General features: G+C 38.7%; 3 protein-coding genes across 7 annotated transcripts; 1 reads left to right on the top strand and 2 right to left on the bottom strand.

Moving 5' to 3' along the window:
* Nucleotides 1-6,645: 6,645 nt before the first annotated feature.
* LOC130467487 (uncharacterized) lies at nucleotides 6,646-8,380 on the bottom strand. The gene is made up of 3 exons (XM_056836003.1): nucleotides 8,302-8,380; nucleotides 7,830-8,223; nucleotides 6,646-6,746 (listed from the first exon to the last, which is right to left on the bottom strand). The coding sequence occupies exons 2-3, from the start codon at nucleotides 8,203-8,205 to the stop codon at nucleotides 6,646-6,648; spliced, it is 477 nt and encodes a 158-aa protein (XP_056691981.1). The 5' UTR covers nucleotides 8,206-8,223; nucleotides 8,302-8,380.
* Nucleotides 8,381-17,973: 9,593 nt separating this feature from the next.
* On the bottom strand, nucleotides 17,974-28,622 carry LOC110790150 (NAC domain-containing protein 75). 5 transcript variants are annotated; one of them, XR_002533712.2, is made up of 7 exons: nucleotides 27,144-28,370; nucleotides 26,850-27,054; nucleotides 25,723-26,354; nucleotides 24,669-25,025; nucleotides 22,766-22,972; nucleotides 18,368-18,629; nucleotides 17,974-18,217 (listed from the first exon to the last, which is right to left on the bottom strand). XR_002533712.2 is itself a non-coding variant. In XM_021994918.2 (7 exons), the coding sequence occupies exons 2-7, from the start codon at nucleotides 27,279-27,281 to the stop codon at nucleotides 18,528-18,530; spliced, it is 1,641 nt and encodes a 546-aa protein (XP_021850610.2). In that variant the 5' UTR covers nucleotides 27,282-27,526; nucleotides 28,483-28,622; the 3' UTR covers nucleotides 17,974-18,527. The 5 variants fall into 5 exon arrangements, 4 of the variants coding, with proteins under 4 accessions (XP_021850610.2, XP_021850614.2, XP_056692906.1 ...); XM_021994918.2 differs by adding an exon at nucleotides 28,483-28,622 and having other exon boundaries at nucleotides 17,974-18,629; nucleotides 27,144-27,526; XM_021994922.2 differs by adding an exon at nucleotides 28,483-28,620 and having other exon boundaries at nucleotides 17,974-18,629; nucleotides 26,850-27,030; nucleotides 27,144-27,526.
* A 4,006-nt stretch (nucleotides 28,623-32,628) lies between these two features.
* On the top strand, nucleotides 32,629-33,554 carry LOC130467486 (uncharacterized). Its single transcript, XM_056836002.1, has 2 exons — nucleotides 32,629-32,940; nucleotides 33,546-33,554. The coding sequence occupies exons 1-2, from the start codon at nucleotides 32,629-32,631 to the stop codon at nucleotides 33,552-33,554; spliced, it is 321 nt and encodes a 106-aa protein (XP_056691980.1).
* The last annotated feature ends 38,535 nt before the right edge of the window (nucleotides 33,555-72,089 follow it).

The raw sequence follows: 72,089 nt of genomic DNA, 5'->3' as shown, positions 1-72,089 counted from the left end.
ATGACGACGATATGATGGTGCGGTCAGATTCAGAATCTGACCAAGAGGGGCACCCTCAATCGATGGCGAGGTCACAGCCAAGCAGAGCTACGACCGCCACAAATGCAGGACCTCCGATTCCAACTAGGGAAGAGCTCACTGCGGCCATGACCATCATGCAAAACTTCCTCTTCAATGAGAAGCAGCAAGGACTGGCAAATGACCGCAGAGAAGAGAGGAGGACCAGGCGAAGGCTGAACGAGCCACCCAGTGCGGAAGTGTCCAGACCCGAACGAGAACTCCTTCCCTTGACAGGTACACACTTGACGTCGAGGTGGATGGAAAGCACGTGGGACACCCAAAAAAGGGCACAACAGCAACCAGATTGGTTTGCGAGACCATCGCCTACTCCAACAGCTCTCCAAAGCGAATCAACTACTCGTAACACTCGGATCCGAAGCTCGGTGCTCAGCAGGTTGAGGCCCTCGGTCCACTCAAGGTTAAGACCTTCGATCCATACGAGACTCGGGGTAGGTGAGTCGAGCAGATCTGGCGAACGACCCGAGGTCAGTAGCCGAGAAAGAAGAAGAGACAGGAGGCATGATCGAACCCCTAGCCCCCATCGTACGCCCGAACGTTCTAATCACAGAACCTCGGCAAACGAAGGCATCAGGGCTAGACTCGGGAAAAGAATCATGACTCCTACGTCATCCCCTTTCTCGGACGAGCTGATCATGGAAGAAATACCGAAGGTAAGACTGCCAGCGCACCTAACCTACAGCGGAATCACAGATCCGAGGGATCATGTCATCTCCTACGAGCAGCAAATGTTCTTGAGTCCCTACTCCGAAGCATGCTGGTGTAAATACTTCCCAACCACGCTAACCGGAGTGGCGGGAGAGTGGTTTAGATCGCTGCCGAAGGGATCGATCAAGAGCTGGAAAAAGCTGAAAAAGAGATTCTGCACACAGTTCGTGAGCAACAATCGCCCCGAGCGAACCACAGCAGAACTGACCTCAATCCAACAAGAAAGAGACGAAAGTCTGAGAGAATTCATGGCCAGATTCATGAAGGAATCAACAAACATACCAAACTTGCAGCCAGACGTGGCCATCTTCGCCTTGAAGCACGCGCTCCAGGAAGGGAAGTTCCGTGACGAACTCTCAATGAAGAACCCCTCCAGAATAGCTGACGTGCTCCAAATGGCTGATGCGTTCATCAGAACCGAGGAGTTCAACAAGGCCGCTGCAAGACTGAAAGGATCGTCGGATCCGAGAGACACAAAGAATACCCAGAGCAAGCCCGAGGGTAGCTCAAGGAAGGGGAAAGAGAAAGTAGGAGCTAGAGAGATGAGCCCGAAGAAAGACGGGAGAAGGGGTGAACTTCAACCCAAGTACACCAACTACACTCCACTAGCTCTGCCCCGAAAGGAGATATTCAGCCTCAACAGAAATGACGAAAAGTGGAAACTACCTGGGAAGCTCAAGTCCAACCCAGCTCGGAGAAACAAGAACAAATGGTGCGAGTTTCATGATGACTTCGGTCACCATACCGAAGAATGCAACTCGCTGAGAGACAACATTGAGGACCTCGTTCGCCGAGGCTACCTGAAACAGTACTTGTTAGACCGAAGGGAGGAAAAAGAAAAGGCCGCAAGCGGCAAACAACACGAGCAACCCCAGAAAAGGGTCTACGAAGCAACAGGGCACAAGAAAAATGACATCCTAGTGGTGTTCGGGGGACAAAAGTCTGGCCAGGCCAGCAAAAAACACCTAAGAGCCCTCTCCCATCGGGTCAACTTCAGCGCGGTGGGAGACAACCAGACACACCCCCCGAACATGACCTTCACTGCTGATGATTGCTTCGGAGTCCAGTACAAACATGACGATCCTCTGGTCATATCCATGGACCTCAATAACCACAACGTACATCGAGTGTTAGTCGACGGAGGAAGTGCCGTCAATATCATCTTCAGAAACTGCTTCGAGCAGCTGATCCTCGAAGAGCCAGAGGAAGCACTGACGAAAGTCAGTTATCCTCTGATCGGATTCAACGGATCCGCAGCTATCCCTCGAGGAAAGATCACCCTGCCAGTCACAGTGGGCGAAGGCCAGGCAGCAAAAACCCTTCGGGACGAATTTTTGGTGATGGACTGCGACTCCGTATACAATGTAATCATGGGGAGAACCATGATTCACAAAATGCAAGCAGTCCCCTCCACATACCACCAGCTGATGATATACGTCTCGGATGCAGGATTCGCCGAACGAATCAGAGGTGATCAAGAAGTGGCGAGAAGAACCTGCCACACTGCTGTCCGAAAGCCCAAACTAGAGGACGGCCCCGAGGAAGAAAAAGGAGCTACGGGAGAGGAAAGCGAGGCAAAAAGGAGAAGGGCAAGCACGAGCAACTTGTCTCCCGCAGAAGTTGATGCCCGCCCCGAAACCCTATCTCCCGAACCAGATCAAGAAATGGAGGATATCTTCCTCGAAGAAGATTCAGACAGGAGCGTCCGAATAGGCAAGGGCCTAAGCTCGGGGCTCCGAATCGATTTGATCCGATTACTCAGGGATCATAAAGACATCTTTGCATGGTCAGCAGCAGATATGCCAGGGATAAATCCGAAGCTGATTTGTCACAAGCTGGACGTCAACGCTGAAGCTCGGCCAGTCAAGCAAAAAAAGAGGAACTACTCCTCGGAGAAAAACAAAGCCATCGCCGAGGAGGTGAAAAAGTTGCAGGAGGCCGGATTCATTGAACCATGCATGTATCCGAAATGGCTGGCCAACGTGGTGATGGTCAAAAAAGCGAACGGCTCCTGGCGAATGTGCGTAGATTTCACAGACCTGAACCGAGCCTGCCCCAAAGACTGCTATCCCCTGCCAAGGATAGATCAATTGGTTGACTCCACCAGCGGCCATGCACTGCTCAGCTTCATGGATGCCTTTTCAGGCTACCACCAAGTATTCATGCACCCCGATGACAGAGCAAAGACAGCGTTCATCACAAGCGCAGGAGTGTTCAACTACAAAATGATGCCTTTCGGCTTGAAAAATGCCGGAGCCACCTACCAGAGGCTAGTTGATCACGTCTTCGCCGACCAGAAAGGGAGGAATGTGGAGGTCTATGTGGATGACTCCATCGTAAAAAGCATCAAGGAGGAAGACCACGTCAAAGACCTGGCAGAGACCTTCGGAAATCTGAGGAAATACAGCATGAAGCTGAACCCAAAAAAATGCGTCTTCGGGGTGAAATCAGGGAAATTCCTCGGATTCATGGTGAGCGAAAGAGGAATTGATGCGAACCCAGACAAAGTCCAAGCGGCATTGGATTTACCCGAGCCGAAGACCAAGAGAGATGTGCAGAGGCTAACCGGCAGGTTAGCCGCACTAACAAGGTTCATATCAAAAGCCTCGGACAAGGGAGCCCCCTTCTTTAAAGCACTGAAACCAAAGAACCTCCCCGGAGGAGAAGCAGAACCAGTCAAGAAAAAAGGGGTCCCGAGGAAAGTGGATCCCGAACTGATATGGGAACAGGAGCAAAGAGAAGCTTTTCAGCAACTCAGAGCCCACCTCGCTCAACTGCCGACACTGGCCAGACCAAAGGAGGGAGAAACCCTGTACCTATATGTCGCAGTCAGCCCTGGAACCGTCAGCGCAGTGCTTCTTCGGGAAGAAGAAAAGAAGCAACAGCCAATCTACTTCACCAGCCGAACACTCACAGGGGCCGAAACCCGGTACCCACTCATCGAGAAAGTCGCATATGCAGTAGTGGTAGCTGCACGAAAACTGAGGCCATACTTCGACTCCCACCAGATCACAGTGCTAACTGACCAACCGCTCGAAAAAGTACTCGACAAAATAGAGAGGTCAGGAAGATTGGCTGCCTGGGCCTTCGAACTATCAGAGTTCGGCATCAAATATCAGCCGAGGACAGCAATCAAAGCACAAGCATTGGCAGACTTCTTGGCCGAATGCTCATATCAGGAAATGTTGGATGATACGAAAAGCACTTGGGAGGTCTTCACTGACGGATCTTCCACAATAAACGGCTCAGGAGCAGGAGTTATACTGATCCCCCCGACGGGGAAAAGCATAGAGTATGCATTGAAGTTCGGCTTCAAAGCAACCAACAACGAGGCCGAATATGAGGCCGCAATCGCAGGGATAGAGCTTTGTTTATCCCTGGAGGCCGAACATGTTTGCCTCAAAACTGATTCCCAGCTTGTAGCCAACCAGATCCGAGGGGAATATGAGGCCAAATGGCCCAGCATGACAGCCTATTTAGCAAAAATTAAATCCTTAACGTCAAAGTTAAGATCCTTTGAAGTCATCCTCATCCCCCGAGGACAAAACACGCAAGCAGACGCACTGTCAAAACTCGCAAGCTCAACACTCATCGACCTAAACAGGTCGGTCCACGTGGAAGTTCACCAAGAGAGAAGCATCGACTTGCTACCCACCACAGTATGCAGCTTACGTACCGAACCTAGCTGGATGGACGCAGTAGTTGCATACAAAGAAAGGGGAGAACTTCCCGAAGATAAGCTGCAAGCGAGAAAACTAAAAAGATTCAACAAATGGTTCATCATCAGCGCCGAAGGAGAGCTCATGAGGAAATCATTCTCTGCTCCGCTGCTAAAATGTGTGGGTCCAACAGACGCTGACTACATCCTAAGGGAAATCCACCTCGGGATATGCGGAAACCACATCGGAGGCAGGACATTGGCACATAAAGCCCTTCGGGCTGGGTACTGGTGGCCCACTATGGTTTCCGAGGCAAAGCAGATGGCAAGGAAATGCGAGAAATGCCAAAAGTTCGCACCAGCCATCCATCAACCAGCTCAAACCCTACAATCAACGCTGTATCCATTACCATTCGCACAGTGGGGGTTAGACATCATTGGTCCTTTCCCCTCAGCGACGAACCAGAAGAAGTGGTTGATTGTAGGAGTCGACTATTTTAGCAAATGGATCGAAGCCGAAGCTGTCTCCTCCATCACCGAACCTCAGGTCCGCAAGTTCATATGGCAGAACATCATCACAAGGTTCGGCATACCAAGACTGATGGTCTTCGACCACGGGAAACAGTTCGACAACACCCCGTTGCAAAAGTGGTGCAAACAGTTCGGCATACACCTAGCGTACTCGGCAGTCTGTCACCCACAAAGCAACGGGCAAGCCGAAGCTGCTAACAAACTCATCCTCAATGCACTCAAGAAAAGAGTCGAAGATGACAAAAACAAATGGTTAGAAGAGCTACCCGGAACGCTATGGTCCCTTCGGACCACTGAGAAAGAAGCTACCGGGCAAACACCGTTCCACCTTGTATACGGATCCGAAGCTGTAATTCCTGTGGAAATCGGAACAGAAAGCCTGAGGATCCAGGCATACAACAGGTACGATGGGCTCCAAGGAGAAAGCAACAATCAACTTCTATCCGAAGCTCTCGATCTACTGGACGAAGCTCGGAACGATGCAAGGACACTCAACGCAGCCTATTTGCAGAGGGTCAACAAGCATTACAACCGAAGAGTCAACGCCAGACCCCTAAAAGTCGGTGATCTAGTACTCAGAAACGCCGCCTCGGTTCAGAAAGGACGGATCCATGGCAAACTCTCAGCCACTTGGGAAGGACCATACATCATCCATTCCGAAAAAAGGGCAGGCACGTATATGCTGAAACAGTTAGATGGAACAATTCTGAAGAACCATTGGAATACCGATGTTCTCAAGAAATATTTTGTATGATCTCTGTCTGTAAACCAAGTAAGTTGTTTAATGAGAAGAGGAAAGCCATTGGCACCATGTGTTTCATTAAACTTATCTCTATAATTATTGTCCCTTCATATATATATGCAGCCTCGGATCTGATCAATCCGAGACTAAAAACAGGTTGACTTTGCCCATTCCTTGATAAAATGCAAGAAATGACCAAATCATACACTTCAGGGAATCGTCCAGAATCCTCGGATTCGCGATACCCTAATAAAATTTGTTCGCAACAAACAGTCGCTCGAATCAAGTTATAAAACTCCGGCTCAGATCCACGGATCGCCGAAGGCATAACTAAAGAGGCAGACTAGCGATCTCTTGCCCAGGTTTCCGAACCACAAGAGATCGGAAGAACAATCCAAACCTCTGAGCAGATCGACGGATTTGAAGAGTCTGGAAACTAAAGAGTCTCTTAGCAGATCTACGGATTTGAAGAACTCGCAAAGTCAAAGAGTCTCTTAGCAGATCTACGGATTTGAAGAACTCGCAAAAGTTAAAAAGTCTCTTAACCGATCTACGGATTTAAAGAGCTCGCAAGATCAAAAGGTTTTTAGCAAGTCTACAGAAAGAGGAGCTCGAGAAATCTACGGATTTAAAGACCTAAAATTGCGAAAGAACAAGTTGAAAAGAAGCAGCCAAGTAACAAACATTCATTTTTTATTCAATATTTGGGGGAAGTACAAATACATTGAAAACCTCAAAAATTGAAAAACAAAATGAAACAGTTAAAATCGGCAGCCATCAACAGACAATACCGGCCTACCGAAGTACTAAGAAAGCAAAAAGAAACGAGTACAACGCAGCGCCGAGGCAAAAGGGGGAAAAGCAAGCACATATTCGGAAGTCCTCAACTGGAACCGACCGACTCTGAAGAAGACGACTGCCCGAGTCCCTAACTCTTAGGAGTCTCAGGAGCGGCCCCCAGGGGAGCATCCTTCGAAGAACCCCCAGCAGTAGTATCACCCTCGGAAGTGGCCTTCTGGGCCCGAGCCTCTGCAAGAGCAGCTTGGCGTTCAGCTTCAGCTTCATCTCGATCAGCTTGGCATTCCACCAAGTGGTCCTCGGCCTGCATCCATAGGGGAACTTTCTCGTTCCAAGGGAAGTGAGGCATGTGCTTCGCAAACATGCGCCGAGCACCCAGGATGCCGTTCCAGTACTGCTCTCTACACTGATCAGCAGTGTAGAGGTTGACTCGCTCCTGCTCCAGCTTCCGAATATAGTCATCCTTTTCCCGAAGCTTCAGCCGAAGGACAGGCACCTTATCAGCTTGCTGCTGGATCAGCTCCCGATGCTGGACAAAATGGTGGAGCCTTAACTCCGCCTCTTTATGCTCCTTGTCGGCCGCTTCAAATTTAGACTTCATCTCCTGGAAGAGTCTATCTTTTTCCTCAAGTTCGCTAGCGAACTTAGCGGCCATATCCTTCTTTTCCTCAGCAAAGGAAGCGATCTTCTCAGCATCCTCTTCAACTCGGAAGATGAGCTGGCCAACCTCGGTCCCGATCTTCTCAGCAGACTCTCTAGCCTCGCGACTATAATGAAGGTACAGCTGCTTGAGTTCCGTAAGCTCGGAGAGGAGTTGCCCAGCCTTCTGGTCCAAAATGGGAATATCACGAGCATAAGCCTCACGATATTTCCTCAGTTGTTTCTCCTCAACCGAGCTACACTCGGAAGCGAACGAAGACCAGAAAACAGCCTGGGAACGAGAGAAAGATGAGCAAAATAGGAAAAACATAAAACAAAAACACAACTCAAAGAGAAAAATCTAGCAAATTACCTCGTTCAGATAGTACTGGGCCATCATAGCCGGATTCCTCTCTTCGGCCCCAGGAACCCTCCACTGCGGGTTAGCACGAAGCAGATTCTCCCGAGCAGCCTCGGGGCCCACCAAGGATCCCACGTGGGCCAAGGGGTCCTCTCCCAAAATCGGAGCCCTAGCATATCGAGCCATCGCCTCCCTTACTTCTTCGGGGATCCGTTTTAGCGGAACATCCGAACAGGGATCAGCATGGATCAGCCTATCCAGGGCCGAGGTAGAAGTAGAGCCCAAAGTTGAGTGGCGCCTCTTCCTCGTCAAACCTTGCTCGGGCTGCTCCTCCTCTCCAGCAGAGGGAACCTCCTTCTGAACCTCGGGGACCGCAGCTTCGGGGCCCGAGAGATCTATCATCTCCTTGTCTGGACTCTTCTCTCTCTCGAAGGGAAGATCAGCAGACTCCTTCTCCTCAGCTACCTCAGGGACAACCAAACCAGGAACAAAATCGGCTTCAATCGCCTCCATCACCTCGGTGATATCCTGGATTTCGATCCCCGAAGCAGCAGATGGTTTCAGGGGAGAGGGGATGATATCTTCCTCGATCAGCGGCTGATCCACGGGCGGCGGTTCAGCAACCACCACACTCTTTAACTTCTGCCCCGGCAAGGGCATGAAGTGAAGAAGATTCTTAGGAGGAGGCATAACTTCCGAAACCGCTTCCTACATAGCAAGCGTTCAAAGATTAGTTTCAGAAAAAGGGAGAAACGAACTACAAAAACTCCAAGTCAGAACAAATACCTTCTCCGAGGGCTGAGAAGCCTTCGCTTTCTTCGGATGCGTGGAAGGCCTCAAAAGAGTGCTACCCTTCCTTTTGCGTTGATCCTAAAAAGGGGAGACCAAGGGTCAACGAATATAAAAGAAGAAAAAGGAAGAAATAGAGAAAAAAGCGGGAAATACCCGGTTCCTAGATAAAGAGATATCTATCCGAGCCGGAGATGAAACCGAAGGAACGGCACGCGGCACAGCGTCAGTCCCAGGACCCTAAAAAGATGGTCCAGGACCAAGACGTTAGCCGACGGCCAACCGAAAAGAAAAAGACAAACAGAAAATCGAGCCTATAAATGAACACTCACCGGGTCCGAAGTTGTCTTCAACTCAGGAAGCACAACCTTCACAGGAACAGCTTCAACAGAGGAGGCAGAATCCCACGGATCAGCTCGAACTTCGGATATCCGAGCAACCCCCGAAGGAGACAACACGTAATCCTTCAGACGAGGATTACGAGGGTTATCTTTTCCGAACTTGTACTCGGGAGCCGGGTCGTGAATAGTCTTCAAATCCAAAGAAATGCCCAACTTCTTAGGATCAATGCGGCTAAAGCCGTACTCTGCAAAAACAAAGCACAAAACATGTCAGCAAAACGAAGCAGGAAAGAGGACAAACTCACTGAAAAACGGTCTCAGCCGAAAGACACCTACCCCTGTCAAAGATCCTGCTGAGACCGGCAACAGCAAGAATGTCCTCCCTCAAAATGTAATTGAGATTCGGGAGCCAGCTAGACGGCAGTCGATGGTTATCCTCTTGAGCCAAGAACCACTGGAGGAGGTCCACATAGTGGCGATGGTTCCGATCTGGAGCTGCCACACCCCTCATATCAGGATCAGGAGCCACGAACCACTTCGGAGGACGATAAAAGTTGGGATGCTTCGGATCCGTCGGCACACGGACGAGCAACCACTCCGTTTTCCAATTGTGGTCAGAGCTAAGGTAGGGGTACGCCGTGATGTAGTTCGGATCCCCCCTCTTTCGGGACTTCTTGTTGACAATGGTCCACCAACCATACCCATCACCCTTGGAAGCATGGTTGAGAACCAAATCGTGAAGATCCCGAAAAACAGCGACAGAGCAGGGGAAATTGACGAAGTCACACACCCATCTAAATCCGATTATGTGCCTCATAGATTTGGGTGTGAGCTGGGCCAAACTAATGTTGTACGACACCAAAAGCTCGGATACGAACGGATCCAGAGGAAAGCGGAGACCATTCTCCAAATGGTGAGTATACACGGAAATGAACCCCCTCGGTGGATGAGTCACCCGAGGACGCTCTTGCTCAGGAAGCTCGCACCAGTACCCCAAGGCATGCTGAATTCCGTATAGCTCCTCGGCCTTCCGATGATAATTCCCTAACTTCGCTTCCACCAACCAGTCACCGCTGACCGATTTCTCCAACGGACCGTCGATCTGCGTGGTCTCATGCAAAATTGAGGCATACTTGCCCTTCGGATCAGCTTCCGTCCAATGAACTGGAAACTCGGAGTAACGACGACGAGCACCCGAAAAGCCAGCTCTCTCACCAGAGGTTGCGCGTTCATCTTCGGAAGCATCCCAACCAATCGAACTCTTCTCCAACGGCCTCTCCGAAGGTCGACCCCTCGAAGATTTCGGTAACCTCCCCGAAGGCACGTTCTCTCTCTCACTAGAGGAGCCAACAACGAACTTGCTTTTGCCCCTATTCTTTGCCATGGTCGCGAAATCTCGATCTAGGGTTTAGATTGAGGGGTAGAAGGAAGAACGAAGAAAAAAGGAGAACTCAGAAACAAATTACCTTTTTCCGAAGCGGAATTCGCCGATAAAGCGAACAACACAAGTTCCCGAAGTCTAAAGTTGGCCGAATTTCGTAGATCTGAAGAAGCAAATTGCACTGCGATCGCCGGAATTTAGAGAGAGAATGGGTTTGAAATAAGGAGTGAAAAGTTCAAAAGGAGCAAAGCACCCAGTATTTATAGAAAAGAGAAAGGGCGCATCAACTTCCTCAAACCCACGATCTCCATGACACAGTACAATTCCCAACACTTGTCATCAATGCAAATCATCCCTTTTCAAAAAAGAGAGGGAACTTTCGGACTTCTGACAGCTGGAAACCCACCCATTTAATTCTAAATGGACCGGGTCTGGGGGGCATGTTGTTTGGGCTCCCAATTGACTCTCAATTGGGCCACTAAGTCCAAAGCCCAATGGCTCTAAACAACAACATCGAACCCACCAGTGGCTATTCAGCCATCCATTAAGGCCCAAGGCCCAATAGTAATAAATGACCTATGGGCATTTATTATGCAAACACTATAAATAGGCCGCCAAGGCTCACACCTCAAGGTACGTCCAATTTACCGCCTTAAGACTACTCTTCTAGAGAACTTCTCTCTAGAATCCGAGCATCATTCTTACTTAGGCATCGGAGGGGCTTTCCTCGGAAACACCCCCGAGGCTAGTGACTTTGCTCTTGTGCAGGTGAATTCGGACTCCACTCATTCAAACAAGCAAGATCTTCAACACATACAAAAGGGCCTTCATTCGAAGCCCATTGTTTCCATCTTTACAACACCGGAACAATATCTATGACATAAAAAAATGATAAAATAATGTCTTATCAAAATAACTTATAGAGTAAGGAAACTTTACATGCTCAGACAATCCACGTTAGAAAAAACACTATATAGATCAACAAACCAAGGACTTCATGGAATCCTATATATGATTCGTATAAATGATACAGTATAATATTTTAATTACCATTTGATTAACTAGCTGATCAATCACCACTTCATGACTAATCAATATTTAAACATGCCGTACCTCTTAAGATATCACTAGAAAGGGTAATAATACAATTACAATACATACTTATTTACGGAAGGTTTTTCAAGGGCTACAATAAAATGGTGGCCACCATAATTTTGACAAATCTACACCCTTTGAGAATGATGGAAAGCTCAGTTGGTTAGAACTTCCATCCCGATTTCAAGTGATCCTGAGATCGATTCTCATCCCCGCCCTTGTGGCTCATTTGTACCAAAAAAAAACCAAATCTATACCCTTTAATTATAAGGGTTAATCTTAGTCGTGATTAAGTTGACCACAAGAACTTTAGAAAATAAATAAAATCAACTAAAGCAATAAAGTAACCGTTTTAAGAATTGAAACAATCTATACCTAATATTTTAAAAGGAACACCATAAATTATTAGAAGCGATGTGACATCTCATTATTAGAAGTCATGTGACATCTCTTCTTTCACCCATCATTTTGTTTTGTTTTTTTTTTTCAATTTTTCTTTATTGTTTCTATGATTTACAACTTCTAATGTCTTTTCCACTCCATTTTTTTATTCAACATTAAGTTTTTAATAGTCTAATATACTCATTAGTCTCTTCTATTCCACCCCTTTAACATCCAATATTTTTTCAACATATAATTTTTATATTTTCCAACTTTCAAATTACACCTCTATTTAATTCATATATTACCAAAAATCACAAGTACACACTAATTAAAAGTTCAAAAGACATCTGAACAACCACTATACAACTGCCCGTTCTATGAACGGGCTTAAAAGCTAGTTTTGATTTACATACTCATTCCTTGATTAAATTGTAATTCATCAAATGTGACTATAATCTGCAAGTTTCCACGTGCCATAGCCATGGCCCATCGGTGCTGTGAAAGTTCAGAATCAGAACTTCATTTAGAGAGAAAGAGAGGAGAGATTTCTTATTTAGTTCTTGAAGAAGTAATTACATCAAGAATCGAGCATGACTATGTACAAGTATTTATAGTCATGCTAGCAAGCTTAGTCTATTACAAGGAACTGATCAGCTAGATCAGTTAGTTAGTTACAACTTCAACTAACTAGGAATAGACTCTAACAACTTCTCTAACAACCTGTGTACATGTCACCAATCTGTGTGCTCAGGTGACATGTCACCAATCCTTGCATCAGAATCAGCTAGAGTAAACAGTTGTGATAGCAAGGCAGTTAGAAGTTTGCTCTTGTGCTTGTTGTCAGCAGTAGTGCTATGATCAATTGCATTGTGTTTGTTGCTGCCAGCATCCATGCTATGATCATGGACTCCAATAGCCCCCCTCAAGCTAGGTACTGGTTCAGGATGAATCATGCCTAGCTTGGACACAAGATCAGAGTGTTGAGTAGAAGGGAGGACCTTAGTAAGAACATCAGCAAGTTGTGCAGCAGTAGGTACATAAGTTAGTTCAATCAAGCCCTCTAAAACCTTATCTCTTGTGAAATGACAATCTAGCTCTATGTGCTTAGTTCGTTCATGATGGACAGGATTTTTAGCAATGTGTATTGCAGATTGATTGTCACACTTGAGTTGAATAGGAGTAAGATTAGAAAGTCCAATTTCTTGTAAAATTCTGACTAGCCAAGTCACTTCAGAAGCAGCTGCAGCCATGGCTCTATACTCAGCTTCAGAAGAAGATCTAGAAATGGTGCTTTGTTTCTTGGACTTCCATGATATAGGGCTAGAACCAAGAAGAGTGATGTATCCTGTAACAGACCTTCTGGTTTCAGGACATGCAGCCCAATCTGAATCACAATAGGCTTGCAGAGTCAACTGAGAAGAGGGTTGAATGGAGATGCCTTGACCAACAGTGTGAGCAACATATCTCAGTAAATGATGTAAAGCTGCAGTGTGAGATGTCTTTGGAGATTGCATGAACTGACTCAAAGTTTGTACTGCAAAAGACAAGTCTGGTCGAGTATGAGTGAGAAAATTTAGTTTACCAACTAAACACCTATATTGTGTTGGATCAGTATAAGGCTCATCCACAGAAGAAGTGAGTTTGAGCTTAGTTGGTAGAGGGGTTTTAGCCACCTTAGAAACATCCATGCCACAATCTGCTAGAAGTTCTCTGGTGAACTTAGACTGAGTGAGGAGAACCCCATTCTTCATTCTGGAAATTTCAATTCCAAGAAAATAGCTTAGCTCTCCCAAATCTTTGATGCTCAATGTTCTATGTAGATGAGCTTTTAGAGAAAGAATAGCTGCTGTATCTGGGCCAGTAACCAGAATGTCATCCACATAAACTGCTACCAATGTGTATGCATGGTTGGTTCTTTTTGTAAAGAGAGAATAGTCATTTTTGGACTGAACAAAACCAAGTAGGAGAAGCTCAGCTGTGAGCTTAGCAAACCATTGCCTGCTAGCCTGTTTTAAACCATAAAGTGACTTTTTAAGCCTACATACTTTGTTATCAGGATTGGGAATACCATCAGGGACCCTCATGTAAACTTCTTCTGATAAATCACCATGTAAGAAGGCATTGTTGATGTCCAATTGGTGAATTTCCCAAGCATTGTTGACAGCCAAAGCAATCAAACACCTTACAGTAGCCATCTTGACTACAGGTGAGAAGGTTTCTTCATAATCTATCCCATATTTTTGTATAAAACCCTTTGCTACAAGCCTTGCTTTATATCTTTTTACTGAACCATCTTTCTTCAGCTTGATCTTGTAAACCCATTTGCATCCAATAGCCTTTTTACCCTTTGGAAGAAGACAGATTTCCCAAGTACCATTGTCAGTGAGAGCTTGAATTTCTTTGTTCATAGCTGCAAGCCATTCAGATGATTGAGAAGCTTCCAAAAAAACTAACTGGTTCCTGTGTCTGAACCACATGATTGACTAATGTTTTGTGTTGCAAAGGGAGATCTTGGTACTGAACAATGTTACACCAGCTATTAGTAGAAGTCAAACAGACATAATCATCTAACCATGCTGGACTTTTGTGTGTTCTGGTTGATTGTCTAGGCTGAGTAGGTTGTGTATTAGGAATAGTGTGATCAACTGGTGGTTGATCAACTGTAGACTGAGTAGACTGAGAGATGGAATCTTGAGTGTTTGTGGATTGTGAAGGAGATATGTTTGATGGAGAGAATGTGTTTTGATGGAGAGAATGTGTTTGAGGGTGAAGTGGATAAGTGAATGAGCTCTGGTGTAACTTGAAGGGCATCTGGTATATCAAAACCAGTTTGGAGATCAAAAGGAGTGTGTACAGGAAGAAATATGGGATTGGAATCTGTGTTTTGATTTGCTGAAATATGGAATGGCAAATGTTTTTCATGGAATACAACATCCCTAGAAATAACAATCTGTTTTGTTTCTAGGTTAAGCATTCTGTAACCCTTTTGATCAGGGGGATAACCAACCAAAACACATGGAGTGGATCTAGGATGAAACTTGGATCTGTTAGCCTTAATAGTTGAGACATAACCAAGGCACCCATAGACTCTTAGATGACTCAAACTTACTGTGGTCTGGTTGAGTCTTTCATAAGGAATTTCAAAATTAATACTACTCAAAGGCATTCTGTTGATCAGATGTGTTGCTGTCAATAAACATTCACCCCAAAACCTCATTGGAAGTTTAGACTGAAAGAATAATGCCCTTGCAGTTTCAAGCAAATGCCTATGCTTCCTTTCAACAACTCCATTCTGCTGTGGAGTATCAGTACAGCTCTTTTGGTGTTTGATTCCATGGCTTTGAATCAGGGATAACATTCTCCCTTCACAGAGTTCCTTTGCATTATCTGTTCTAAAACACTTAACCTTTAAACCAAACTGAGTATGAATATATATCAAAATATTTGACAAAATATCAACAGAGTCAGTCTTGTGTTTCATCATAAAGGTCCATGTATTTCTTGAAAAATCATCTACAATTGTGAGAAAGAAAGTACAATTATCATGAGTTTTGACCCTATAAGGTCCCCAAACATCAATGTGGAGTAAATCAAAACATTGAGTTGTCTTAGTATGACTTTCTGGAAAAGATAGCCTAGACTGTTTGGCTTTTGGACAAATTTGACAGAAACTATCACTATTTCTACCAATAGAAGGCAGATCTTTATTCACCAAATGCAGCTTGTGAAAAGGTAGATGGCCCATTCTTAGATTCCACAACTTAATGTCTTCACTGACTGTGACCAAAACTTATGAGTTACTTTTATTCTCCTGTCCCTGATTTCCTTCAATGACAGCATATAATCCTTAATCAACTTTACCAAGAACAACCGATCTTTTCTGTGAAAGCCCCTGAATCATACACTTGTCATGAGTAAAGATGATGTTGCATGATAAATCTTGGCAAAGTTTGTGAGTGGAGATCAAATTAAACTGACAACTAGGAACATGAAGAACATTGTGTAGTGTAATGTCTTGGCTAATCTTAACATCACCAACATGTGCAACTTGAACTTTCTTACCATCTGCTACTGTAATTGTCTTAGCATCTTTACCAATCACAGAAAATGTATGAAACAGATCTAGGTTTGAACATATGTGATCAGTTGCACCACTATCAATAATCCACTTAGAATTAAAAGATGTGATAAGACAAGTACCTGCCATGTTTACTTTACTATCAGTGGATTGTTGCTCAGTATTGTTGATCAAGCCCAAGAACTGATGGTATTGTTCTTCTGAAATGTGAGTGATGTGTTCTTCATTCTGCGCATCATCATCACCTTTTATCACTCCTGCAAATTTATTGTTTCTGTGAGTAGGTGGATACCCATGAAGCTTCCAACACCTCTCCATAGAGTGCCCTGCCATATTGCAATGATTGCAAAAATAAGAGTTCCTTTTGTGAGAAACTGCAAACTTATGATTTCCAGGTCCTTGTATCATCTTTGGCTGAAAATTCTTATTGTTACTGAAGTTATTCCTTCTATCACCAGCAGCAGCAAACACCATTGGCTTAGGTTCCTGATCTTCTGACATTTGTTGTTGTTTCTCATCTTGAATCAGTAGCCTATATGCAGTTGTAATGCTAGGTAATGGATTCATCATCAAGATATTAGTTAGAACTTGTGCATGTTTCTTGTGTAATTTCATCAGAAGTTGAACCAATCTTTCCTCTTCTTTTTCTTGCAAGAACTTCTGGCTAACATTGCATGTGCAACCAGTACAAACACACACTGGTACAGCCTTAGCCCTACTCAACTCATCCCATATCATCTTGAGTTTGGTAAAGAAATCAGTGATACTACTATCACCTTGAGAAATTTCACTTAGATTCTGTTGTAAGCCATAGAACTGTGGACCTGAAGTTACTGAGAATCTTTCCTCCAAATCTTTCCAGATTTCCCTTGCAGTTGACAAAAACACTACACTCTTAGCAATAGTAGGACTTAAGGATCTCAACAGATAAGACATCACCATACTGTTGCACCTGTCCCAAGCTTGGTAATCAGCATGATTAATGGCTGGTTTAGGTAGTGAACCAACAATAAAACGAACTTTGTTCTTGACTGCAAATGCCAATAAGATACCCCTTTTCCATTCAGAATACCCTTCTCCATCAAATTTGTCAGAAACCACAGCTGCATATGGATTTTCAGATGTGTGTATGAAATATACAATGTTGGGGTCTTGCATTGTGTTGATAGGTGTTTCCATTGAAACTGAGAAAAGATCAGGAACTTTGAGAAGAGTGGATTTGAGTTTGATTTTCTTTGAATTGAGTTGAAAATTTTGATTTGATCAATGTTCAATTGGATTGATCAAACAGATTGTTGAACTTTCTTTGTTCTGGTTTTGCGGATTATAGAATCGAAGTGGCAGGATCAAACCTGCTCTGATACCATGTGAAAGTTCAGAATCAGAACTTCATTTAGAGAGAAAGAGAGAAGAGATTTCTTATTTAGTTCTTGAAGAAGTAATTACATCAAGAATCGAGCATGACTATGTACAAGTATTTATAGTCATGCTAGCAAGCTTAGTCTATTACAAGGAACTGATCAGCTAGATCAGTTAGTTAGTTACAACTTCAACTAACTAGGAATAGACTCTAAGAACTTCTCTAACAACCTGTGTACATGTCACCAATCTGTGTGCTCAGGTGACATGTCACCAATCCTTGCATCAGAATCAGCTAGAGTAAACAGTTGTGATAGCAAGGCAGTTAGAAGTTTGCTCTTGTGCTTGTTGTCAGCAGTAGTGCTATGATCAATTGCATTGTGTTTGTTGCTGCCAGCATCCATGCTATGATCATGGACTCCAATAGGTGCTGCTGCTAAAATTTCAAAATTTGCCTCTCGCTATAGTTTCATTCCTTTAATTTTTTTTTTTCTATTCTTCGTATAAATTATTAGTTCTAAATTTTTTTAAGGTTCCATCAACGTTAATGACGATGGAGAGGAAGGGAAAGAGCAAATAATCGTTACTCAGTAGTATTTTTTTTAATTAATAGTTATTTTCTATCTTTTATATCTAAAGTTATGAAAATTGGAATGGACGGTGTAGATTTAATTTTAAAATGCACGGTCAGGATATTGAAAGATTATAATGACTACAAAATTATTGTAGCCATTGTAAAACTATCCTATATTTACATCCAAATGGAATTAGTATTCTTATTTAAATGAACCGCATACTTATTTGTATTAGTATCATAATTGGAACGACCTATATATGCATTCACAAAACACAAATTTCATACATAAAATTGTGTACGTATTCCGTATAATTAAACAATCCATTTATGTGTAAAGAGAAAATTTGTTAATTTGCAATATAATGTACATTTTGCTAATTAAACAGAAGACCTATACAACATTAGTACAAATTCATAACATACAATTGGTCTTTTGAACAATTTGCACAAACTATTAATGGCATATTTTTTAATTTTCTTTTATAAAAATTAAAAAAATAAAAGAAAGTATATCCTACAAAAAACCACAAAATAAAATAAAAATAAAAAAATTATACACCTTAAAAAGATGATTTTGTAATCATAGTATAGATGATTTTGATGTGCTTTTTGGTCTTCTAAATTGGTCAGTTGTCCAGCAGCCTTTCTTTCTTTTTCTTTGTAGGAGAAGAAGCCTTTTTTCTTTCTCCTTTTTCTTTCTATACAACATGGGACAGTTGTTCAGTTAGTTCAGTTGCTGATCTATTTCAGAATTCCACCCCAAAAAAAACAAAAAAAAAACCAAAAACAAAATATAACAAGGCTATGTTTATATAGTACTACGTACATGTGTATAAAGAGCTACGTACATGTGTATAAAGAGTAGGACTTCTCTTAGACCATCTGAACAACATTTCCGATTTCTGTATCAAAGAACTGTAGGCGAACGCTAAAGATTGATTTACTATGGTGATAATGATAAAATTGTTTTCTTTTTCTGTAAAAAAAAAAATTGTTTTTTTGGAGGTGTCATCCATGATGATGATGATGATCTGAATGGTCAGGATCATGCCAAAATGTGGAGTACTTCATCCAGTCTGCTTCTGTTGGTGGATTTGTCAAGGAAGACTCCTGCCACAAAATTTAAGAGAGAAAGAAAAAGGGAAAATAAAAAGCTAGGGTTAGCTAGGGTTCTGTACAATTACAAATATATTTAATCTATGGAAATTACCTTAAAAAAACAATTACAAATATTTAATTTGATGCTATGGAAATTAAGAAGAAGCTGCCTTTTTTGTCTTGTAATTTTAATGGAAAAAAAGATAAGATAATGACAATTAATAAACTTCTGATGTTGTTTTCTTGGTAATGGAATAATGAAGCCAAAAGTTCTTGGGTCATTGTCAAATTAAAGATATACTCCATATGGTGCCAAATTCTTGGCTAAAATTGAAGTAGACATTTTTTGGTCATGTTCATATAATTGATTTTTAACCTTTTTCTTTCAAAATATGAAAATTGTCCCTCAAAAATTCTTATTAGTATGCAAATATGCACTATAGTACTTTCTTCATATTAAATATCTTCGTACTATATACCATCTCTGTTACAAAATAATTTTTACACTTTTCGTTTATTGTGATTAATAATATTTTTTAAATTGTGCTTTATACTATTTTTTGATATAAAAATGTGTCATTTTAACACATTTACCCCACGAAATTTACATCATTTCACTCACTTACTTTATTTATTTTTTTCTTACACCACCCGCCTTTTTACTCTATATCTCTTACTTTATCTATATTTTATTATAAGTCACTCATCTTTTTACACATTTTCATTTATTTGTCTTTATATTTGTGCAAATAGTAAATGTACATATCATTATGAAATGGAAGTAGTATGTAGCTAGAATGTTTTCATGATATCAAATAATTGTACTACCGCAACCCGAATTTAGGCATTATTACTAAACTAGTCTAAGTTGCACCAACACCGTGAAATTAATGTCAAATCGAGGGAATGCATATAACTTTTGTACCTAGAAGACTCATGATTGTAAGATTTTTGTTAAAGGATTTAAGATCTTTTATGATAGAGAAAATTGATGTGATCATGCAAGCAATGTCATGTTAATTGTTAAATGATTTTATTGAGTATAAGTGTATAAACGTAGTTATTCTAGATGATAGAATATCGTATATGATAGAGTTATGTTATATATGAGAGCTATATGACTTAGAAAACTAACGAAGCAGATATCTAATCTATAAATATATTAAAGGGCGTTTCTAAAGAAGTTTACATGACACGTGGTTCTCTGCATATTAGTCACTCACTCTATGCAATTTTCACATACATAAAAAAAATGTGAAATATTGTTTGCATAAGGTTTGAACCCCTAACCTTGTATATAAACAATAGAGCATTTACCACTAAGACATGACATGTTTCATGTTATCATTGCGAAAATAAAAATAATTAAATGAAAATGTCATTAACGTAGTAACCCGGGGCATCGCCCGGGCCCAAAACTAGTTTGTATTATAAATGTCATCTTCAATACACTTAATTTTCAGTTATTGATAAATTTTAATATATATGGATCACATCCTTTTTTAACATACGACGTGATACATTGTTGTATTTATATTTACAATAGATTTAGGTTGCGTCCCGTGCACACAAGGATATTTTAAAATTATCATTTGAGTACTTTTTAAAAATGTTTGAGTAATGAAAGAATTGTTCGAAAATAAAGTAGTTCGAAATACAAAAGATTTTGACTAATTTTCAAAAGATTCAGTATATTTAAGATTAGTAAAGTTTTAGTCAAATATACTGAATCTTTTCTATAATTGTTCATATGAATAAAGTAGTACGGATCACAAAAGATTTTTTCTGAATTCAAAAGATTAATGAAGTTTTAGTCAAATATACTGAACCTTTTCACTACAAAAAATAGTACCTTTAACGACGGGAAATCCCGTCGTTAATGACCAATAATCGTTGATTAATAACGGGATTTTCTGTCGCGAACCCGTCATAATAGGGGGTCGTCATTAATGGAAGATTTCGTCGTTAATTTGTCGTAAAAGACATTTGCGACAGTTGTTCCCGTATTTATTTGGTTGTTAGCCCCGTCGCAAAAGGCTTTTGCGACGGAATTTTAAACCGTCGTTATTAGGTTGTCATTAAAGATACGAATTCTTGTAGTGTTTCCATAAAAATTGTTTAAATAAATAAATTGTTGGGAAAAAAATTTCACTAGGAAATGACACGTGTCATTCCTGGTGTCTTTTTAGTATAATTTAACGTAATAGATAATTGTGTCTAACACAATTTTATTACTTCCGTATGTTATTAGCTAATGATCAAAGAGCCCTAGCTTATAGAAGAAGAAAGCCCCAATATCACAAGCTCCTACCATTGGTGAAACATACATAATGTATCCTTAGCTAACAATAACATACTCCGTTCACACAAGGATCATAGGTACCAATATAAGGTTTAGAAATCATTCCTCAAGACTAGCCAATTTGTACTCCGTATAACTTTAACATCACTAGTACTATATTTTGTGATTTCGCGCATTTAAATTAAATCAAAGTTGTTAGAATACGTTTTTTCAGATAATTGGAATTGGAATTGGAATTGAAGTTCGGATGAATTTTTTATTTTTCTTAAAAAAAACTTAATTCTTCGAGAGTGAAGTGAAACAATAGTGATATTAGTGGTCTTCAGAATAATGGTGTAAATTAACAAACATCCCTAATTATTATAAAAAAGAATACAAAACTATATGGTCCATAGAAAGAGTTAGGAAAATAATATCTAGCAACGATATTGCATGATGTACAAATTGCAAGGAATATGAAAAAGAAATGATGGAAACACTCTTTTGAATTTACAAACATTAATTGATGACACTCCATTCCAAAGTTCTCATTTGCACCGAAAGAGGCACATAGTAGAGGACCATGTCCTTATCATATCCCCCCCTCCTTTCTTTCCTTCTTCAGAAACCCCTTTTCTGTCCCATTGTTAAAAAAAAATGTGTTCTTTTATAAATCATAGAAAATGATTTTGGAACAGAGGAAATACGAGTATTATTATAGGTACATTATTACTAATATGTTGAGAAGCAACTTTTTTTTATGTCCGTAGTATATTAGCTGGTCATGACAAGCTAAACATAAAGAACTTGTACTAAATTAATCCCTTTATAAGTAGATTTAATGAGTTTATATATATGTACACACAAGAATGTACGTAGTATACAAGAAAAACAAATCAAAAGAGAAAAAAGCTAAAGAGAAAAAGTAAAAAAAAGGTTTCTAATTATCTCTTTTATATATTCTTAAACTACTAGTAGTATAGTAAAGACGTAAGGGGATTTCCCATCTTTAATTTTCCAACTTTTAATCCTGTTCACTTTCTTTCCCCTTTATCTTTTTCTATATACGGAGTATTCATATACTCCATCCGTCCCTTAATACTTGCACCGCTTTTCTTTTCGGGCCGTCCCTTAATATTTGCACCGCTTATATAAATGGAAACTTTTACTAATATTATATTATTTCTCACACTTACCTAGCTACTAACACACCTACACCCCTACTCCCTACAAAAAATCATTTAAAAATTTACACCCCTCACTCACCACTCCCCACCCCTTACACATTTACCACTAACTATATTAAAAAAATACTCACTATTAACTAACACCTATTAAATTAATAAGTATCTATATCGATCAAATCGGTTCGAGTATTAAGGAACGGATAGAGTACTTCCGTAAATTTATACTCCGTACGGAGTATGCATATACAACTCGTCCTATGTCAGAACGGGTACAAAATACAATAGTTAATTTACTAGCTAGGTAGGGAGGATGTGGGTTATATGACGTAAAATGTAGTAAAACAGTTTACCGTTTGTTATAAGAATTTTTTTTAAGGAGTAATGTTTTTTCACTTTATTTCTTTCTTTTCCCTTTCATAAACTTATACTGTATAGTCGTGTATAACTATTTAGTAATACAGCTCGTCTCATATCAGACCAGATATAATAGTCTGCTAACTAGTTAACATAAAGTAGGTGATGTGACATGTGATTTAACAGTTTACTAATTGTCATACTACCTTTTATAAAAAATTATATAATGTTAATATTGTACGAAGTAATAATTTTTTTCTTGATACGGCGCGTATATCGAAAAGCATAGTGGGCATAGAATTCAGAGTCAAAAAGGTAATACTTACTTCCTTGATACCACCACTAGCAGAAGGAGAAGCAGAAGAAGTGCAGCCCATGATTATTTCTTCTAAACCAGCTCCAGACCTTGCTGCTAGTTTATGATGATGTTGTTGTTGTTGTTGTTGTTGTTGTGTTGTCTGCTGATGTTGCTGCTGATGTTGCTGCTGATGTTGTTGTTGCTGCTGCTGTTGTTGCTGATTTTGTTGTTGTTGCTACTCAAAACATAAAGAACACATTCAAAAAGTTGAAAAGCATGCCATTATATCATCCAAAATTTATCATTTTGTCCCTACAATTATTACCATATCTGAAAAGTTATTATTCAGCTCATATATGTTTAGGGATTCATTCAGCTAATTATTAATTAACAACTCTACATTGGATGATTATGATATTAGATGAAAGATTATTGGTGCTTTTATGCATGTTTTATTCTTAACTGTAGTTTGATTATGTTAGTACTCTCCCGTCTTATTTTAATTTTTGTGGACCTTGCATATATAGTCGACGTCTTATTTAGTGATTTACTTTCTTGCCCTTGTTTTAATTTTTCTAGTACGTACACTCTGGCTAGCAACTATAATGACTACTTAATATATGTGCATCATTAGCATGGGACTAATTATACGAAAACATACAATATGCAAAATATATCCGGTCTTTTTGCTTTTTCATGTTACGCTCCTTGAAAATGTACTATGCCAAGAAATTATTTGTAGAGGTCATATCACTTAGTGACTTAGACATGGGATTTCTAGAACCAAAACCTTATTTAACTGCAATTAGTACTTACGCGTAATTCCCTAACCAATTCTTGTACGATGAAAGTTTCTCCTGTACACCTTGTATCATCTCATATCAATTCTCATACTAGTACTACGTACGTAGTATAATTTAATAAATCTAATTTTATGCAAAGATACAAAAAACCAGGCTAGTCTCTAAAATAACACCTAACACAAATGTTGTAATATATGTTGATGTTATATATAATCGTGATGTCATTAATATATTGTTTTGGAAAGGTAATAGTGACACTTGTTTAGCTTGCTACTCCTAGAAGCCAAGGGAAGGACTTCATAGTCTTCGTACTACGTATTAAATTAGATAGTGTTTGTTTTGACCAATTGTTGTCACATATACATGGCTTTAATTATCACATCAACAAGTAGTTGTTGCATTCGGTAAATAAAAATCTCTAGCAAGTCGATGCAAAAACTATATCTATCTACTTTTTAAACTAATGTTCGAAAATAATCACCTCAAAAGTCTAGGTCAAGGTTGTAAAATTTAGAAAAATGGCACATTTGCAAGTACCACAAAACTCTAATTAAGGATACAACTAATCCTTATCAGAATTTAATTAACTACCGCGGACTGGCTTGGTAATATTTTTAGAAACTCGATTATTTGCAGTTTGATCACATGAATAGTTTTTATTTATTTTGGGTGTAATAGGCCACCTACGAATGACAAAAGAATTACAAATGGAACCTAAGATTTTTTATAAATAGAACCTCAGTCTTGAAAACCATTATATCAAAACCTCATTTGTGACAGTAAATATGAAGATGTTTGAGAAAAGAAGGGGGTGTAAAAGCGTTAAAGTATAGAAAGCTAGTGGTCAAAGTTTGTATTTATAAATGTGAAAAACAACATTAATTTCAGGGTAAAAACAACACTATCAAGCAAGCTCTAGTTATGAGTTAGGAAGGTCACCTAATTTATAGTTTTCATTTATATTTAGAAAAATGAAACTATTTTGATCTAAAAGACGCTTATTTTTCCAAGTGAGCATGAATTATTTGGACAAGTCATGGTTAATTGTAGAAATTATGTAATCACATGACAAATGTCTCCATTATTCATGATACTACATATATACTATATATATAGATTAATAATTACCTGATGATGAAAATTTTGATTTTGAAGCATTCTGGAGACATGGTGAAAGGAGTCATCATCAAGAATAATGGAAGCATGATGAAGAGGAGGAGGAGATATGATTTGGGAAATGGGATTTGATGGTCTATTCATGTGGAAGGCGGCCGACGTTGTTATGGATTGATGTGTATGGTGATGGTGATGATGATCTTGAGGAGCATTCATGGCATGAGGATTGTGATGCAGATGATGATGATGTTGTTGTTGCTGTTGTTGTTGTTGTTGTTGTTGTTGTTGTTGCCTTTGCTCGTGGTTGTCGCATACGGCCGACATTGAAGCACTCTCCCTTACCGTTGTTGAAGCATCTCCAATTCCCGCCTGAGGAGGGCCAAAGCAAACAAAAGGGCTTCAATTATATCTTGATTAATTAGCTATACTTTAGCTCATTCTATTGTGTTTTTGTACTTTGTTTGCTTTTTAAAATCAAGTTAAATTTATAAAGATTTTGTGTCTTTATCATCTAAGCTATTCTTAATCACTTGGTAAACAAAGTCTAAGCTTTGGTAGATGATGGTGATTGTCTAGCAATCAATCTTAATTAAGCTCTTTATTCTTTGCATGCAAAAATAAAAATATTTAACTTGGAAAACTTTACCCTTAACATTTTTTTAATTTTTTGTTTTCTTCACCAAGGAATCGACTCCAAATAACCAAAATTCAAGAATTGTTTGATTAGATAGTCACTATTTTTCTAACTCAAATCTTATGCGGAGTATTTCCAATACTCCGTATAGTATATCCCATAACACCGTACTCTGTATTATTTAATTAGTGTGATGTACGGACTCCCTAATTATTAGTAATTAAGTGTTAAAATAACAAATAGTAGAAGAATAAAAAAAAAAAAATTAGAATTTTAATTTAGTTTCTGATGTAAACAATTTTAGGACAAATAATGATTGAAATTGTGAAATTTCACACTTTTGGAAGGACAAGCAAAGAAAGAAAATGTACCTTAGTTGTAACATTATCTACATTGGGAAAGGGGAAATGAAAATAGTCCGTATTAAATTACCTCATCAAACGTTTTTCTACTAAATGGGACAAAGCTGAACTGTTCAGCAGTAGCTCTCAAATGCTGCATATCCAATGCAGTAAAACTAGAAAGTGCAGCAGCAGCCGCCACCGCCGCAGCCGCAGCAGCACCACCACCAACAACCCCAGCAGAAATCGACATCTGATCATCCCTATTATGATGAGTGATCACCTCTTTTGAAGAGGAAGTACTTCCACTCCCACTCCCACTTTCTCTCCTTCCACTAGGCTCACTCCCATCTCCGGTAGTCGCGGTTCGTTCCGAGGTCCAGTTACACTGCCTAGGCTGTGTTTGGTAGAATATCTTTGAAACCACAAGTTCCCCTTCCTTTTCTTCCTCATGTTGTCCTAGGTGATACTGATGCATTACCCAGTTCGTTTTCTCGGGTTTTCGGTTTTTGCCGAAGTTTGTGTATAGGACTAGGATCTTCTTACACCCCTTTTGTTTCCCATTCACCATCACTGGCCTTGTTTTTCCGGTTTTATGCCACCGAGTTTCGCCACCTTGGAGGTCGCATTCGGTTTGTATTTTCCTTCTCTTTCGCGTTCCGGTGGTGTATGCTTTCGATGGTCTATGGAAGAAATGTCTGCTCAATCCATCTCTTGTCACTCCTATTGACAAGAAAATCATCTAAGAAAATGAGATAGGAAGAAATTTAAAATGATGTAAATTTCAAAGTTAGGTTGACTTAGGTGCAACCAACCATAAGACAAATGTAAAAACTACTAAATATGGTTATGTAGTGTGATTAAAGTCATAACAAACAATGGGGTGAAATTAAGAAAAATGAAGGGGAAAAAAAGACACCCAAAAGTAGCTTAAGGGGGTGGGGGTGGTGGTGGTTAATTAGTGTGTTTTTTTAGTTAAGACTTGCATTAAAAGAGATTAATTAAGCAAATTAACAACCTTTTTTCGGGTTTTTGGTTAAGCAAGGAAGCAAGGTGTTTCAATTTTTGATCAATGGTACAAAAAATAAAAAGGTTTTTTAATCAATGAAGTATGTTTATGTTTAATTTAAACCCTTTCCATCTGTTCATATGATTAGTCATACGATAATACGGAGTATTTTTTAACAATTTCGTGGAGAAAAGAAATTAAAAAATTACCAGGGAGTTTTTCAGGATGAGTGTAACAAATTCCATCTTCACCTTCAATAGTAGGGATAAACTCATCAATTAATGGATGAGAAGATTTGGAGGATTTCCCTTCCACTTTAGCTTCGAGATGTTCTATCAACTCTTGGTCTGTTGGGTCAAATTTAACACCAGCTGGTAGACCTACCCAATCCTGTCCCCAAAAATATTCAAGAAACTTCATACAGAAATTAGCACCTTCAATAAATAAATAAATAAATAAAACAAAAATATGGAAATTAATAACAAATATGATCAAATTCATACCGGTTTCGATCCTTCGAGCTTATGGCCGCAACCAGGGCAGTGTTTTGATCCACATAACTGATGTTCTTCCAGCTTAGCATCTATGAGATCGCTCGCCGTACTAATGGAGTTTAACTGGGTTTTGTTACTAATATTCATAGCTAAATAAAATACTATTTAAGTAATTCTTCTTCCCTAATACTCTTCTCTTTTTGAAATGATGATAATAGTTTTTATTATTATCACAACAATGACTACTTTGCTTCTTCTACACTTCAAATAACAACACTCTCTCCATCATCAATTGCAATTGTTATTTTACTATTACTCCTACTAATATATCGATCACCTTTCGTATATAATAACACTTCCACCAATCATTCCATGAATTTCTTCCATCAAAACTGCACCCAAAAAAACAGAAAACAAGGGTTTTAACACGAGAAAAACCGTGTTTTCTCGATTCGAACACGGGAAAATCGAAACACCCAGGAGAAAGTAATGGAAACCCAGGTGATAAAATTGAAAACCCAGATGGAAAAAGGGTTTATTTTCCCAAGAAAATTTTAAGGGATAGAGATGGAGGAGAGAGAACGTAAAGGGGATAAGAAGGAGGAGGAGGAAGGGGGAAAGGGAACAGTCACGGTGGAACTCAGCTAAAAACACATACTCTAGAGAGAGAGACACATATACAACCTTTAACCATTGGGAAAAAAGAAAAATAAATGAATATTTATATAGTTTTTTGAATTTAAATCATTTTAAAAATAGGAAGGAAATAAAAAACAGAAATTGCTCAAAACTTTAACGGAAGAAGAAGAATTGTAGAAGATGAAAAAGGAAAAGGTGGGTTCAGACAAATAGGCATACTATAACCCACCTTTAAAGGACTTTCCCAATTTAAGTATGGCGGTTCTTCTAAATCTTGACTAACTGCTTGCTAAAGCAAAAAAAATTACATTTAATTAAAATAAAAAAATTAATCAAGAATTAAGATTATAACAATTTTGAAAGGAAAAGAAAATAGTTTTTGATTTTTGAAAATTGGATTTCGGTTAAATAAATGGAATATTTGGTGGGGTTTATGAAATTTTAGTAAAGTTTAAGAAAAGATACCCAATCTGTCAAGTGGGAAAAAAACACAAAACAGAGAAAATAAAAGATGTAAAATTTTAATTTTAATTTTAATTTTAAGTTTTACAAAAGGAGAAAATAAAAATGGGTTTTGGGAAGATTTTTAAGATAAGAATTTTGTTTTTCATAGAATAAAGCTTTTTACAGAGAAAGAAGAGAGAAGAAAAAGGAGGGAAAATTAGAGAGAAGAGGAAAATAAAAAAAGATGGAAAAGAATTGAACTCACATGGGTTTTGAGCTGGAGTTGTGATCATCATTCTTTTGCCATGAATGTTTTTTTAAAAAAAAAATTTAATTTAGAGAAGATGGGGTGAAAGAAAGAGAAAGAGAGTTGCAGAAGGGATGAAAGAGTTGCTTGATATGCAAGGCAAATGAGCAGTGTACTTTGTGGGCCACCTGGACAAAATCACCTCTTATAATATAAAATCCTTGTGGATTCATATCATTTACTGTCTATTTGGCAAGCGGTAATAGATAAGGGATGTTCAATATTTTCTCGGATTTGAAAAAAAGCATGCTATCTTTACCATGGTTTTAAAAATTTACCATGTATCCTTAAAATTTAGACTTAAAAATGATTTACAAGATCTTAAGTGATATAGTGTGTGTTTTAATGTTTAAATTATCAATTACGTTCAAAGTTTGAACGAAAACTACGTAATGAAGTAAGACTGTAATACCCCGAAATTTTAAACTCGATTTATTAAAATTAAAAATATTTATTAACTTAATTTCGTTTTAATTAAATTACGAATAATCGAATTTCGTTATTTTAATCGTTTTTTTTTACAATTTATTTTAAACGATAAATTTATAAACTGAAATTATTTATTTTCGTTAACGATAATTTATTTTAATGAATCATTTTTAATTAAACATTTTATTACAAATTCTAAATTTTTGCCAAATATTGTGAATTTATTATATAAAAAAAAATGAAAATGTCAGCTTTATTTTCTTGCTCCCCACGCTCAAACCAGGAAGTCAACTTCCTTCCTTCTCCTTTTCCCTCAATCTGATACACATTCATTGCCAAGTTCAAATTGGATTCTTACTCCTTCCCTTTACAAATTCAACAATCAGAGATCAATTTCCTCAACCAAAAACCAAAATCAAAAACTCAAATTCCACTCCCCTCCTCTTCTCTGATTCGAACCACCACCGTGACCACCATCGATAACCACCTTCGACCACCACCACCACCACAGCGAACCACCTTCGACCACCACCACCCCAACAATCACCTTCGACCACCACAACACCCTCCCCTGCTCTCTCCTCCTCCCGCGTCCCCTGCCTCCTTCTTTCTCCCTCCTCTTTCGCCCCACGCCACCACCACAACCACCGCACCACCATCACCACCTTATCCCTCCGATAACCACCAACAACCGCGTCCACCCCAACCACCGCCCAGAACCACCCTTTCGTACTCGCTCTCCCTCACAACCCTCCCCTGCTCCCCCTTCATTTTCGCACTCCCTCCTCCTCTCGCCTGGACCACCACCGCAAACCACCGCCCTCACCGTCGCCTTCCGGCGCTGCGTCGCCCAGCCAGACGCCTCACCCCCCCCCCCCCCCCTTCCCTCTTTCCTCCTCGTGCCCTCCTTGCTCCGCCTCCCCTGTTTCGCCCCCTCCCCTGTTCTTGACCCATTTCCCAAGGAACCGAAAACAAAAAAAAAAAAAAAAAGAGAGAGAGAAAGTTAATCTCTAAATTTTGGAGCCTTGATTTGTTTTTCAAACCTAACTCCAAATTGGGCCATATTCCATTTGGGCCTTGGGTAAGACTAAATCTGAATTTTCAGATTTTTAATACTTATGGTTTAATAATTTTTACAAAATAAAAATTTACTAATAAAAATTGTTTATTATTTTTCAGATTTTATTATCAATTTTATGAGAATAAAGATTCTGGTTTTATTTATCAAAACGGAATTTTTAATATTATTTACAAGAAAATCAATTATAAAATATATATGTATTTCGATTGAAAATTCGATTAATAATAACATTTTCATTAAATTCCGAAAGTATAATTTTTTTTTAATCCATTATTTATATTAAAACTCGTTATTTATAAAATTCATTACTTATAAAATTTATGATTTTATAAAATATTGATTTTAAATTATATTATCGATTTAACTAAAATAAGTTACTAAATGGATTTATCAAGGACAAAATTCAAATAAGATTTTCGTGTAAGTTAATTAAGGAAAATATATATATATTTTTCGATTGAAATTTCAATTAATTATATTCTTCACTAAAATTGGCGTTTAAATTATATTTTCATTAAAACTATGAAAAAATATATTTCTTTAACATTATCATTAGAAAATTTGGTTAATTATAAAGTTTCGAAATTATTAAGTTAAATTATTTATCAATTTGGTACTAATTCAATTATTTAATATTTTTAAAGAAATTGGACTCGGAGCTCAGGGCGAACGAACCAAAGAAAACCCTTAGCAAATCGCGGAAGTGAGGTAACGGCTATTGCTAGTACCCGCAATCCCCTTATAAATGTATTATGAAATTATGGCGTTATGATTGGATTTATGAATTAAATGTTTTGACATGTTTTATGGATTGTGGGAATGAAATATGATTTGATTGAATTGTTTCCTATAATATGATTTGATTGAGTTTTCTCATAAAATGATGTTTATGCAATGCTATGAAAGAACTGATGTTTTATTTGATCCCAGGGCCAAAATGATGTTTTATGATATGAAAGAGTTATGTGATTTCAACTGAAATACAAGCCAAGGCTTGGTAAAATTATACAAAACATGATAAATGAAAGTGAAAGACCTGGTTTGTCTGGCGGTATATAAACTACCATCTTCCTATCTACCGGTCATGCATGCACCACGGACACCTGTCCACCCATGGATCACGAGCCCAGGCTCCCATGGTTTATGAGCCCAGGCTCAGGGCCCAGGCCCAGTGGAGAATTCCTTCACGGTTCGTACTTGCCGACAACTAGCATGTTAAATTGCAAAGTTTATGAATGAATTAAATATGATGTTTTGTTAAATGTTTTTAACCCTTCTATTCTCCCTGTGTTATTAAATAAAATGAATTGAAATGAATTTACGCTGCTAGAATAGTTCGTTACTAAGTCTTCGGCTCACCGTTTTGTTTTCCGTTTTAGGTACTGCGGGGGATGATGGACACGAGTAGTGGCGAGGAGTTTCCTTTAATATTATCCACCTAGTTTATGTTTACGGATCTAATAGTTTTAATAGTTTTAATTAAAGACTTTTAGTAAGTTATGCACTTTTATTTTGATAATATAAAGGATTATATATATATTTTGGAGTATTTAAAGGCTTATGGTTGATGGTTGCCTGGTAATTCCCGAAAAGGAAGTTACGGCAGGTAATGCCCTGACCAATTAGGTTAATTCCGCTGCTAATTATGCTTTAATTATTGAATTAGAGGTCGGGGCGTTACAGTTTGGTATCAGAGCAAAGGTTCTGGACCATAAGTGCTAAACCTTACGGGTTTTCGCACGAATAGAATTCATTAGGCTTTAAGTAAAGAATTTTAAGGAATGAGTTAAAAAGAATGTTTTAAAATCTTGCTAAGTTAAAATGAATATGAGTGTGAGTGTAGGAACGGGATCAAAGGGTTTATTTTATATTATTATTTCGCTTCAATCTGATAAGATATGTTATGCAGAATGTCGACCATTGATGCTATCAACGATGTTACTAACGGAGCTCGCAACGAGCATCATGTTCACGATGATAACGACATTACTCACGAGGAGTATGTCCATGTTAATGGCCACGAGGAAAGGATGGAACGATTGGAAAATGTGAGTGCAATGTTGGCCGAATTAGTCCATGATTCTCGGAAGAAGAAAGATGTTAGTGGGAATGAGAGCGCAACGATGTTCAAGAACTTTTCGTCGCTCAACCCACCATCCTATGATGGCAAGCCCGATCCAGTTGAGTTCGAGGATTGGATAAGTCGCATTGATCAGTTGTTTGAAACCCTGCAATGCCCTAAGAAATGGAGAGTTGATTTCGCAGTGTTTTACTTGACGGGTCAAGCAGGATTATGGTGGAAAGTTAACAAGGAACGAAAGAATGGGCCTGGATTTGGTTGGAACGAATTACAGAAGTTAATGAGAGACAAGTTTTATCCACCATCCTTGAGGAAACAAAAAGAAGATGAATTTCTACACTTGCAACAAGGAACAATGAGCGTGTTGGAATACGCAAATAAGTTTATGGAGTTGTCAAGGTTTGCACCAGACTTGGTGTCGACAGAGTAGTCCAGGATGAACCGTATCGAGCGAGGACTGCACCTTAAGTACCAGGATAGGTTGTCCACTCAGAGGTTTACTTCATACCAGGATATGGTTGATATTGCAGCTAACGTAGAGCGAGTGGTACTGCTTCGAGAAGCGAAGAATGTTGGGTATAAAAGGAGGAATGAAAACCAGAGTCAAGGAGGAGCAAAGAAGCCTAACCAAGGCTATCAGGGAAACCAAAGGAGGAACGATGTTGGAAACAAAGGACAAGGTTATCGTGGAAACCAGAATAATAGGGCGCAAGAATGTGCCAAATGTGGGAGAAGAGGCCACATCGAGAGTGAATGCCGTGTAGGATCGAACACTTGTTTTCGATGTGGGAGCCATGATAATTACATCAGAGATTATCCGAAGCAGGTAACCCCAACCACGAGAGGACCAGTTTTAACTAACAACGATCGTAGTCGGAACAACAACAACACAGGAGGTTCAAACCGCAACCCACCCCGACCACCGCCAGCTGGAAGAGTTTTTGTGATGAGACAGGATGAGGCAGATGAGAATGATAATGTTATCACCGGTACCTTCTCTATCCATTCTTTACCAGCCCATGTTCTTTTTGATTCTGGAGCTTCGCATTCCTTTATTTCTCCATTGTTTGCAAAGTATTTAAATTTGAAACCATGTTGTGACTTTCATGCTATGAGTGTTTCCCTTCCTAGTGGAGAAATTGTGAAATGTAGAACCATGTATAAGGATTGCCCTATTATAATAAAGAAAGTTGAGTTTCGAGCAGACTTAATAGCTTTTGACCTATCTGAATTTGATGTAATCTTGGGAATGAATTGGTTGACTAAGTATGAAGCTAACCTTAATTGTTCGAGGCAAAGTGTGACCCTTATAACGCCAGATGGAGATAGAGTTTCATTCCATAAGTTAGTAAGAAAACCAACGATTCAAATTGTCCATGCTTTGAGAGCACGTAAAATGATTGAGAGTGGTTTATCTGGTTATCTGTGTAGTGTTATTGACTTAAATACCTCTGGATCTTCCATTACCGACATACCTGTTGTTTGTGAGTACCCACATGTTTTTCCAGAAGAAATACCTAGTATGCCCCCACCAAGAGAATTAGATTTCAGCATTGAATTAATTCCAGGATCCACCCCTATTTCTAAGGCACCATATAGAATGGCACCAGCTGAGTTACAAGAATTAAAGAAACAATTAGATGAGTTACTTGAAAAAGGATATATTCGACCTAGTGTTTCACCTTGGGGAGCCCCTGTCTTGTTTGTGAAGAAAAAGGACGGAACTATGAGGCTATGCATAGATTATCGAGAGTTAAACAAGATTACCATTAAGAATAAGTATCCCTTACCCCGTATTGATGATTTTTTTGACCAACTTCGAGGTGCAAAAGTGTTTTCTAAGATTGATTTGAGGTCAGGTTACCATCAACTTCGAATTAAACCTGAGGATATTCCAAAGACAGCCTTTAGAACCAGATATGGTCACTATGAGTTTGTTGTGATGCCTTTCGGATTAACCAATGCGCCAGCTGTATTTATGGATTTGATGAACCGTATTTTTAAACCATACCTTGATAAGTTTGTAGTTGTTTTCATTGATGATATTTTGGTATATTCTAAGAGTAATGAGGAACACGAGGAGCATCTGAGAAAAGTGTTAGATATGTTGATCGAAAACCAGTTATATGCTAAGTTGTCGAAATGTGAATTCTGGCTTAAGGAAATATCATTTTTGGGACATATTATCTCTGAGAAAGGTGTATCTGTTGATCCTGAGAAAATAAAAGCAATTGTGGAATGGTCTAGACCAACTAATGTACCAGGAGTACGGAGTTTTATGGGTTTAGCTGGATACTATCGAAGATTCGTTCAAGATTTTTCTAAGGTTGCCTTGCCCATAACCCGATTAGTTAGAAAGAATACCAAATTTGTGTGGAATGATGATTGTGAATGTGCATTTCAAGAACTTAAGAAACGTCTCACCACTGCCCCTATTCTTACCCTACCATCTGGAACTGACGGATTTGTAATCTATAGTGATGCTTCCAAGAATGGGTTAGGATGTGTCTTGATGCAAAACGGGAAAGTTATAGCTTATGCTTCACGCCAACTCAAAGTCCATGAACAAAACTACCCTACCCATGACCTTGAACTTGCAGCTGTTGTTTTCTCCCTTAAGATTTGGAGACATTATTTGTATGGAGTTTCGTGTCAAATTTTCACCGACCATAAGAGTCTTAAGTATATTTTCACCCAAAAAGAACTCAATATGAGGCAACGTAGGTGGTTAGAACTTCTTAAAGATTATGACCTTGATATTCAATACCAACCCGGAAAGGCTAACGTTGTTGCAGATGCATTAAGTCGGAAGTCTCACTTAAACTCTATCCTAACTTTTTCCCGAGTCAACCGAGATGATCTACAAAAGATGGAAATTGAGTTTATCAAAGGAAATTCTTGCTTGAATGTGTTGGTAATGAAGCCAACTTTGATTGATGAGATTAAGGAAGCGCAATGTAAGGACTTGCAATTAGAAAGAATAAGGAGTGAAGTGGAAAATGGGAAGTCACCTGGTTTTGTCATTCAAGAGGATGGCACGTTAAGGTTTCAGGGAAGATTATGTGTGCCTAATGATGAGAAGTTGAAAAAGAGAATCTTAGAAGAAGCTCATAGTTCACCATACTCGATTCACCCTGGAGGAAATAAGATGTATAAGGATTTAAGGCAAGTGTATTGGTGGAGCAACATGAAGCAAGAAGTGGCAGAGTATGTGGATAAATGTTTGACGTGTCAGAGAATCAAGATCGAGCATCAAAGACCAGCAGGTTTGTTGCAACCTCTGGATGTGCCAGAATGGAAATGGGATTCAGTTTCAATGGATTTTATCATAGGATTACCAAGATCAACCAAGGGAATGAATGCTATTTGGGTCATTGTTGATCGATTAACAAAGTCAGCGCATTTCTTAGCAATGAAGAGCAATTCGAGTTTAGATCAACTTGCTGAACTATATGTGAACACTATTGTGCGATTGCATGGAGTGCCTAGTTCGATCGTTTCTGATCGTGATACGAGGTATCAATCAACCTATTGGAAAGAATCGCAGAAAGCACTTGGGACGAAACTTAACTTCAGTACCGCATTTCACCCAACGACTGATGGACAAACAGAACGTACCAATCAAATTGTCGAGGATATGTTGAGAGCATGTATTTTGGATTTTCAAGGAACCTGGGAGAAGTTTCTACCTATGGTTGAATTTTCGTACAACAACAGTTATCAGGCCACTATTGGTATGACACCTTACAAAGCACTTTATGGAAGGAAATGTCGAACACCATTATGTTGGAGTGATATCGATGAGGCACGTGTTATAGGACCAGAATTGATTCAAGAAACTACTGACAAGATTCGTTTAATCCAATCAAGAATGATGGCAGCGCAAAGTAGGCAAAAGAGTTATGCGGACCAACGAAGAAGACCTCTAGAGTTTGAGGTTGGAGATCACGTGTTCTTGAAAATTTCGCCAACAAAAGGAATAATGAGATTTGGTCAAACAGGAAAGTTGAGCCCAAGATACATCGGGCCATATGAGATATTAGAAAGAATAGGTGCAGTAGCATATCAACTAGCTTTACCAACCGACTTGGAAAAAGTGCATAATGTGTTCCACGTGTCGATGTTAAGGAAATATGTTGATCCTAGCCATGTGATTACGCACGAACCCTTGATGTTGCGAAACGATTTGACTTACGAGGAGAAACCAATTGAAATTCTAGAACGAAGAGAGAAACGACTTAGAAGCAAAGTAATTCCAATGGTTAAAGTCTTGTGGGCTAACCACTTGACATCTGAAGCTACATGGGAAGTCGAAGCGCAAATGAGAGCGAAATATCCCCAGTTATTCGTTTAGAAACGATAAGATGTATGAATTCTAATATGCTTTTTGAATGATTATGTTATAATGTTATACCGCCATGTTTATCTAGCGAATAGAACGAATAAGTATGAATTTTATGATTTCTATGAATGGCTAGTTCGACCGAGCTCCAGTTTCGAGGACGAAACTTTTTCTAAGGGGGTAAGAATGTAATACCCCGAAATTTTAAACTCGATTTATTAAAATTAAAAATTGTTATTCGGATGGAACACTACAAGAGGGGGGGTGAATTGTAGTATGGAACTTTCTAGCCAATTTTGCGGAATTATAAAGAAACTTTAAGCAAGTAGAGAAACAATGCAAGAGAGATTTTACGAGGAAACTTTCTACGCCCAACTAGAAAGAAAACCTCGACCCACTAGGGATTTCAACTTAAACTCTTTTCACTGTAGGGCAACAACTCAGTTACAAACCTATAAGGAACTCGGGCATTACTTGAGTTCCTCTACGAACTCAAGTTCCAATAGTTGTTCCTCAAACAACTACGCTCTCACTGACTTCCCTAGAAGTCTCTCTTGACTCTTTTGCTTCACTCAAAGCCTATCAGCTTCTCTCTCATAGACTTCACTCAAAGCCTCCCCAAATACAACAGGAACTCACTCAAGTTCCTACCCCATACACATCAGGAACTCACTCAAGTTCCTGCCCAAAACTTATACAAGAATTCACTCAAACCCTTGACAAATTACCCATTACAAGAGCTCACTCAACCCTTGAACAACTCTTAAAATATAGACATTTGATAATTGATTAAACTCTAATATGTAGAGAGTGAATAACTGTAAAGGAACTCGGAACTGTCAGGAACTTGGAACTGTAGGAACTGACTCTAAAAACGTGGAAAACAAAATATAATTTCTGTAAAATTATTCCACATAAACCAGACCCTTTTTGGAATGACAACGCAAGTCAGACACTCTTGAATGAATGAGAAAGCTCTCCTTTTATAGAGGAAGAAACCTCAACCACTTTCTCCATAATCTTCTCCACTAACAACCACTAAGCCCTTCAATTTAGGCATGATCCCATGACTTTAGTCAGTAGAGAAAATCATGGAGTTAGGGCTAAGCATAATCAGGTTTTCCATGATCTCCTATTATTTCTCCACTAATGTAGTTTTTCCAAAACAACGTAAAACAATGATTTTAATTTTCTAAAACAAAACCTTTTAAATCTGATTTTAATAAAATAGAAAAATAAATTTTATTAAAATAAAATAACTAACAATCAGATTTTATTTTACAAAAAGATTAATTATTTTTTATTTATTAAAAATAAAATTTTAAACACATTAAACTACAAAAGATATTCAAAACAAATCCTAGAATGAATAGGACATTATTAAAAACGAATTTTAAATAATAAATAAATAAATATATGATATAAAAATCAGAATCCTAACTAAAATAAGATTTTATAAAAATTATCTTTTATTTTAAAAACATAAATAAATAGAGTTTTACTAGGAGATAAATACTCAAAGTCAAAGGTAAATCCCTAACAACTAGGAGTGTTAAAAGCCACGTTATTGACACTTAAAATTACCTTAAAACTAGGAGTATTCTAGGAAGATAAACTGACGTTATTTCTCATAAGTTCCGACAAGTTCCTTTTGGCACCGTGTTCCTCAATTATTCAAGTTTCTACATACTTACATGAATCCTAGAAAATAAACTCTTATTTTCTTCTTCATGCTTCATGATGCTCCAACTCAAGAGCCTCATGTTGATAGTTCCGCCTCTGGAACTTCTCCATGCTTGTTCCTACTCAGGAACTTTATACTCGTTGTTCCTCGTAGGATCTGCTGAGGAACTGATCTGTTTGTGTTCCTTTGAAGAACTTTGTTGCAGCTTGGATACTTGATTTATTGACTTGAACTCTTCATGTTTGTTTCTTCATCAAACCTATATTTGTTTCGTATACATATTGAAACTCAAACATAGGTTAGTCGTTTGCTAGTTGTCATCAAAACCATAAAGTCAGTGATGACAACCAATACAAGCAAGATGAAGAAAACCAAACTAATAAACAAGTATGCAGTAGTTAAGGACACAAACTCTAAGTCTAGTGGTATACTTATATAATTAGACTTCTCTTCTGAAGTTCCCTTCACTTCTTGAGTTCCTTTCAGGAACTTCACTTCTTCTTGTATATATCTTCAGAAATTTCCAACTAAATGATCTTTATTAACCTTCATTACTTGTTCATGCACATCTAAACAATACACACATTAGTTAGATAATCATCATTTGTTCATAATCATCAAAACACTATATTACTCAACAAAAATATTTATTAACTTAATTTCGTTTTAATTAAATTACGAATAATCAAATTTTGTTATTTTAATCGTTTTTTTAACAATTTATTTTAAACGATAAATTTATAAACTGAAATTATTTATTTTCGTTAACGATAATTTATTTTAATGAATCATTTTTAATTAAACATTTTATTACAAATTCTGAATTTTTGCCAAATATTGTGAATTTATTATAAAAAAAAAAAAAATGAAAATGTCAGCTTTATTTTCTTGCTCCCCACGCTCAAACCAGGAAGTCAACTTCCTTCCTTCTCCTTTTCCCTCAATCTGATACACATTCATTGCCAAGTTCAAATTGGATTCTTACTCATTCCATTTACAAATTCAACAATCAGAGATCAATTTCCTCAACCAAAAACCAAAATCAAAAACTCCAATTCCACTCCCCTCCTCTTCTCTGATTCGAACCACCACCGTGACCACCATCGATAACCACCTTCGACCACCACCACCACCACAGCGAACCACCTTCGACCACCACCACCCCAACAATCACCTTCGACCACCACAACACCCTCCCCTGCTCTCTCCTCCTCCCGCGTCCCCTGCCTCCTTCTTTCTCCCTCCTCTTTCGCCCCACGCCACCACCACAACCACCGCACCACCATCACCACCTTATCCCTCCAAAAACCACCAGCCACCGCGTCCACCCCAACCACCGCCCAGAACCACCCTTTCGTACTCGCTCTCCCTCACAACCCTCCCCTGCTTCCCCTTCATTTTCGCACTCCCTCCTCCTCTCGCCTGGACCACCACCGCAAACCACCGCCCTCACCGTCGCCTTCCGGCGCTGCGTCGCCCAGCCAGACGCCTCACCCCCCCTTCCCTCCTTCCTCCTCGTGCCCTCCTTGCTCCGCCTCCCTTGTTTCGCCCCCTCCCCTGTTCTTGACCCATTTCCCAGGGAACCGAAAAAAAAAAAAAAAAAGAGAGAGAGAGAAAGTTAATCTCTAAATTTTGGAGCCTTGATTTGTTTTTCAAACCTAACTCCAAATTGGGCCATATTCCATTTGGGCCTTGGGTAAGACTAAATCTGAATTTTCAGATTTTTAATACTTATGGTTTAATAATTTTTACAAAATAAATATTTACTAATAAAAATTGTTTATTATTTTTCAGATTTTATTATCAATTTTATGAGAATAAAGATTCTGGTTTTATTTATCAAAACGGAATTTTTAATATTATTTACATGAAAATCAATTATAAAATATATATGTATTTCGATTGAAAATTCGATTAATAATAACATTTTCATTAAATTCCGAAAGTATAATTTTTTTTTAATCCATTATTTATATTAAAACTCGTTATTTATAAAATTCATTACTTATAAAATTTATGATTTTATAAAATATTGATTTTAAATTATATTATCGATTTAACTAAAATAAGTTACTAAATGGATTTATCAAGGACAAAATTTAAATAAGATTTTCGTGTAAGTTAATTAAGGAAAATATATATATATTTTTCGATTGAAATTTCAATTAATTATATTCTTCACTAAAATTGGCGTTTAAATTATATTTTCATTAAAACTATGAAAAAATATATTTCTTTAACATTATCATTAGAAAATTTGGTTAATTATAAAGTTTCGAAATTATTAAGTTAAATTATTTATCAATTTGGTACTAATTCAATTATTTAATATTTTTAAAGAAATTGGACTCGGAGCTCAGGGCGAAAGAACCAACGAAAACCCTTAGCAAATCGCGGAAGTGAGGTAACGGCTATTGCTAGTACCCGCAATCCCCTTATAAATGTATTATGAAATTATGACGTTATGATTGGATTTATGAATTAAATGTTTTGACATGTTTTATGGATTGTGGGAATGAAATATGATTTGATTGAATTGTTTCCTATAATATGATTTGATTGAGTTTTCTCATAAAATGATGTTTATGCAATGCTATGAAAGAACTGATGTTTTATTTGATCCCAGGATCAAAATGATGTTTTATGATATGAAAGAGTTATGTGATTTCAACTGAAATACAAGCCAAGGCTTGGTAAAATTATACAAAACATGATAAATGAAAGTGAAAGACCTGGTTTGTCTGGCGATATATAAACTACCATCTTCCTATCTACCGGTCATGCATGCACCACGGACACCTGTCCACACATGGATCACGAGCCCAGGCTCCCATGGTTTATGAGCCCAGGCTCAGGGCCTAGGCCCATGTTACGATGATGAGCCCAGGCTCAGGGCCCAGGCCCAGTGGAGAATTCCTTCACGGTTCGTACTTGCCGACAACTAGCATGTTAAATTGCAAAGTTTATGAATGAATTAAATTTGATGTTTTGTTAAATGTTTTTAACCCTTCTATTCTCCCTGTGTTATTAAATAAAATGAATTGAAATGAATTTACGCTGCTAGAATAGTTCGTTACTGAGTCTTCGGCTCACCGTTTTGTTTTCCGTTTTAGGTACTGCGGGGGATGATGGACACGAGTAGTGGCGAGGAGTTTCCTTTAATATTATCCACCGAGTTTATGTTTACGGATCTAATAGTTTTAATAGTTTTAATTAAAGACTTTTAGTAAGTTATGCACTTTTATTTTGATAATATAAAGGATTATATATATATTTTGGAGTATTTAAAGGCTTATGGTTGATGGTTGCCTGGTAATTCCCGAAAAGGAAGTTACGGCAGGTAATGCCCTGACCAATTAGGTTAATTCCGCTGCTAATTATGCTTTAATTATTGAATTAGAGGTCGGGGCGTTACAAAGACGTAGAAGAGTGTCAAGGTAAATTGACAAACTCTTTTATGTATGTAGTACATGAGACATTAAGAGTGAGCAAGAACGAGCATCCTCGAAATTCTCGAATTTAGAATCGGAATCAACTATTACCGATTCTCTATTAATTATAGTAGGATCCTACTACATGCACACCTAGTTTACAAGACATCTTATACACCATGCTTTTCTATTGGTTGAAATGACATATTTATTGTCTTTCATTCTCATTTTTTAATGGGTTTGATGATGTGTCAACAAATTAAAGGTGTTGTACAAGAGAATCTTTTACACAAGATGTACATGTAGCCTTTTCCATGCATTTTAGTAACTGGTGCCTAAAACGTTAGAAATGAGACCATTGAGTACCGATACTCCGTACGACTGTACCCATATGTATATATTTGATGAAGTATTTGGATTTCATCTATTTCGGCCCCGTTTTTTGGGACTACTAATACGTAAAAAAGATTAGTTTATTGCTTTATTTTTATTTAGGATTTCTCTTCACTTTTTAGCCTACATTTAATAGATATTTTTAACAAATTCTTAATGGAAAAGAAAGTTAGTTAAGGTTCGACATTCGAGTGCCCAACAGATTATTTTTAAAAAATGTGGAACATAACCCAGTTGATTCCTATCCGATTGCACATTTAGATTTGTGCAATAGTATGTGGCGGGTTTAATTAAATATTTTAATGGTGTCTAACTGAATTTGACATGGTTTTATAGTGGTTAAATTGTATATTTTTAAAAGAAAATTTTACAAAAATCATAGAATTGAAGTTACATGGAAATTTCTAAATTTTACAATTCAAGTGGGATATTATCAATTAGCCAATTTAACAAAATTGTGGGTTTTTAATCGGTTCTGGTGACGAAATTGTATCCACTTATTTTTTCTTCTCTTATGTGGTATCAGAGCTAATGGTAGGAGTACGAGTTCCAAAAGCTATAACTCTAATACTCGTACTACATACTTAATTTCTCCGTTCTATAATTATTGCACCATTTGGGTTTTTGCACAATTCACATACTCTTATATGAATATCTTTTGTGATTTATATGTAAGGGAAAATATATGCACGTTGAATCTCGTTAGATTTGTCTCGAAATATAATTTCAAAACATCAAACTTTTATAATTTAATAAGGAAAATTTGGTAATATTAATCCAACCTTTGGCCGATTTTCTTTTATTAATCCCACCTACGACATATTTTTTAATAATCCCACCTTTACTACCCGACGACTTTTATTGGGCTTAAGTGGCCGGTAATCGGTGAAAAAGTCAACGAGATGGTGATGAATTGATGATGATGACTGAATATATCGAGAGAGAGTACTGCCATGTAGAGAAATAATGCCGCTTACAACAGTTTTATGACCTGTTGGGCCCAATAAAAGTTGTTGGGTAATAAAGGTGGGATTATTAAAAAATATGTCGTAGGTGGGCTTAATAAAAGAAAATCGGTCAAAGGTTGGATTAATATTACCAAATTTTCCAAATAATTTATAAAGTACGTAGTATAATTTTTTTGTAATCAATTAATTACTATGTACCACCTAAATTGTTAGGGAGTTTGTCAACTACTGTATACATCTCTAACAATTATTGTTTAAAGTTTTCAACTTCTACCTACATCTCTAATAATTGATGTCAATTGCTACTTAGTCTATATTCCAACCAATTAGTCCACTAATGACATCATAATTAACCCTTAATTATAATCTAGTTAATTTGATTAATTAATACAAATTAAAATCTTATAAAAAAATCTTAAAATTAACACTAGTAGGAAAGTGCTATTTTGGGAAAAATATCCAAAATGGTTATTCCCGAAACAAATATCTGAAAAAAATCCCACATTGAATCAGAATTATATTTGGTTATTTGGGAATTTATAAGCCAGTTGATTCCTAACCAAATTCATCTGAACCGATTGCACATTTAGATTTGTGCAATAGTATGTGGCGGGTTGAATTAATTATTTATTGGTGTCTAACTGAAATTGACATGGTTTTATAGAGGTTAAATTGTATATTTTTAAAAGAAAATTTTACAAAAGTTTCAGAAGTTACTTGGAAATTTCTAAATTTTACAATTCAAGTGGGATATAAACAATTAACCAATTAAACAAAATTGTTGGTTTTTAATCGGTTATGGTGACGAAATTGTATCCACTTATTTTTTCTTCTCTTATGTCGTAACAGAGCTAAAGGTAGGTGTAGGGGTTTTTTTTTTGTATTTTGTATCCCTGCGAGTTTTGAGATTTTGAATTTCGAATGAGTCGTCACCAAACATTTTAAGGGTCCGGTTTCGAAGGACCAAAATGGACTCTTGTGGATAAGACATTGAATCTTAGAAACCGAACGGGTGAGATTCAATTCGAGCACGGGAACGAACCGCTTATTTGGCAAGATTTTTCAAGTACGTTCGAATACAAGACAAGGATCGTTTTCATGAAATCCTAATCATGACACTAAGTCGGTTGAATCATGCATTTAGAACATTGTATTTTCTACTTGTACGTGGTCACTTTTCTTTAAAGTTAATTAAAGGAACGTACCTAAGGCCGGTTTGTCCAAAAATTATCTTTGTTAAGCGTGATGTAACCTTTGTATATTGTTGTATTTAGCATGTTGGGTGATGAAAGCAATAAACATGTAAAGCATCATCACAAGATAGTAGGAATTATTGAAATGTGTAAAAAACCACATCACCTTAAAAAAGGTGAGTAAAGAGTGCGGAATTGAAATTGCAAAAATAAAGGTGCGATATTGAAAATGCGTTATTGAAAGTGCATTATTGAAATCACGGTATTGGAAGTGCGATATTGAAAGTGCGGTATTGCAAGTGCGGTATTGAAATGACGATATTTAAATGACGATATTGAAATTGCATTATTGTACTTGAGATCCGAACGCTAAACAACTACTTAATAATAAGTGTGTCCGACACGGATTCAATTCTCTAAAAATCTCAACTTTAGATGAGTTGCTCATCACATAGTATCCTTGGCTTTGATTATTGAAATAGAACTTGAATATTGAACTTGAATTCTGAAATTGAATATTGAAATTAGGAGACTTGGTTCTTAAAGATTAGAACTTTTAATGTTAAAAATGCCTCGCCTTTAATGTGCTCCATAACTTGAAATTGATTCTAGTTTAAGGAGGAATTGCTCTCACTTAAACATCATTTAATGTTGAAAATAGAACTTGTATTTGAACATAGAAAATTGAAAGCTCATGTGTTCTAGTTTGGAAAAGGGTTTGCACTTTTCCGAACATCCTTGAACTTTGAAAAGATTTGTATTTTGTAAAATTGTATTTGATTGTTGTAAAGGAGAAACCTTTCAAGTGTGAAAGTTCAACACTTTACTAATCATTTTCGAAAATAAAGCTTGAATCTTGCTTGTTGATATTGAAAATGTGCTTAGAAAATCATTTGGGAAGAGTTTCAAGAATGAAAATCTCCCCAAAGATGGCACTTTGGATATGTTTCCTAGTTAATCATGAGCATGAACTCAAATGAAGACATCCTTGGAATTTTATATTGAATTTCAGAAATGAAGGAGAGTAGAAAACATCATAATGATTTGATTAGGGATTCAAAATTACCTATTTAAGATTAGGCCAGTTGTCCGATTAGTGCTCCCAATTGCTTAAATTTTTTAGAAATTGTAGTGGAAATTGTAGATTTGGAAACTTGAATTTTGTATTGGAATTTGAAAGGAAAAATTGAGATTACGACGTTGTATTGAAAATCTGCCTCTCATTTGGTGTGGAAATGAGGGTTTATATAGGATATTAGGTGGCTAAACGCCAAGACACGCCAGCGCCCAGCGCAGGACCAGCGCCTGGCGCAGGTGACGTGTCCCAGGTTCCGCCAAAAAAGGACGATGACACCGTCCTTTAGTTTGTCTTGTAGTCTTGTACCTTTATCCGACTTGTACGATTTTGGCACGTAGTTTTGCTTGGAGGTTAAGGCTTAGGTTTGCGTCTAAAAACACTCTTTTTTTGAATTCAGGTTTCGTGTTTGGACTCGGTTTTATGGGACGGAGCCCAGCATGGTCGGTTTTGTGGGTCGGCGCCTGATTTTGGATTGCTTAATGGCATTTTTGTAATACCTTGTATTTTTCTGAAATTATAAATATATTTTATTATATTTATAAAGTATTTTTGGGATTTTCAGAAATTAAATTACATTTAATGCTAATTTAAATGTATTTTTGTTTAAATAAAATAATTAATATTTTTATAAAACCCGGAATGTTTTAAATAAATTTATTATTTATTATCGGGAATTTATTGGGCCATTTTTCAGAAAGTTTAAATTGATTTCAACCCAATTCCGTTGGCAAACCCAACTAATATTAAAACATTCAATTAAAAGCTAGTCCAAACCCCAAGCCCAATTAAGTTCCTAAAACCTAGCCCATTAGGGACTAGGTAACTGTAAATACAAACCCTTGCATTGAAAATCCCCCACAAATTTCATTAATACTCTCTCTCCTCTCTTTGCTCTCACTCGTCCCTCTCCCTTGCCCGCATGCAACACACGGTCACGTGTGTTTGTGTGCCGTTGTTATTCCGTATACTCCGTATATTTTTATCCCTTTTCCAATTTCATATCCAAATTATTATATTATTATCATTGATTTTTAATTATTATAGTATTGTTATTGATCTTTATTATTATATTGCTGGGAACGGTTATGAACACCGTATTGTGAAGATTTTCATATTTGATTTCATAAGGATGATTTAATTACATGAACTATTATTTTCAGATTCATTAATTAATTAAAGTGTCGATTTTTATGACAAAAACATGATTTTTATGCTTAATTATTTTTAGCATATTAACCTTGACCTATTAGGCAATCGATTTACATAATTTAATGTCAAGCTAAATTATGGGATTCAACTTAAATTTTCAGATTTGTCAAAAGGATTTAAAGTGTTGATTTTTAATGATTTTAAGGTCAAAAAGTCAATGTTTTACTCTAGGGCTTGAGTTGACCATTTGAGACTATTAATTTAACGATTATTTCCTAACTAAAACAAGGGTTTTAGAATCTACAAAAGTTGCTGGAAATTTAGTAAACACGGATAATAATTAAGTTTTCCTATTTTGATTATAGGAGGTGATTTCTAGCCTTGAGTCTGAAGGAAATATGTCCTTCACCCAAGGTGCATTAAGTCTAATACCAAGGTTCATATTAATTGTGAACATTTAATTCAGTGAGATCAAGTGATCGGAACAGCTAGCTGGAGCAATGCTTCCGATCAGTGAGTTCTAATGGATATTAAACTCACAACTTACTCTTGACTGAACCTACAAGGTCACACCAATGACACGTAACAGATCACCGGATTAAATGAATCCGAAATTCATTTAATAGCTTTTCGGGAATTAGTTGGAAACGTATTATACGATACGACCTTTATTGGAATCGTATATCGTATCACGAATATTCGTAAGCTGGGAGACACGAATAAATCATATCGTACGACGGTGATTCGTCGTATACGAAACGATAAATAATATATCGGAAATATATTAAATCGCGAATACGAAGGGCATCGGAGTTGCCGGCCCGTCGAGACAAGCACGTAAGCGTGCAAGGCCCAACGAGCCAGCAAGCTCGCGAGCCAATGCAAGCGAGGCAAGCCCATTGGGCGCGAGCACGCAGCAGCAAGCAATAGCGCAACAGCAGCGACGAGCGAGCAAGGCCCACGGCCCAGCTGCTCGGCGCGCGCGCTGTGGGCTTCGGCCTGCAGTGTGTCGCTGGGCACGCGGGCCTGTGTCCGTTGCTTGGCTCGCACGGCTTGCTAGCCGGCCTTGCTTCTTGCTTGGTCGGTTAGTAAGGTTAATAATTTAACCTTACAACCTTGTTTCCAACAGACACACAATTCATATTACTCAAACCCTAGAGACACAGAGAACCATAATTCTCTCTGTGCTTCCAAAGTGAGTTCTTCCCAAAAGCAAAGTATCTTGATCAATTGTCCAAGCTACGATTATCAAGACGGATCTGGTCGTGTCGGTGAACCAAGTAGAGGAACGACAAGTGGAGTTCTTTGTTCGTGTTCGTTGACAGATTATTGTGGAAAACACGCTTCGAATATAAGTTTGCTTAATCTGTGCTTTATACATGTTTCCTGGCTTTGGGGATTGTTCCGCACATGTTATTATGTTTAACTGTATTCCCCTACAGTGGTATCATGAGCCTTATGTATTCAAAGCATGAATTAGCATGATTATTATTGTTTTTGCATCTGTCGAAATTTTGGATTTTTTGTTGATTTTTCGGAATTTTGTACGAATTATTGGATGAATTGCGTATAATCAGGTCCGAAATAAAAAATCATCGCTTTTTCGATTTTTAAAACCCTAATCTGATGGAAAACGATTTTCTAAGATCAACTCATGTGAATAGAATTGCGAAAACAGGCCTCGAAGTATCGTTTTTTGGGCATTTTTGTTAATTTTTCATTAAAAATTAAAAGTGTCGGACAGTAATTCAATTAATAGGTCGACCTAAACTACTCGGAATTGCTTGAACTTTTGACACAATGGTTCTGGGTACATGATTGATCTATGGTAAAAATTTCAGATTTTTCCGATAAGTATAAACCTTAATTTTGCCTTTCCCCAATTCGTAAAATTTGCAACACTAATTGAATTTTAAATTAATTTTGGTTTAATAATTCGGTTAATTGGGGAAGGGGGTATAATTTCATAGGTCAGTGGATAATTTTAAAAATTATTGGATTAAAATTTTGAATGGTTTCGTTAATTTTAATCGCACTTAAACCAAATTATTAATAATCTGAAATTTAATTGTTAATGAACGATATAAAGTTTCGGATTTTATTAATTAAAAGCTCAATCTTTAAAGTTGATTCGATCGTTCTTGAAAGTTTGAATATTGTTAGCCCTTGATTTATTAATTTTACGAAATTGGATTGTCGTTAAAGTTTATTAAATCGTTAAAAATCGTTGTTTTTCGAAAATTAAATCGTAACTTTTTTTTTGAAAAATAAAATTAATGCAAGTTCGTGAATTAAATTTAATTTTAATTAAGTTGGTCCGTTTTACGAACCAAAAACACGAACATGGGCATGATGGAAGTATGGCTCGTCGAGCCATACGAGGCCATTGTGCTCGACCGAGCCATGCGACACGGGCAGCAGCAGCGATGCTGCGTGCCTCGTGCGCGCTGGGCGAGGAAGGGCATGCGAGGTAGCTTGTGGGGCTGCGACGAAGCGAGGCGCAAGCCTTGCGACGTCGATCACTCACGATGCACAACACGCAGCGCAGGGCAGCATCGCTGCGGGGACGCGCGCGGGCGAGCGATGGGGCGGGGTGCGCGAGCTCTTGCTTGTGTGCTCTTAGGCGTCACGCGAGGCGGGGCTGGGCGCAAGCCTAGCCCAATCAAGCAATTGGACTTTTTTTTTAAATCGTTTAATTCGTTGGGCTTCGTATATTTGCATTAATTTGGGCTAACGGGATATTTAATTTAATATTTTATTTGCTTGGGCCGGGCCGCGAGTTTTAATTTAATATTTCATAATTAATTATCCGGAATAATTATTGGTTTGAGTGAGAGCCACTAAATGAAATTAAAATGAAATAATTATTTTTAATTATTTTCGTAGGTCGCATTATTTTAATTAAATTCAATTTTAATTAGAATAAAGTCTAAGGATTAATAATTTGGAAATTGATTAATCTTTTAGGACGCGTTTATGTGAACGTGAATTTTAATTAATTCACGTAAATACTTGCAAATTAACATGGGCCATTCGTTTTAGCATACGAATGGGTGTATGCGTAGAATATATATTTTATGCAATGCAGGTACTCCAAGTGACTAGTATGGCCAATTTGGGATAGTTAAATATGTTAGGTTATGATACATATGACATTTACATAAATCATGCGGAAACAACCATTAACCCAGGAAACATATTATTTACACATAATCATTTAGCATAGTTTAGATGCATACTCTTTGTTGCGTGCCTTCCCTAGCTGCGCCCGAACCGAACAAGAACAAGTCTTTTAGGACTCCAAGTGTCGTCCCTCCGTAGAAAGTCCACAGCACGTCCGGATCCGCCTTAAGATTGACCAACTAGAATCGCCCTTAAGGTACTAGAAAATTCGGCACTTTTATGAGCAAGATGTGTTTTAATTTTCTCTCAAAAAACTCACTTTTGAATACTTTGAAACTTGTGTATAAATTATGACCCCTAGGCCTTTATTTATAGAGTTATGGAAAAGGAATCGTAATCCTAGTAGGATGTGAATTAATTGGAATTAGAATTCTACATGAATTCTACTTAATCAATTTATCCAATAGGAATAGACATTTAATCATACACTGACTCTTGCAGATTCAGGAATCTCGCATGAGCTGAAACTCACACACACACGGCAGCCACAAGGGCTGCCCATGCATGCGAGCAGCAGCCCACGCAGCGCGGCCCACGCATGCGCGGCCTTGTGCGCGCTGGGCTGTGGCGTGCGTGCTTGCTGGGCGATGGCCTGGCTTCGTGCTGGGCCTTCGTCCGGCAGGCCTCGTCCGATGCTAATTCGTACGATACGCTTCCGATTAAATTTCCATTTCCGGAATCTATTTCCGATACGAACAATATTTAATATTTCCGATTCCGGAATTAATTTCCGTTTCGAACAAATATTTAATATTTCCGTTTCCGGAATTATTTTCCGATTCCGGTAATATTTCCGATTCTGACAATATTTCCGTTTCCTGCAATATTTCCGATTCTGGTAATATTTCCATTTCCAACAATATTTTCCGATACGTACCATGTTTCCGTTTCCGGCAACATCTACGACTTGGATAATATTCATATTTCCGATACGATCCATATTTCCGTTTCCGGCAATATCATCGTTTCCGGAGTATTCATTTCTTGCCTGTGACGATCTTAGCTCCCACTGAAACCAAGATCCGTCGGTTCCGAATATTCATAGATGGAGTATTTAATGCCATTAAATACTTGATCCGTTTACGTACTATTTGTGTGACCCTACGGGTTCAGTCAAGAGTAAGCTGTGGATTAATATCATTAATTCCACTTGAACTGAAGCGGCCTCTAGCTAGGCATTCAGCTCACTTGATCTCACTGAATTATTAACTTGTTAATTAATACTGAACCGCATTTATTAGACTTAACATAGAATGCATACTTGGACCAAGGGCATTATTTCCTTCAGTCTCCCACTTGTCCTTAGGGACAAGTGTGCATTTCCTAATTCCTTTGTCGCTCGATGCTTGCTCTTGAACATAAGGTAAGAGTTGTCATCCTTATTATGTCCAGAGGTGTTCCTCGGTTTCAGAGTTCAACTGATCAAATAAACAGATAATCATAGCCTATGATTCATCCGAGCACGGCCATGCATTTCACAGTTTCTAGCTCTCCGAGTGGCCTTGTACAACTTTTAAGCATCTCATCCCGATTTATGGGAGGACAATCCCAATCTTGCGATCTTGAGATTAGACTTCGTTTGATAGGTGATTACCTGAGCGTTGCCTTTATAGCCTCCTTTTACGGTGCGACGGTTGGTCAACGTCAAAGCAACCAGTTCTCAAACAAGTAATCTCAAATCACTCAGGTATTGAGGATTTAGTGTCTAATAATTTAATGAAATTTACTTATGACAGACTTTCATCTCTTACAGTAAAGTTTCATAGGTCTTGTCCGATACTAGTCTTCCCAAAGTAAGTATCTATGCAAATGATTATGACATTGCCATGTCCACATAGTTCAAGAAACAGAACTACTAGTCATCTTGCATTCTAATCGTCTAACGTTTTCTATGCGTCCAATTTTATAGAAAACTCCGACTAGGGACCATTTTCAACCTTTGACATTCAAGTTCACTTGATAGACATTTCTTAGTCACAGGACTGGTCCTGACAGTCTATCTTGAATATATCGTCAAGTTGAAGGGACTCATCATTTAATAAACCACAAATTAAATGGAAAAATGAATTCCTTTCATTTATTGTGAATGATTAACCAATAATGTTTTACAAAGATTTAAACTCAAAAACTTTAAAACATTAAACAGAGACATCAAAGCCATTCTCCAATATGCTTGATTCCCATAGCTGCAGTGTGCGAGTTGTGCTTCGCTTGCGGCAGAGGTTTAGTTAATGGATCTGATATGTTGTCATCAGTTCCAATTTTGCTTATCTCGACTTCTTTTCTTTCAACGAACTCTCGTAGAAGGTGAAATCTACGAAGTACATGCTTGACTCTCTGGTGGTGTCTAGGCTCTTTTGCCTGTGCAATAGCTCCGTTATTATCACAATACAGGGCTATTGGTCCTTTAATGGAGGGGACTACACCAAGTTCTCCTATGAACTTCCTTAGCCATATAGCTTCCTTTGCTGCTTCATGTGCAGCAATGTACTCCGCTTCAGTTGTAGAATCCGCAATGGTGCTTTGCTTAGCACTTTTCCAGCTTACTGCTCCTCCGTTGAGGCAGAAGACAAACCCAGACTGTGATCTGAAATCATCTTTGTCGGTTTGGAAACTTGCGTCCGTATAGCCTTTAACAATTAATTCATCATCTCCACCATAGACCAGGAAGTCATCTTTGTGCCTTTTCAGGTACTTCAGAATATTCTTGGCAGCAGTCCAATGCGCCTCTCCTGGGTCTGACTGGTATCTGCTCGTAGCACTGAGTGCGTACGCAACATCCGGGCGTGTACATATCATAGCATACATTATTGAACCAATCAATGATGCATATGGAATCCCATTCATTCGTCTACGCTCATCAAGTGTTTTTGGGCACTGAGTCTTGCTTAGAGTCATTCCATGAGACATGGGTAGGTAGCCTCGCTTGGAGTCCGCCATCTTGAACCTATCAAGCACCTTATTGATATAAGTGCTTTGACTAAGTCCAATCATCCTTTTAGATCTATCTCTGTAAATCTTGATGCCCAATATGTACTGTGCTTCTCCTAGATCCTTCATCGAAAAACATTTCCCAAGCCAAATCTTGACAGAGTTCAACATAGGAATGTCATTTCCGATAAGCAATATGTCGTCGACATATAATACTAGGAAAGCAATTTTGCTCCCACTGACCTTCTTGTATACACAAGATTCGTCCGCGTTCTTGATGAAACCAAAGTCACTGACTGCTTCATCAAAACGTATATTCCAGCTCCTGGATGCCTGCTTCAATCCGTAGATTGACTTCTTTAGCTTGCATACCTTTTTAGCATTCTTTGGATCCTCAAAACCTTCAGGCTGTGTCATAAACACAGTTTCTGTTAAAACGCCGTTTAAGAAAGCAGTTTTGACATCCATCTGCCATATTTCGTAATCGTAATATGCAGCGATTGCTAACATTATTCGAATAGACTTTAGCATTGCAACTGGTGAAAAGGTTTCATCGTAATCCACACCGTGGACTTGCCTGTAACCTTTCGCAACCAATCTAGCTTTGAAAACTTCAAGTTTCCCATCCTTGTCCTTTTTCAGTTTGAAAACCCATTTGCTTCCAATGGCTTGGTAGCCATCTGGCAAATCGACCAAATCCCATACTTGGTTTTCAGACATGGAGTCTAATTCAGATTGCATGGCTTCTTGCCACTGCTTGGAGCTAGGGCTCGTCATAGCTTGCTTGTAAGTCGCAGGTTCATCACTTTCAAGTAATAGAACGTCATAGCTCTCGTTCGTCAAAATACCTAAGTACCTTTCCGGTTGAGATCTATATCTTTGCGATCTACGCGGGGTAACATTTCTAGATTGACCATGATTCTCACCAGATTCTTCTAAAGATCTCTGAGTTTCATCCTGAATGTCATCTTGAGCATTCTCTAGAGTTTGTTGTTCGACTCGAATTTCTTCGAGGTCTATTTTTCTCCCACTTGTCATTTTGGAAATGTGATCTTTCTCCAAAAAGACACCATCTCGAGCAACAAACACTTTGTTCTCAGATGTATTGTAGAAGTAATACCCCTTTGTTTCCTTTGGATAGCCCACAAGGATACATTTGTCAGATTTTGGATGAAGTTTGTCTGAAATTAATCGTTTGACGTAAACTTCACATCCCCAAATCTTAAGAAAAGACACATTTGGAGGCTTTCCAAACCATAATTCGTATGGAGTCTTTTCGACAGCTTTAGACGGAGCTCTATTTATAGTGAGTGCAGCTGTATTTAGTGCATGTCCCCAAAATTCTAATGGAAGTTCGGCCTGACCCATCATTGACCTGACCATGTCTAGCAAGGTTCTGTTCCTCCGTTCTGACACACCGTTCCATTGTGGTGTTCCAGGAGGAGTCAATTCTGATAGAATTCCACATTCTTTCAGATGGTCATCAAATTCATAGCTCAGATATTCACCGCCTCTATCAGACCGCAGTGCCTTGATCTTCTTGCCTAATTGATTCTCTACTTCACTCTGAAATTCCTTGAATTTGTCAAAGGATTCAGACTTATGCTTCATTAGGTAGACATAACCATACCTACTGAAGTCATCAGTGAAAGTGATAAAGTAGCTGAAACCACCTCTAGCATTTGTACTCATTGGTCCACATACATCTGTATGGATTAAACCCAATAGTTCATTTGCTCTTTCTCCAACTTTAGAGAAAGGTTGCTTTGTCATTTTGCCAAGTAAACATGATTCGCATTTACCATAATCCTCTAAGTCAAATGGTTCTAGAATTCCTTCCCTTTGAAGTCTTTCTAAGCGTTTCAAGTTTATATGGCCTAATCGACAATGCCACAGATAGGTGAGATCTGAATCATCCTTTTTGGCCTTTTTGGTATTTATGTTATATACTTGTTTGTCGTGATCTAATAAATAAAGTCCATTGACTAATCTAGCAGATCCATAAAACATCTCTTTAAAATAAAACGAACAACTATTGTCTTTTATTATAAAGGAAAATCCCTTAGCATCTAAGCAAGAAACTGAAATGATGTTTTTAGTAAGACTTGGAACATGGAAACATTCTTCCAGTTCCAAAACTAGCCCGGAGGGCAACGACAAATAGTAAGTTCCTACGGCTAATGCAGCAATCCGTGCTCCATTTCCCACTCGTAGGTCGACTTCTCCCTTGCTTAACTTTCTACTTCTTCTTAGTCCCTGTGGATTGGAACATAAGTGTGAGCCACAACCTGTATCTAATACCCAAGAAGTTGAATTAGCAAGTATACAGTCTATAACGAAAATACCTGAAGATGGAACGACTGTTCCGTTCTTCTGATCTTCCTTTAGCTTTGGACATTCTCTTTTGTAATGGCCTATTCCATCACAATAAAGACAGCTTGATGTGGACTTGTCCTGCTTTGATTTAGCATTGCCCTTGGACTTTCCACCTTTCTTGAATGGTCTCTTTCTAGCCTTGAGTAAATCTTTGGCTTCACAGTCCAGTACTATTTCAGCCTTTCTGACAAGGTGAATAAATTCTGCAACTGTTTCTTCTCTTGGTTCACTTAGGTATTGTTGCTTGAAGCGACCAAACCCACTGTGTAGTGAATTGAGCAAGACAGAGACTGCCATCCTTTCGCTTATTGGTGTTCCTAGTAGACTTAGGCGATCAAAATATGAACACATAAGATCCACATGGAACCTCAGTGGGACGCCTACCCTCTGTTTAGTGCGAAGGAGCTGAACATGTGTTTCTTGGACCTCCATCCTATAACACCTGTTGGGAGAACTAACCTTTAGCCCAGACATTGATTCAATCAACTCATGGACGTTCAGGTCCCTGTCCTCCGTACTTCCACGACAGATATCCCTCAGATTCTTGATGAGCGTAAAAGGTTCATAGGCTACAAACCTTCTAGCCCAATCATCAGGGATATTGTTCAGCATGAGACTCATAACCTTTTTGAGATCCGCATCCCAGGCGTAAAATCTCTCAGGGGTCATGTCTCTGGCATAGTAGCTTGGCATGGGATGTGATAGTACATACTCAAGTCCATTGAGTTTGACTATTTCAACTAGCTTAGCTTCCCATTCAAGAAAATTTGTCAGGTTCAGCTTGACCATAAGCTCAGAACCCATGATGATGTTTTGATTGTTGTTTGCCATATTAAAACTACAATTGAAAAGAATAAACAAATAAATAACCATTCACAGTTTCTCTTAATAAACTTAAATTCTAGCATACATGCATAATTCAATGTTTATTAAGCATTTTATTCAAGTTATGTGTTCCGGCAGGTGTGAATAAAATGATTCCAAGATCCTAAAATCATTGAAGAACTAAGCACAGTTTGTCGACTTAATCCTAGAACATCTTAGGTAAGCAAAAGCCTTTTGCTAATAGTCTAGAAACTATTCTTGGTTGATAGGTACGTCTAAGAACTTATTAGGTAAACCTATCGAATTTGCCACGACATAAAAGGACTCCTTACTTATATCGTTGAGTTTCACCAAAACTAACATGTACTTACAATTATTTGTGTACCTTGCCCCTTTAGGACCAATAAGTAACACCTCGCTGAGCGAAAACTATTACTAGATTGATGTAAAGGATATCCAAGCAAGTGTATATTTTGGCATGGCACCTTTTAACTCAATTTTTAAGTTTGGAACTTAAGGCTCTTACTATGTTGGTTAGATTTTAAGTGAACTAAAATCCTTAATCATGCAACATAATCAAGCTTTTGATCTCATGCATTTTAAGACATATTTAAAGCAATAAATAACTTAAAACATGCATAAGATATTTGTGATCTAGTATGGCCCGACTTCATCTTGAAGCTTTGACTTCAAAGTTCGTCTCGAAAATCTCCGTGGGAGGCACCATTTTCTTCAAATAGGATAAGTTATAACTAATTACAACTATTTGATGGTACGCAGACCATATTTGAATTGAAAAACAACTTTGGTACTTTAGACCAATTACATTCAAATTAATGGTACGCAGACCATATTTTCTATCCTATTTGGGCCATACTAGTCACTTCATAACCTGCAAAACAGTACATATACAATATATACCATTCACCCATTCATTATCATGAATGGCCCACATAGCTGGTTAGTAAAACACATTATGCATCACGTAAACATTTGCAGCAATTAATCAAGGGCACCAATAATCTACCAATTATTCAGTCCTTATTAATTCTAATCGAGTTGTTTTAACCTTAAGGATTTGTAGACCTAATCAAGAGTTTATGACTAAAAAGTGCTCCCACTCAAACCAATAAATTCATATGCTTTACTAATTTTAAACATAAAATTGTATTTCTAGTCTAACCGGAAACATACAAATTTAATTAAAATTTAAAGCTCATATAAATTTATAATTGAATCCAAAAATTTAATTTTAATTTCAGTCACATTTAAATTAATTTATGATTTTAATTTTAGTAAAATAATTAGAATAAATGCCATTTATTATAATTATAATATTCAAAATTAAAATCCAAGAAATTAATTCAAATTATTAATTTTAAAATCAATTAAAATTACGTGAACTGAAATTTTCAAATTAAACATTCAAAAACGATCTAATCGAAACGCAAACACCCTACGCGTTGCACGCCCATGGGCTGTACGCACACAGCCATTGCTGGCCATGTGCGCGCAGCCCATGCGCTCGTCGCATAGCTGCTGCTGTCCTATCCGCAAGCCTCCGCACAGCGCCCACCGCACGCGAGCTATCGCTCGCAGCGCGCGCGCGTTACCGCGCTCGCTGGTGCGCGAGATCGCTCGCTGGTGCGCGCGAGCCATCGCTCGCTGGGGCGCTGCATCGCTCGCTGGTGCGCGCGAGCCATCGCTCGCTGGCGCGCGAGATCGCTCGCTGGGGCGCGCGAGCCATCGCTCGCTGGCGCGCGAGATCGCTCGCTGCGCGCGCGCGAGCCATCGCTCGCTGGTGCGCGACATCGCTCGCTGGGCGGGCGACGTCGCGCGCTGTGCGCGCGAGTGATGCTGTGCGCAGCGCTCGTGGCACGCGAGCTTGCGCTCGCTGCGCACGAGGTTGCGCGCTGTTGTGCGAGGCAGCGCGCGCTGTGGCGCAGCTCGCTTGCTGCCCACACGCGACTGCCTTGGCTCGCCCCTCGCCCATGCCCATCCGTTCATTGCTCGTGGCACACGACACAAGGCAGGGCTGCTGCCTTGCGCTCGTGCACTACGCCCTTGCTCATTGCATTCGTGCCGCACGGGCGACGAGCTCCCTTGCTCGTCGTCGCATGCCCGCATTACACAACACCCCTTAAGGGTAACACGAAGCGTCCATTGCTTCGTGCGTGCAAGTTATTTGAACGAATCGCATAAAAATTTAAAATTTATATTTAAAATTAATGACAAATTAATAAATAATATTAATTTCATAATTTTAGGGCGAAAAATCGAAAATTTATTATCCAATTGATTTCCGATTGATATGGATTCAAGTCTAGGTCATAAAAATTTAAAATTTATCGTAAATTTACAATTTTTATGGTGGTTTTTAATCATAGGTTTCTAATTAAATTACAATTAATTATGAAAATCAAATTAATTCTAAATTATTCTAATTTTCAACAAATTAATCATAATTACAAATTAGATTGCATAATTAACAAGACTAGGCATTCAAACTTGTTAAACATATGCAGTAGGTCAATCAAAAATTCAAGATTTATCAACAGGAATCGCAAATATTTAATTTAACATCTTAAATTTACGAAATTTTGCATCCGAAAAACTAAAACCTTCGAAAAGTCATAGTTAGGCTTCGAATTTGAGAATTCTGGGTTCGGCAGAAAAATACTATTTTTGTCAAAATTTTAGAATGCCTTTTACATGCGGAATTGACACAAAAATCACTCAATTCGGATGAGTAATGAAGAAACTGCCGAAAAACTGCGTACATATAATTAAATAAACGCAATTTGCAATTAATTAACAATTACGAAAATTAATCACCCCTTTTAATTCTTGCAAATTTGTAATATTTAACCATGTTCATGCAATTTAGATTATGAAAATAATAAGGGGCTCGTGATACCACTGTTAGGTTATGATACATATGACATTTACATAAATCATGCGGAAACAACCATTAACCCAGGAAACATATTATTTACACATAATCATTTAGCATAGTTTAGATGCATACTCTTTGTTGCGTGCCTTCCCTAGCTGCGCCCGAACCGAACAAGAACAAGTCTTTTAGGACTCCAAGTGTCGTCCCTCCGTAGAAAGTCCACAGCACGTCCGGATCCGCCTTAAGATTGACCAACTAGAATCGCCCTTAAGGTACTAGAAAATTCGGCACTTTTATGAGCAAGATGTGTTTTAATTTTCTCTCAAAAAACTCACTTTTGAATACTTTGAAACTTGTGTATAAATTATGACCCCTAGGCCTTTATTTATAGAGTTATGGAAAAGGAATCGTAATCCTAGTAGGATGTGAATTAATTGGAATTAGAATTCTACATGAATTCTACTTAATCAATTTATCCAATAGGAATAGACATTTAATCATACACTGACTCTTGCAGATTCAGGAATCTCGCATGAGCTGAAACTCACACACACACGGCAGCCACAATGGCTGCCCATGCATGCGAGCAGCAGCCCACGCAGCGCGGCCCACGCATGCGCGGCCTTGTGCGCGCTGGGCTGTGGCGTGCGTGCTTGCTGGGCGATGGCCTGGCTTCGTGCTGGGCCTTCGTCCGGCAGGCCTCGTCCGATGCTAATTCGTACGATACGCTTCCGATTAAATTTCCATTTCCGGAATCTATTTCCGATACGAACAATATTTAATATTTCCGATTCCGGAATTAATTTCCGTTTCGAACAAATATTTAATATTTCCGTTTCCGGAATTATTTTCCGATTCCGGTAATATTTCCGATTCTGACAATATTTCCGTTTCCTGCAATATTTCCGATTCTGGTAATATTTCCATTTCCAACAATATTTTCCGATACGTACCATGTTTCCGTTTCCGGCAACATCTACGACTTGGATAATATTCATATTTCCGATACGATCCATATTTCCGTTTCCGGCAATATCATCGTTTCCGGAGTATTCATTTCTTGCCTGTGACGATCTTAGCTCCCACTGAAACCAAGATCCGTCGGTTCCGAATATTCATAGATGGAGTATTTAATGCCATTAAATACTTGATCCGTTTACGTACTATTTGTGTGACCCTACGGGTTCAGTCAAGAGTAAGCTGTGGATTAATATCATTAATTCCACTTGAACTGAAGCGGCCTCTAGCTAGGCATTCAGCTCACTTGATCTCACTGAATTATTAACTTGTTAATTAATACTGAACCGCATTTATTAGACTTAACATAGAATGCATACTTGGACCAAGGGCATTATTTCCTTCAAAATACGGTCTGCGCACCGTTCTATCTTTGAATGTAAAGTTTTAAATATGGTCTGCGTACCATAGAAATTTTGATGTAATTTTATTATTTTCAAGTATTTCTAAGCTTAGAACTTTAAGTTAGCATTTGAACGAAGACTCAAGACGATGCCAAGCTAACAAGGAGGTGATGAAGATTGGATGCTTCAAGACAAGAAGTTTTGGGCCATACTAGATCACCAATTATTTATGCAATTTAATATATATATTATGCGTGAATGTATGAATGTATGTATGCTTTGCATGAACAGGTTGTTTCCTATGAATCGATTAGTTTTAAGTTCACTAAATAATCGAACCAACATACTTAGACACCTACTTAATTTTGTCCCCATTCTCGAAAGGGAAGGTTCGATGATGAGAACATAAATCTCCACTTGGCAACGCATCTCCTATAAAATAACGAATCTCAATCACCCTTTTCATTTCACCCAAAACCTGCTATTTATGGAAACCTGCTATTTATAGAAACCTGCTATTTATGGAAACATGCTAAAAATAGTAACTGCCGTAATGGGTAGTTGTTAAAAGTGGCAAGTCATAAAAGATAGAAACCTGTCAGAATTAGGTGTTGCACTCCAACATAAATCCTAAATGAGATAGAAATTACGAGAGAATCCTATTCCTAATACGATTCGAAAATAAGAGTTACGTATTAATTAAAATCCTAATGAGCCTAGAGTTCGTAACGGGCCCAGACGCATTCCGTCATAAAATTAATACGCACTAAAAGACCCGATTAAGTCTCATACACTCCGGATTCTAAGAGTCCGAATTTGACAAAGAATCGGCCCAGACCCTATTTTCAACGCCTGGCTCTGGGCGCCGAAATTACCTGGGACGTGTTCTTTCCTAATTCTTCGTGGATTAGAGCTCTATAATTCTATCTTTCCATGAACTCTTTTCTATAAATATAGCCCCAAGTTCGACGTGAAAAAGAACACACACAATTCATATTCTAAGTATTGACTCCAACCCCTAAGCCTAAGCCTCACGCTGCGAAATGGATCACGCGTTCTGTCGCAATCGACCCAAAAATCGAACAGAACGTATCCTTTCCTGTAACTTGAGATTCGTTAAATAAAAGGAGAACTAGCAAAGTCAAAGTGGTTAGTTTTCTGAGAACCGTGACGCACCTCTCAAGGGTGCGTCGTAATGTGTCCCTTCGCATGATTTAATTGCTTTCCTCGCCCTTTTATAAACTGTTGAACTAATTAAATCTGATTGTTCTATCACGCCTAATAAAGATAATATTTTGGGAAATTGGACTATCATGCTAGGTCCCTTAAAACAATCTAAATCATATAATCGCGATCGATCTAGTATTATGTGTTGCATATTGTTAAAATCAATTCAGATTAGTTTAATAGTTAACGCATGTCCCTTCAATTATTTATGCTGAGCTAGTAAGGATATCCTGCCTCTGGAGTTATCGAAGAGCGAGTACTCCTCTCGGTAGTTACAGTCCCCCGAACCCTCAATCTCTACCTTGCGGGTGTATGTTGAGAGATCCCCACACCAGGGATCACAAGGGAACCTATGGCCGTCGTGGTCAAACATAATTGCACTCCCTTTATGTCACGATAACCGGGTTTTGTCAGTTTTTCTCATTGTCGTTAAAAACTGAATGGCGACTCCTATATTACTAGTCAATTGGGTGTAAACTCACAGGAAATCCAATTACACTTGATTTGACAAAAGAAATGTCACACCCACGAGGGACGAGGTCACGCATTAGCCTCGTGCTTTTTCGACCCCCTCACAGTGGCGACTCCACTGGGGATAGTGAAGGAAATACTCGTGCTCGTAGGTAATCAAAATAGCCGAAGGGTGAAACGATCCTACCCCGCGTTTATTTCCCCATCAAGTTGGGACGACCTAAAAATCAGCATATTAATGTGAACGGGCAGAACCGCATAACGAATCTTGGCTCCCTCAGGGAGTTTGGACTAAGGATACCCATCGCCAACTGGGGGGTGCACACGCTTCGAATGTTGTCCATTCGGCACTTTTGCTAGTAGTACACCCGTCCCAAACCCAATCGCTCGTCCATTAGGTCCCTCTCATTGGTGCATGCCCCCTTGGCTTACATCGTGATTGGCCTCTTGGGAGAAATTCGTCTGTTGAAGGCACTACCTCAACCGGGGCATGTGTTGGATCTGCGATAGAAGCGGTACCAAGCAAGGCGCAAATACTACCCATAGAAGCCTACCATAAAACTACATGACATGTTATTATTGCCTCATGATGTAATGTTAATTATGTGTAGCGAAATATATGATTGTGTGTGACAAACCATACTAGAAAACCAACGACCTTAAAAAGTTGCCCAAACATTCATAAACCAATTGGCCAAAGAGTTATACCAAGATACGTGTTCCGCAAACCCGAACGATCGCCACAAAAATAAGTGATGCTCGGGATGGCCCGTAACGAATCCCACAAACGCTGCACAACGCGTAAAGGACGTTATTAGGCAAGCACGCAAAATCAAAGTCGCATAAACAAAAAGTAGACGTAAACAGAAAACGAGAACCAGCCAGGGACGCATTTTCAACGCCCCTGGCTGGGCGCCATAATTTCTCACGCCCTACGCTGGGCGCTGAAGTTGCTGCCTGGCCTTCTGGTCAGGCGCAGCAGCCTCGGTGCCCGCGTAAAAAAAAAACACGTAGCAAAAAAAGCCATTCGTAAAAATTGCTACGAGGGCGTAAGAAAAAGCACTCGATTCTAAAAGCGACTTATAAAAAAAATAAAAATAAATAACTCTTTGTGTCGTTGATAGGCCGCCTACGACGACAATGTTCGACACCAAAACCGAACATGCTAATAACTATGAATGTCACAACGAGCAAGTGTTTCGAAAATCCAAAGAATGACCAAAAGAAAAACCAAAAAGTGTACCAACAAAAGAAAGAGCGAAAAAACCAATAGAGAGAGTCAAAGTCTAGACTAAGTAATGCTTGAAACTTTAGGGCCTAAACTTTAGCTTATCTTATGCATAGGACTGGTCCTGCCACTTGGTGCCGATCGGGAAATCAAAGGTTAGTGCGTCTCGAAAATACATCGCCAACACCAGGTTTAGTGACTCCAAGCTCTGTCCGTCATCCCTCATTTCAAGGATCTCCGCTTCCCCAACCTCGATTCGCACCCTCAAACATGTCCATCGAAGAATTGCGAGACCAGATGGTCCAAATGACCCAACTTATGGGCCAACTGAAAATGGAAAACGAAGCCTTAGCGGCTGCACAAGCCAAAAATGACCTCGATAACGAGAAGAGGATTGAAAAAATGGTCCTACAGCAAACCATGGGGAGCAAGTACTTCTCCCTCGATCCTGAACCTTTTCCTGGCAAACTACCAGAAAAGTTTAGTTCATCTAACTTACCAAAGTTTAAAGCCACGGACAATCCCCGTGATCATCTATTGAGCTTTGTGAATGCTATGAACTTGAAAGGCGTGGACAAGTCCATGTATTTACCTGCCTTTCCTTTGTCCTTGGAACCTGTGCCGCTCAAATGGTACTACCACCAGGACCCTAAGCTCTTCCCCACTTGGGAAGACTTTGTCAATGTCTTCATCAAGCAATACTCGTCGAACATGGATTTTCAAGTCACCATGCGCGAGCTGGAAGTTCTCTTCCAAAAGAAAAATGATGGTTTCACAACCTACTTTGTTAGATGGAGGGACTAGGCGGCCCAACTAATCAATAGGCCTCCCGAAACAGAATTGGTCCAAAAATTCATTGATAACCTGGACCCGGCTTACAGACAACACCTTAGGTACCTGGGACTTGACACTTTCAAAAGAGTTTATGATGTGGGAATAAAGATCGAGGATGACCTCGCAAAAACCATACAAAGCAAGCCCACATACAAAAACAACACCTACAACAGGGGTAACACATCCCAACCCCAAGAAGTCCATGCCGTAGAGGAGACTCCCGCCCGAAGAAGCCCTGGAAGATGGGTCCGAGACCAAAAGTTTGCCCCACTCGGGTCGACTTTGGTATAAGCCTTTGAAAGACTAACCAATCAAGGAAAGTTGAGGCCTATAGGTCCCACTCGTGACCCTCCTGTCAAGAGCAAATATTGGGTCGAAGGTACTTACTGTAAATTCCATCAAGGAAATGAGCATGACACTGAAAATTGCTGGAATCTAAAAAATACGATCCAGGACATGATAGAGGATGAAGTGATACCTCTCCCTAACGTTGGCAAACCCAACAACAACAAGAGCCCACTCGGCTCTTGTCACATCTCTCTTGACCAACCAGAAAATGAGAACTTCGACCCTACGGTGTACATTACACCTCAAGGTGCACCACTCGCTGTGGTCCCTATGGATCGAATCGAGAGAGAAGTGTGCGGTGTGTGGGATGATGATGCTGAAGATATCTACCTATCTCAAGTATCGGGCCAGGACCTCTTTACTGAAACTTGGCCCGGGTATGCTCTCATTGACACCACCCCTCAGGAACCCGAAGTCGACAATCTCACCCGATCCGGAAGGATATACCAACCGGATATTAGCCCACCTCCTATGGACGATATCCCAGTCAGACAAACTCCTGAAAATGGACGGCACACCACCGTCGCAGAAGTCATTGAAAACCCTCTCTTGAAGCAACTAAAAAGAACCAAGGCCGAGATTACCATCTGGGTCTTAGGTTGTGATACATATGACAATTCATAAATCATGCGGAAAAACCATAAAGCCAGGAAAACATATTATTTACACATAATCATTTAGCATAGTTTAGATGCATACTCTTTGTTGCGTGCCCTCCCTAGCTGCGCCCAAACCGAACAAGAACAAGTCTTTAGGACTCCAAGTGTCGTCCCTCCGTAGATAGTCCACAGCACGTCCGGATCCGCCTTAAGATTGACCAACTAGAATCGCCCTTAAGGTACTTAGAATTTTCGGCACTTTATAGGCAATTGTATGACTGAATTTTGCTCTCAAAAACTCACTTTGAATACTTGAATGCTCTATTTAAATATGTGACCCTAGGCACCTATTTATAGAGTTATGGAAAAGGATTTGGAATCCTATTAGGATACTAATTTATTTAATTATAATCCTACTAGGACTCTAATTAAATAAACTAAATCTTTTAGGATTAGATTTAATCATATGACAAATCCCGGTAGCTTTAGGATTCGAGTAGCACACAAACACACACGCACACACAGCAGCCCACGAGGGGCGCCATGCGCGCGCGCGCAGCCCGCGAGCTCGCAGCCCACTGCCGCAAGCCCACACGCTGCCGTAGCCTTGGCGCGCGCTGGGCCTGCCTTGCGGTGGGCCTGGCGCAGCCTTGGCTGGTGCGTTTGTGGCGCGCTGGCTTGCTGGGCGATGGCCCGGCTTCGTGCTAGGCCTTCGTCTGGCAGGCCTCGTCCGATGCTAATTCGTACGATACGCTTCCGATTAATTTCCCGATTCCGGAATTCATTTCCGATACGAACAATATTCAATATTTCCGATTCCGATAATATTTCCGATTCTGACAATATTTCCGTTTCCGATAATATTTTCCGATACGTACCATGTTTCCGTTTCCGGCAACATCTACGACTTGGATAATATTTATATTTCCGATACGATCCATATTTCCGTTTCCGGCAATATCATCGTTTCCGGAGTATTCATTTCTTGCCTGTGACGATCTCAGCTCCCACTGAAACCAAGATCCGTCGATTCCGAATATCCATAGATGGAGTATTTAATGCCATTAAATACTTGATCCGTTTACGTACTATTTGTGTGACCCTACGGGTTCAGTCAAGAGTAAGCTGTGGATTAATATCATTAATTCCACTTGAACTGAAGTGGCCTCTAGCTAGGCATTCAGCTCACTTGATCTTACTGAATTATTAACTTGTTAATTAATACTGAACCGCATTTATTAGACTTAACATTGAATGCATACTTGGACCAAGGGCATTATTTCCCTCAGTCTCCCACTTGTCCTTAGGGACAAGTGTGCATTTCCTAATTCCTTTGTCGCTCGATGCTTGCTCTTGAACATAAGGTAAGAGTTGTCATCCTTATTATGTCCAGAGGTGTTTCTCGGTTTCAGAGTTCAACTGATCAAATAAACAGATAATCATAGTCTATGATTCATCCGAGCACGGCCATGCATTTCACAGTTTCTAGCTCTCCGAGTGGCCTTGTACAACTTTTAAGCATCTCATCCCGATTTATGGGAGGACAATCCCAATCTTGCGATCTTGAGATTAGACTTCGTTTGATAGGTGATTACCTGAGCGTTGCCTTTATAGCCTACTTTTACGGTGCGACGGTTGGTCAACGTCAAAGCAACCAGTTCTCAAACAAGTAATCTCAAATCACTCAGGTATTGAGGATTTAGTGTCTAATAATTTTAATGAAATTTACTTATGACAAATTTTCATCTCTTACAGTAAAGTTTCATAGGTCTTGTCCGATACTAGTCTTCCCAAAGTAAGTATCTATGCAAATGATTATGACATTGCCATGTCCACATAGTTCAAGAAACAGAACTACTAGTCATCTTGCATTCTAGTCGTCTAACGTTTTCTATGCGTCCAATTTTATAGAAAACTCCGACTAGGGACCATTTTCAATCTTTGACATTCAAGTTCACTTGATAGACATTTCTTAGTCACAGGACTGGTCCTGACAGTCTATCTTGAATATATCGTCAAATTGAAGGGACTCATCATTTAATAAACCACAAATTAAATGGAAAAATGAATTCTTTTCATTTATTGTGAATGATTAACCAATAATGTTTTACAAAGATTTAAACTCTAAAACTTTAAAACATTAAACAGGGTCATCAAAGCCATTCTCCAATATGCTTGATTCCCATAGCTGCAGTGTGCGAGTTGTGCTTCGCCTGCGGCAGAGGTTTAGTCAATGGATCTGATATGTTGTCATCAGTTCCAATCTTGTTTATCTCGACTTCTTTTCTTTCAACGAACTCTCGTAGAAGGTGAAATCTACGAAGTACATGCTTGACTCTCTGGTGGTGTCTAGGCTCCTTTGCCTGTGCAATAGCTCCGTTATTATCACAATACAGGGCTATTGGTCCTTTAATGGAGGGGTCTACACCAAGTTCACCTATGAACTTCCTTAGCCATATAGCTTCCTTTGCTGCTTCATGTGCAGCAATGTACTCCGCTTCAGTTGTAGAATCCGCAATGGTGCTTTGCTTAGCACTTTTCCAGCTTACTGCTCCTCCGTTGAGGTAGAAGACAAACCCAGACTGTGATCTGAAATCATCTTTGTCGGTTTGGAAACTTGCGTCCGTATAGCCTTTAACAATTAATTCATCATCTCCACCATAGACCAGGAAGTCATCTTTGTGCCTTTTCAGGTACTTCAGAATTTTCTTGGCAGCAGTCCAATGCGCCTCTCCTGGGTCTGACTGGTATCTGCTCGTAGCACTGAGTGCGTACGCAACATCCGGGCGTGTACATATCATAGCATACATTATTGAACCAATCAATGATGCATATGGAATCCCATTCATTCGTCTACGCTCATCAAGTGTTTTTGGGCACTGATTCTTGCTTAGAGTCATTCCATGAGACATGGGTAGGTAGCCTCGCTTGGAGTCCGCCATCTTGAACCTATCAAGCACCTTATTGATATAAGTGCTTTGACTAAGTCCAATCATCCTTTTAGATCTATCTCTGTAAATCTTGATGCCCAATATGTACTGTGCTTCTCCTAGATCTTTCATCGAAAAACATTTCCCAAGCCAAATCTTGACAGAGTTCAACATAGGAATGTCATTTCCGATAAGTAATATGTCGTCGACATATAATACTAGGAAAGAAATTTTGCTCCCACTGACCTTCTTGTATACACAAGATTCGTCTGCGTTCTTGATGAAACCAAAGTCACTGACTGCTTCATCAAAACGTATATTCCAGCTCCTGGATGCCTGCTTCAATCCGTAGATTGACTTCTTTAGCTTGCATACCTTTTTAGCATTCTTTGGATCCTCAAAACCTTCAGGCTGTGTCATAAACACAGTTTCTGTTAAAACGCCGTTTAAGAAAGCAGTTTTGACATCCATGTGCCATATTTCGTAATCGTAATACGCAGCGATTGCTAACATTATCCGAATAGACTTTAGCATTGCAACTGGTGAAAAGGTTTCATCGTAATCCACACCGTGGACTTGCCTGTAACCTTTTGCAACCAATCTAGCTTTGAAAACTTCAAGTTTCCCATCTTTGTCCTTTTTCAGTTTGAAAACCCATTTGCTTCCAATGGCTTGGTAGCCATCTGGCAAATCGACCAAATCCCATACTTGGTTTTCGGACATGGAGTCTAATTCAGATTGCATGGCTTCTTGCCATTGCTTGGAGCTAGGGCTCGTCATAGCTTGTTTGTAAGTCGCAGGTTCATCACTTTCAAGTAATAGAACGTCATAGCTCTCGTTCGTCAAAATACCTAAGTACCTTTCCGGTTGAGATCTATATCTTTGCGATCTACGCGGGGTAACATTTCTAGTTTGACCATGATTCTCACCAGATTCTTCTAAAGATCTCTGAGTTTCATCCTGAATGTCATCTTGAGCATTCTCTAGAGTTTGTTGTTCGACTCGAATTTCTTCGAGGTCTACTTTTCTCCCACTTGTCATTTTGGAAATGTGATCTTTCTCCAAAAAGACACCATCTCGAGCAACAAACACCTTGTTCTCAGATGTATTGTAGAAGTAATACCCCTTTGTTTCCTTTGGATAGCCCACAAGGATACATTTGTCAGATTTTGGATGAAGTTTGTCTGAAATCAATCGTTTGACGTATACTTCACATCCCCAAATATTCAGAAAAGACACATTTGGAGGCTTTCCAAACCATAATTCATATGGAGTCTTTTCGACAGCTTTAGACGGAGCTCTATTTATAGTGAGTGCAACTGTATTTAGTGCATGTCCCCAAAATTCTAATGGAAGTTTGGCCTGACCCATCATTGACCTGACCATGTCTAGCAAGGTTCTGTTCCTCCGTTCCGACACACCGTTCCATTGTGGTGTTCCAGGAGGAGTCAATTCTGATAGAATTCCACATTCTTTCAGATGGTCATCAAATTCATAGCTCAGATATTCACCGCCTCTATCAGACCGCAGTGCCTTAATCTTCTTGCCTAATTGATTCTCTACTTCACTCTGAAATTCCTTGAATTTGTCAAAGGATTCAGACTTATGCTTCATTAGGTAGACATAACCATATCTACTGAAGTCATCAGTGAAAGTGATAAAGTAGCTGAAACCACCTCTAGCATTTGTACTCATTGGTCCGCATACATCTGTATGGATTAAACCCAATAGTTCATTTGCTCTTTCTCCAACTTGAGAGAAAGGTTGCTTTGTCATTTTGCCAAGTAAACATGATTCGCATTTACCATAATCCTCTAAGTCAAATGGTTCTAGAATTCCTTCCTTTTGAAGTCTTTCTAAGCGTTTCAAGTTTATATGGCCTAATCGACAATGCCACAGATAGGTGAGATCTGAATCATTCTTTTTGGCCTTTTTGGTATTTATGTTATATACTTGTTTGTCGTGATCTAATAAATAAAGTCCATTGACTAATCTAGTAGATCCATAAAACATCTCTTTAAAATAAAACGAACAACTATTGTCTTTTATTAAAAAGGAAAATCCCTTAGCATCTAAGCAAGAAACTGAAATGATGCTTTTAGTAAGACTTGGAACATGGAAACATTCTTCCAGTTCCAAAACTAGCCCGGAGGGCAATGACAAATAGTAAGTTCCTACAGCTAAGGCAGCAATCCGTGCTCCATTTCCCACTCGTAGGTCGACTTCACCCTTGCTTAACTTTCTACTTCTTCTTAGTCCCTGTGGATTGGAACATAAGTGTGAGCCACAACCTGTATCTAATACCCAAGAAGTTGAATTAGCAAGTATACAGTCTATAACGAAAATACCTGAAGATGGAACGATGGTTCCGTTCTTCTGATCTTCCTTTAGCTTCAAGCAATCTCTCTTCCAATGCCCCTTCTTCTTGCAGTAGAAGCATTCGGATTCAGAAGTGGGTTGACTGACCTTCCTCTTTACAGATTTGGCGCCAGTTTGCTTAGTTGGGCTGGCCTTGTTGCCACCTTTCTTAGCATTCCTCTTCTTTCCAGATTTCTTGAACTTGCCCTCACGCACCATAAGCACATCCTGCTTATCACTTTTGAGCGTCTTTTCAGCGGTCTTCAGCATACCGTGAAGCTCAGTGAGCGTTTTTTCGAGATATTCATACTGTAGTTCAGTTTGAACTGATCATACCCGCTCTGAAGAGAATGGAGGATGGTGTCTATTGCCATTTCCTGAGAAAATTGCTGATCCAGCCGACTCATATTCTCAATGAGTCCAATCATTTTGAGAACATGTGGACTTACGGGCTCGCCTTTCTTAAGCTTGGTCTCAAGAATTTGCCTATGAGTCTCGAATCTTTCGACTCGAGCCAGTTCTTGGAACATGTTCTTCAACTCACTGATGATTGTGAAAGCATCTGAGTTGATGAACGTTTTCTGCAGATCCGCACTCATGGTGGCGAGCATTAGACATTTCACATCCTTGTTGGCATCAATCCAACGATTGAGGGCTGCCTGAGTGACCCCGTCGCCTGCGGCTTCGGGCATCGCCTCTTCTAGGACATACTCCTTTTCTTCCTGCATAAGAACTATTTGCAAGTTCCTTTGCCAGTCAAGGAAGTTCTTCCCATTCAACTTCTCCTTTTCGAGAATTGATCGAATGTTGAATGAATTGTTGTTTGCCATATTTAAAACTACAATTGAAAAGAATAAACAAATAAATAACCATTCACAGTTTCTCTTAATAAACTTAAATTCTAGCATACATGCATAATTCAATGTTTATTAAGAATTTTATTCAAGTTATGTGTTCCGGCAGGTGTGAATAAAATGATTCCAAGATCCTAAAATCATTGAAGAACTAAGCACAGTTTGTCGACTTAATCCTAAAACATCTTAGGTAAGCAAAAGCCTTTTGCTAATAGTCTAGAACCTATTCTTGGTTGATAGGTACATCTAAGAACTTATTAGGTAAACCTATCGATTTTGCCACGACATAAAAGGACTCCTTACTTATATCGTTGAGTTTCACCAAAACTAACATGTACTCACAATTATTTGTGTACCTTGCCCCTTTAGGACCAATAAGTAACACCTCGCTGAGCGAAAACTATTACTAGATTGATGTAAAGGATATCCAAGCAAGTGTATGTTTTGGCATGGCACCTTTTAACTCAATTTTTAAGTTTGGAACTTAAGGCTCTTACTATGTTGGTTAGATTTTAAGTGAACTAAAATCCTTAATCATGCAACATAATCAAGCTTTTGATCTCATGCATTTTAAGACATATTTAAAAGCAATAAATAACTTAAAACATGCATAAGATAAATGTGATCTAGTATGGCCCGACTTCATCTTGAAGCTTTAACTTCAAAGTCCGTCTTGAAAATCTCCGTGGGAGGCACCATTTTCTTCAAATAGGATAAGCTATAATTAAAACTAATTACAACTATTTGATGGTACGCAGACCATATTTGAATTGAAAAACAACTTTGGTACTTTAGACCAATTACATTCAAATTAATGGTACGCAGACCATATTTTCTATCCTATTTGGGCCATACTAGTCACTTCATAACCTGCAAAACAGTACATATACAATATATACCATTCACCAATTCATTATCATGAATGGCATTCATTATCATGAATGGCCCACATAGCTGGTTAGTAAAACACATTATGCATCACGTAAACATTTGCAGCAATTAATCAAGGGCACCAATAATCTACCAATTATTCATTCCTTATTAATTCTAATCAAGTTGTTTTAACCTTAAGGATTTGTAGACCTAATCAAGAGTTTATGACTAAAAGGGCTCCCACTTAAACCAATAAATTCATATGCTTTACTAATTTTAAACATAAAAATGTATTTCTAGTCTAACCGGAAACATACAAATTTAATTAAAATTTAAAGCTCATATAAATTTATAATTGAATCCAAAAAGTTTAATTTAATTTCAGTCGCATTTAAATTAATTCATGATTTTAATTTTAGTAAAATAATTAGAATAAATAAAAT

This window comes from Spinacia oleracea, chromosome 2 (genome assembly GCF_020520425.1).
Source record: "Spinacia oleracea cultivar Varoflay chromosome 2, BTI_SOV_V1, whole genome shotgun sequence".
In the NCBI taxonomy this organism is placed as follows: domain Eukaryota; kingdom Viridiplantae; phylum Streptophyta; class Magnoliopsida; order Caryophyllales; family Amaranthaceae; genus Spinacia; species Spinacia oleracea.
This window is presented reverse-complemented; position numbering and strand designations above follow the sequence as displayed.

Excerpts from the sequence above, each read along its gene's own strand:
- LOC130467487 (XM_056836003.1), bottom strand. The coding sequence starts at position 8,205 with ATGCCTCCTCCTAAGAATCTTCTTCACTTCATGCCCTTGCCGGGGCAG. Across the intron at positions 6,747-7,829 it reads GGAGGAGCAGCCCGAGCAAG|AGGCTCGGGCCCAGAAGGCC; the intron begins GTTTGACGAGGA and ends CTGCTCTTGCAG.
- LOC110790150 (XM_021994918.2), bottom strand. The coding sequence starts at position 27,281 with ATGAATATTAGTAACAAAACCCAGTTAAACTCCATTAGTACGGCGAGC. Across the intron at positions 26,355-26,849 it reads TCATCCTGAAAAACTCCCTG|GAGTGACAAGAGATGGATTG; the intron begins GTAATTTTTTAA and ends TCTTGTCAATAG. Across the intron at positions 22,973-24,668 it reads ATCAAAATTTTCATCATCAG|CAACAACAACAAAATCAGCA; the intron begins GTAATTATTAAT and ends TGTTTTGAGTAG.
- LOC130467486 (XM_056836002.1), top strand. The coding sequence starts at position 32,629 with ATGGTTGATATTGCAGCTAACGTAGAGCGAGTGGTACTGCTTCGAGAA.